Below are 72,089 nucleotides of genomic sequence, written 5' to 3'. Positions count from 1 at the left end.
ACAAGCTTCAATGATGGAAGCTATGGCTGTCTCTTCATGAAACCTTGATGTTCGTGTCAAAGAATAGCTGAGAACTAAGTGAGAAGCAAGCTCTCATGCCTCGTGTAGATGCCAAGAAAATCTTGCAAAGGAGTTGCTTTGATACCAGTTGAAAGGGATGTAGGAGACGCGGGAGAGAAGAGCACACACAATGTAGGTGCTGTCAACAATGTTATGACAACCTTATTGCACTTTCTCATATATATATGAATAAAGAATATGGGCGGTCACTGTACACGGGCAGGCCCAAGGGCCTTTTACCCCAACACCATAATTGCTCCCTACTCCATGGGAAGCACCACTCTCTAAAACACCCCGAACAAGGTCCAATGATACAATTGATCCAAAATGACTTTAAATCACCAGCTTTGAAGAGCCAAATGCTTCCATTGGTCCATAAGGAGATGATCCAAAGTTGCTCCTATATTCAAAAGAGTTAGCATCTCCCCGTACCGTGTCTAGTATGGATTCAGTAGAGAAGAGATTAGATATGCAAAGACATCCATCACAAACAATTGGGCATTGGGGAAGTCATCATCAATATTTCTCATATTGTCTAGTATGGATTCAGTAGAGAAGAGATTAGATCCACAAAGACATCCATCACAAACAATTGGGCATTGGGGAAGTCATCATCAGTACTCCCTAGATCTTCTCAAAAATCCAGTTGAGAAATTCCACAACCATATGTTGGACTTTAGGCCAATGCACTACTCAAAATTTGAACTCTTGCATCAACAAATTTGAGAGGGTGAGTAGGAGTGAGAGTGAGAAGAGCACAAGTAGAAGCAAGAGAAATGGCTATAGAGATTTAAACTCAAGAGAGCAAGACTAGTATGTGGAAACTCCAATAGTCACAATGTGTGACTTGTCTTTCCTTTGTTATTTTATCATAGTAATGAATACAAAATAAGGATGATAGTGATGGGTGAGGTAAATATAGGCAGCTAGGACAAGTGACCTTTAACCTCCAACAACCTCCCACACTTAAAGGAAAATGTGTTGAGAGTGAGGAGAGAAGTACAATATGTACATATATGAGTAGAACTAGATGAGGAAGGACTTCATCTCATCCTGCACCCATAATCTTTCTAAGGAAGTGGGATTCTCATTTGTAGAGATCTTGACAAGCTCTATATGTTGTCATCAATTACCTCTTTGATGAATAAGTTATAATGCACCTCAATGTGCTTGGTCTTTGTATATGAAAGATTGCATTATGTGTCAAGTAGATAGCGCTTATAAAATGTGAATGTAGGATAGGAGTAATGGAGATGATATCAAGGTCTACAACCAAATGACCTAACCATAGGGCCTCCATGCAAGCCTCACTAGCTACAATGGACTCGACCTCACTAGTAGACAAGGCAGTGCATTTTTGCACCCTAGACATCTAAGAAAAAGAACCTCTAGCAAAGATGAAGACATAGCCACATATGGACTTCCTACTATTTGCATGTCCTCCATAGTTTAAGTCAGTGTAACCCATAACTCTAATGTCCTAACTACCATTGCAAAGGCACAATTTTGTAGTGTCCTTAAGGCATCTCATGATATCATTTACGACATCTCAACTTCAATGATGAGGTGTCGCCAATTAATGAGCCACAACTCCCATTGCAAATGCTATATCAAGTCTACTAGCTAGCATGGCATACATCAAGCAATCCACTATGGATACATATGGTGTTGGAAGAGAGAGATAGAGAGAAGGATTGGAGCAATAGTAAAGAGCCATCTCACTGTTTTCTTCATATTCCATAATCCATATAACTAAGGTGAATACAACACTCTAAGGTCTAAGGTTTGTAAGACCATTCACACCAAGTACAAACTGACTTATTTAATGTTCGCATGTGGTACAACTGGACAAGCTAAGTGTTGGGTACACATAACCTAAAGATAGTAGAACAGAGCTTGAAGTCTTAACACTCCCCCTCAAGCTCAAGACAGCATCTATACACCAAGCAACTATCTAAAAACATTGAACTTATCTTTACCCAAAGACTTGGTAAAGATATGTGCAACTTGCGCATCCATCTTCACATGCATAAGGTTGACTTTCCTTACAAGAACCATCTCTCTGATAAAATGGTAGTGTATCTCAATGTGTTTATTCCTAGCATGATACACTGGATTTGTTGCCAGGAGTACACTACTGAGATTGTCGCATAACAAAGTCACTAGAGCATCCACCTTGTTAACCCTTATACGAACAAGGTGGAAAATCCAAAAAATCTAAAGTAAAATACAAGGCCAAGGTAAAAGTGAAACGGAAGACAAAGGCGCGCCAAGAAAAATATGGAAACACAAGAAGTGCAAAAAAGTCCTAGATCAAGGAAAAAGGCGCACAAGAAAAAGCGCAAGGCAATACTTTCATAAAAGAGCACAAGGTGCATCATGATTTATTTTAAGAGCATCAAGCTCTCACCCGTGCAATTTGTAAAGGTAGATGGGCGGTAGGAAGGAAGCTAGGAAGATAGGAGGACAATGGAAAAAAGGGCCGGCCATGTAAAAAAGAGGATAAGGGGATGACCTCCCAAAAGGGATTTAGGGTTTTATATATATAATTGAAAAGTGAATGAGAATCTCATTCTTGTGTGTGGCCAAAAGTAGCTCTCATCATCATCTTCTTCTTCTTCTTGCTTGCTTGAGCTTGTGCTAGAGAGAGGGAGTGTGAGAGTGTGAGGGAGTGAGTGTGTGAGGGTGAGGGACAGTGGTGGAGAAGCTCTTCATATTCTCCTCTCTTCTTCTTCTCTTCTCTTCTCTTGCTTGCGGCAATGGAGCTTGGAGTGTGGAGCTTGAGGATGGAGCTTGCTTGAAGTTTGCACTTGGATCATGGAGCTATTGGAGTGCTCGGGAGAGGAGGCAACTCGATCAGGCATGGAGGTAAGCTCACTACACTCGTAGAGATGGATAGTGCATCGGCTATGTGAGAGGTAGCCATTAATGCTCGGCTTGGAATGCTTGAACAATAAGCAGTCCTTGGGTCTTGGTGGTTCGCCTCTACACACCTATATGTCCAAATCGACCATAAGCTTGACCAGTCATGCAATCTCACATGCTGCCAATGCAACACCCCTGTACTCTGCCTCAGTGCTAGACAATGCAACAATTGGTTGCTTCTTGCTGCTCTAGTTGATCATTCCATTTCCAAATCCAAAGGCATAAACACTTGTAGATCTACATCATATGAGCATCCTTCCCAATCCGCATATGTGTAACCAATGAGTTTTATGACCTTATTATTCTCGTAGAACAGCCCATGCTCTACAGTGAACTTTACACACCGCATAATTCATCTAACAGCATCCAAGTGTGGCTTCTTGGGCTTCTGCATGAACTGACTTATGAGCCCAACATCATAACTCAAATCAGGCCTGGTGATGGTTAAGTAGATCAAGCTTCCAACCATCTGCCTGTACATAGCCACATCATCAATTTCAGCTCTAGTGCTAATGTCCAACTTGACATTCTGATCAATAGGTGTATCTAGCGGTTTACATTCAACCATGCCATATTTCTTTAGCATTTCCATGGCATAGTATTTTTGCATCAGCCATAAACCATTTTCAGCCTTGATCATCTCAATACCCAAGAAATACTTCAATTCACCTAAGTCTTTCATATTAAATTCAAATTTCAGCATCTGCATACTATGTTATATCTCAAAGTCATCATCACTTGTGATTATCAAATCATCAACATAGATAACCAGCACTATCTTTTTTGTAAATAGACTATGATTAGCCATGCCAACAGTAAATCCCAAACTCTACAAGTAACTATTGATCCTTGCATGCCAGGCTCTCGGAGCCTACTTCAACCCATACAATGCTTTTTTCAGTTTGCATACATAATGCTGAAAATCAGGGTGTATATACCCTTCAGGCTGATCCATATAAACATCCTCTACTAAATCACCGTTGAGTAATGCATTCTTAACATCCATCTGCTGCAATTTCCAGCCTTTAGCAGTAGCCAATGCCATCATTGTTCATATGGTTTCCATCTTGGCAATAGGGCTAAATGTTTCCATAGTCTAACCCATATTGCTGGGCATATCCCTTTGCGACTAGCCTGGATTTGTACCTCTCTACACTGCCATCCGACTTGTATTTAATCTTATAGACCCATTTTCAACCAATGGTCTTCTTTCCTTCTGGCGGTGGCACAAGCTCCCAATTACTATTTTTAGCCAAAGCATCTATCTCCTCATCCATAGCTGTGCACCAATTTTGATCCATCAGCAAATGTAGCAGGCTCTTTAATCTCTGTCACCTTTGTCGCAAAATGCTTTGCAAAAAAACCACTGTAAGGTTAGCCTATCCACAGGGTACCTAACTCTCCAGGCGTATACACAATCGGAATACCAAGTTCACTATCTAGACTATCAGCTGAGTCATAACCTGAGGTCACCGTGCTAGGTGTCATCATACCAAATGAATCCTCGAGGACTTTTTCTTTCCCTTTGTTGTCCATCACATCATATCTCCCCCTCACTGACATACTAGTGTTAGTGGACAGTGAGTCAAAGCTCCGCAATCTCCCTGTCCATGGAGATACTGTCATACCACTCGAGCCTATCAATGCAATACTCTGCTGAGAATCAACTATAGATACATGTGTAGAAGGCATATCTGATGGCACTGCAGCCGATGATGCATACCAAGAGGCCATCTCATCAAAGATGACATCTCTGCTCACTAATGTATCTCGAGTAGAGGGACCATAGCATTTGTATGCCTTCTTCTCCTGCAAATATCCAATAAAGACACACTTATGTGCTTTCGGATCTAGATTTTTCCTTTTCTCATCAGGTATGTGCACATAAGCAAGACAACCAAATACTTTCATGTGACTGACATCAAGCTTGTAGCCATACAGTTTCTCAAATGGTGTCATCTCATGAATATTTATAGTGGGAGTCCTATTCAATATATACATGGCTATCATAACAACCTCAGCCTAATAATAGAATGGCATACTCTTCTCATTCATCATTGCCAAGTAGCTTCCATCAATACCATGTTCCTTCGTTCAACTACCCCATTCTGCTGTGGAGTGTAGCTACATGTAAGCTACCTACGTATGCCATTTTCAGTCAAAAAACTATCAAACTCATTTGATACATACTCCCCGCCGCTGTCAGATCTCAAGAAAGAGATGTAACAATCAAATTTCTTTTCAACCTGCTTTTTAAATTGCTGAAAAACTGCAAACACCTCATCCTTTGTTTTCAATATATAAACTCGGGTATAGCGATTGAAGTCATCAATGAATGTCACATAGTACCTTGAGCCTCCCATGGATGCATTATGGGCCAGCCCCCACACATGAGACTGAACTAACTGCAATGGTCACGTACTATTTCTTACATTCCTGACAAATGGCAACCTCGATTGTTTACCAGACCGGCAAGCATTGCAGACATGACCAATATCTATCTACTTAAACTTGGGTAAACTTGTCACAAGCTATTTCTTCTGCATCATTTGCAACCGCTGAAGATTAGCATGTCCCACTCTCTTATGCCATATTTCCAAGTCTCTAACTGTGCCAGAGCCATGGGCAAACATTGCTGATTTTAGCTGTGGCAAAGTGGCATCAAGAGTAAACATCATGCCATTCCTATGACCATGAGCAATCAATTTGCAGCCATTACCAAACTCCTCAATGAAGCATCCATGCTTGTTAAATCAGACCTGCAAATTCTGCTAAGTCATCTGACCCACAGACTAGATTTTTAGTAATTGATGGGACATGTAGTACATCATGTAAGTTCTTCTTCCTGCCATCATGGATTACCAAAGGTACTTTGCCTTTATGTTTTATACTATGCTGTGTGTCATCCCCTATGCATACATAGCCATTCTTCTCAAGCACAATATCTGTAAACCAGTCACCATGAGATGTCATATGATTCGATGCCCCCGAATCAATATACCAAACCGCATCCTCATGAGACTTCTCAGCAGCCCTGTCTTTCACATTTGTCATGGCAAACAATCTATCCCCAAATGCATCTTTTGCCTGACTGGACTATGCATAATGTCCATCAGATCAAAAAAATTGTCTGCCTCTTTGATTTTCCTAATTTTTCCAGCAGTCCTTGGCAATATGACCGTACTTTCCACAATAGTGACAATCCTTATCCTTATTAAGATTGTCAGATGGGCGCTATTGCTGCCAAGAGCCTTTGTCTTTGGGGCTAGATCTCCCCCTGCCTCTAAAATTTCCACCTCCTCATGCATTTGAACCTTCCTGGTTATTATGACCATAAGATACATTTTGCTGGCCTTCTCTGCCAGAATCATAACATCTACCACATCTACCATGACCGCGTTGATTTGAATAAAAGATAACATCATTGTTCTTGGAGCTGCTAGAACCTATAACCAAGCCAAGTTTAACCTCCTCATGAATGAGCAATGCAACTAGCTCATTGAAATCTGGCATTTCAGCCTGCACAGAGATGAAAGTATCAAATGACTTATATTCAGATCCCAAACCATTTAATGTCACTGCAACCATGTCTTCATCTGCAACTTGTGTGCCAATGGATGCTAGCTGATCTGTAATGGTCTTAATCTCTGTGACATAATCATGTATAGATCTGCCTTTTCTATTTTCTGTCCATGTTGTTGAATTTCTGCTTTAACTGTATCTTCCTAGCACTTGTAGTTGTGCCATAATATCTTATCAAAATGTTCCATATATCTTTTGGTGACATGCAGTTCATGATCTGCATCACCATAGCATCTGAGATACATAGAGACAACCAATGTAAAACCCTACAAGCTCTTTCTATCCAAGCTTGGTGTGCTCGTCTTTGATCAGATGTAGGCCTCTCTGAGAGCTCGAGTTCAGCTTCTGCTCCAGTCACCAACTCCCAATATCCTTCATCTATCAAGAAGTTCTCCATGCGAAACTTCCATATGGCATAATTGTTACTATCAAGCTTTTCCCCCACTATCTGGGTTATATTGCTGGTCCTATCTACATTAGCCATATTATACCAGACAATATCTAGTCACTGCCTGACTTCCTACAAGCCAACAAATCTAACTAACTAACTGTAGTCTTTGACTATTTATGATAGTTTTTTGCAACAAATTCACTGTTAAAACCAGAGTATTTTAGCCCATCAACATCTCAAAACCATCGACAAACATGTGGCGTAACCCATAGGTACATCAGTCAATACATAGACCATGTAGTTGCTTCAACTCTATGTCTCATGCAACCTTACTGTCAGAGTACGTACATGCAGTCTGAAATCTGTAAACTGTCAGTGAGACCAACAGCTGATTCATAGCTAAAATTGAGATATATACATGTCATACATGCTCCATAACTTCATAGACATCTGATAGTACATGTAGCAGTCCAAATATGATCGTACAGGCACAAATCAATGCATAATCAGCAAGTACAAGTGTCAAAACTCCTGTTCACAGATTGCAGTCAACAAATATTTAGCAAAGCAAGGTTTATCTAGCTCCAAAATGTCTTCAATTTTGTTTATAAATTTGCTTTAGTGTGTGGGGTCAATACTTGACCATTCATACAACCATAAACACTCTGTCTTCAAGAAGCAATGTCATGGATTGCATTCCCTACTTGTAACTAACCAAGACACTTTAAATGCATTTTTTTTCCAAAATTCAGTTTTCAATAGCATTCAATTCTTGCCCTAATGATCCAAACATTCCCAAACATATTCCAAGCCATACATTTGATAGGGATCAATCAATGTAATGTAGTGCTTCAGGCAAAGACCATGCTTGTTGTCCACAGTTTTATGATAGTTTTTAGCCTATAATTTTTAGATATGTAAATGCATTCCAAAACTAAAATTTTAATCCTTTTAATCATGCACGTGTACTCGGGTATTTCCCAGACATTCACCCAACATTCTAGATAGTCATATCCATCATTCCAAGGCATGTATGGATCAAATGGTGCCCTGTTTCGTGCTGGAAATTCCAGGATAGATTTTAGCCTATCAAATACTTCTAGATTTGAGTATTTTCTTCAAAAAATTGCACTCAAATGCATAAGCCACAATACATATGTCTTACAGGATGTATCTATACTTCATTGGAGCCAAGAATGCATGTCAGATAGCTTCAATGCTTCCACCAATATCCAATTTATGCTATATATTCATTGTTTACAGCAGTTCATTTTCTATTTCAGATCTATGTACATGTGCATAACCTTCAAACTGAGCTTCCATCAATGCATTGCCATGTTAGGACCTTCAAGTACCTTCCAAAGTGTGTATGCAAGTTGTAGATCACTTGATTAGTGATTATTTTACTGATTAGCAGCCATGGGGAATAGTTTGGACAGCAGGCACAATCACGTGATGTAGCCTAGGGGTGTATTTAGCAAGTCTTCAGCACACTACTGATTAGTGCTCTCTTTAATGTAGTCATTGTAGCCTCCAAATGCTTCAGACAAGTCACAAACAACCCTCTTAAGCAATGGCAAACCAAATGATGCAATGCATACCTTCAACAGGAACAATGGCAATCAGCCCCTCTTGTCAAGAACCTTGAATCTTCAAGTTCCAAGTCTACTTCACAAATGATATCCACCACAAAGCCCATTCATGGCTTTGATACCATGTTAGGAGAGAGAGAGACAAAGAGAAGGATTAGAGCAATAGTAGAGAGCCGTATGGAGGCCGTATGCTCATCTCATTGTTTTCTTCATATTCCATAATCCATATAACTAAGGTGAATACAACGCTCTAAGATCTAAGGTTTGTAAGACCATTCACACCAAGTACAGACCGACTTATTTAATGTACACATGTGGTACAACTGGACAAGTTAAATGTCGAGTACACACAACCTAAAGATAGTAGAGCTGAGCTTGAAGTCTTAACATATGGAATATTGGCCATTGCATGTAAAGCCTCCCTCATGCGCATTAGTGCTTATGGCAGTACGAAATGTGTCCCATGACTCAGGGGGAGTAACAAGTAAGAAGATAGACTTAATATTGTCACCAAAGACCATGTTCTATGATGTAAGATGGTTCCAAATAGAATGACACTCATTCAAATGAGTGACGTAGGAGTTCCTTACTTCATATGAAGGTTTGTAAGCTTCTTGAGCCAATACAATTGCAAAGGCAGACTCTACTTATCATAAAGATCACATATATTTTCCCACAAGTGCCATGCACTACTAGTAGTCTCAATGAGATTAAAACAGACTTATTTAGACAAAGACAAAATAATCATGGACTTACATGGCTCATCAAGGTCCTCCCAAGTATTAGTATCAATGTCTTTTGCCTTTATTACTTCGCATTTCAATAACTTAACCTACTTCTTTTGGACCAAGACATGCCAAATCTCAATCTTCTAATAATTAAAGTTATTGACATCCAACTTATCAATGTTAAAGATGGCACTATCCCCAAAAGCACCTACCATTGCCATTGTAAAATAAGAGAGAATGGGCTATTGTAATTTCAGTAAAATAGCCCCAAAGTTGAGTCAGAAGTGTATACAACAGGAGGAGTATAAATCAATATACTGCTATCCAGAAAGTAAAAGCAATAGAGTACCTAAAACAAATATCTACTCTCGATAAAATAGCTCAAAGCTAAATTACAACAATGTTGTCCATAAAACTACAATTATTAATATGTCAACTATAGGAAAACTTCCAAGATAAATGCTCCCACTATGAGGGAAGTCCAAGATACATCGCATGGCCTACTACTGCATCCAGAATATTATCTAGATATAAGGCATGGAAAAACTATCTAGAATAGTCACCTCATTCAGTTTTTGATAATCAACGCAAATCTGGAGTTTCTTATTTTTCTCAAGAAAAATACCAATTGGAGAAATCCATTCTACTTTTCTTAAGAGCAATGAACTCAACTTGGAGCAATCTATCCAATTCCTCATTTACCAATTTGGCCATATGAGGAGTCATCATATATCTTTGTATTTGCACAAGTATTTTGTCTAGCATCAAGAGGATGTGGTGCTGCGTTAAAACCCAAGATCAAGGCCCTTCATATCCAAGTAATCCCATGCAAAGACACTTTTAAATTCTAATGACAAGGTGATGAGTTGCTTGTGAAACATTAGATCAAAATGAGCTTTAATCTTCACTAGTTTTGTTTAATTCGACCCCAAATATATTGTGGACAAGTCATCCTTGGTTAGCCTACTGACTTCTTAAAGTTGAGCCTCAAACTCTTGCTCTTGCCTCAACACTTCAACAATATCAGAAGCCGCTCGGGCTACAACCTGTGCCTTCTCTTCTCCTAGAATTGAATCTCTAGGAGCTAAATTTTCCTAGATCAAAACATCTTTAAATTTGGCTTTATTTTTTCCAAATTGATTGCTAAATTTTAATTTTCTTCATCATTATTCAACCCTTCCACCATGTTGATAGTTTTTGCTACCACTTATTGAAATGCAGTCAATAATGGAGGGAACTTATTTAGGGAGAATCAATCTTCATTATGCCCTTAGTGCAATGTTAGCTCATCCTGATCCCAATTGTGGTTAACCTGAGCTTGCCAAAGCCATGACCTTCCTAGCAATTGATAATCCTCCCTCTGCTTGCTCCATATTGAGAACTACTAATGACACCAAAAAGGGGATACATGCCACTTTGATTAACACTAACTCGAGAATTCCAAGTGGGTGAACATGTTGTGCTAATTAGCCATTGGACAAGGAATGACACTAATTCCCAATCCATTAGTTTGAACTCCTTACATGTAACCATTGTAGTGATGTTGGCCTCCAATCCATTGTCAAGTGGGACATCATCGACTACTTGGCCTTGGCATAAGATCAAGACGATTGGAATAGTAAGATTTGACAAAGATCATAATGTTATTGGCTCACATTGCACCTTTTTCCCTTCCTCTAACAGGACTATTGTAGTCATGGCCACCATTTTAGGTATCGATTGAGTAATTTGGAGTAGATGAACTTTGAATACAAGGACTAGGTTTAAAAGATGACCCAAGGGGATAGAAATTGAGAATGACAAACAAGTAGATTCCATTGTCTGATGCTCTAGATCCAATCTACCAATTGGGACCATTTCATGTCCTTGCATGGGCACACTCCCCATGCCAAGAATGGTTATGGATCTCCTATTTTTGTGAGTTTCCCACAAACTATCTCACAACTTGATGGTGTACTTCCTTCTACTTCATTTGCCCAAAATGCCCCTATAGATCTATTCAATGTTGGTTTATCTCACTTCCTTGAGTGAGTCACCCAATTCACAGTAGGTTCCAAGAGCTTTGCTATTTTCATCATACTAATTGAAGGCATTGACACCCTATTCATCTCTTTTTTGAGCATCATAGGCATGGGTATCTAGGCATTCTGGCTGCCAACACCATTTCTGCATACAAAAGAAACATTGCTTCCTTGAGAGTTGAAAGGCACCACCCTACCTTCTTGTCCACATCCATGTCCTTCTTGCTCCATGTTGAGAGAGAGATAATCCTGTTGAATATAAGAGACTATTGGCGTGACCGTAGCATATGGTCTCGAAGCACCCTAGTTGGTAGACAAACTCATCCCCCTACTTGCCATCCCCAGCCATCAATTTGTGCACATTTATAATGGCAAATCTTTGTAGTATAAGTTCTTTTTTTACAAATACCACACCACCATTGGTTGAGACCACAATTTGCAACTACATGCCTTGGATTATTACATTAGGTATAAAGAGGGTTTTAGTTGTGGCCTTCCAAGTGTCCTCTCAGAATTTGTGGCCCTTGTCCCTCTTCTTCAACTTTGCAGGCTTCTTCCCATCCTCCTCCTCAGAGTCCTCTTCATTGCTACTGCTTTCTTCCTCTAGGTCCAAATCTATATTCGAGGCACTATCTTTAGAATTGTGGCACTTCTCAATTGATTTGACAAACTTCTTTCATTTCCCTTTCTTACCTTGCAAACAAGGCTTGTTTATTGAAATGCAAATGATCATGTGTAGTAATATACTCCATAGCCAAAGCTTGGTGGAGCTCATGATTCAACCCCTTGACATAGATGCAATGCAACGTTTCACTCTTAGGCTTATTGTCATCATCTAGTCTACCATAGAAGCACCCAAAATCAACTAGTATAAGTATTGGCATCATAATCATGTTATTTGAAGTTCCAAAGGCACTTCACTTTCTCAAAACCCATACAATCCTATTGAAATCACTTTGAGAAAGCTGCCTTTGCATCATCAAAATTAGCCCACCCTTGCCCCTTTGCCAACCACATGGTGGCCCTCTTCCACATTATAGACTCAAACATCAAAGCCTTATGCGTTGGATTTGTTTTCATAAAACATTGATGTCATAGGCCACTTCAAATTGCCAAAGAAAAGTATTAGGTTCTTGGGAGAAAGATTGTGTGAATTTAGGAAAGGCAACTCGATCTGTAGCTACCATAGTGTTACTCAAAGGTAGGATAGAGGGAATCACCACTAGGATTGGTGAGGAAAAGAATTGGTCTGCAAGCATTAGTGGTGATGTGGAAGCAATTGGTGGAGACGGAGGTGCACCACAAAGTAGGGGTAATGACTATAACCATGGCAATTGAGAGTGTTCTGGAGTGCCATTCTCATCCAAGTCATCAGATCATAGAGGGAAGTGAATAACCTCAGAATGTCCGGAGTTGTAGCCTACCTCAGCTCATGCCAAAAACACTATTCACACACAATAGTAATTGGAGGTATCAATGGACCTTGAGAATATGGTGTGCTTGCAAATTCATGATTGAGGAAAAGGTCATCGTGGCTGTCAAGTGTAATCAACTACATCTATATCCATTTATAGAGCATATCACATATCTAGACCCTACCACATACCAAACTCGACACCGAATACATGCATTCATGATGAACTATATAGCGTAATAAAGTACACATAAGTATTAAGATCCAAATATGAAAATAAGATAGAATAGGAATTGACATCTTTGTTAAGACTCAAAATACATTGCTTAGTACTACATACATGTTGCATGACAATGTGAATAAATATAAGTACATCAGCAATTACAACAATACTTCCCAACCAACAAATCCCAAAAGGTACATTCTTTGATACATGACTATTGCAAATACATCATGAACCTTTGACCCTTTGGTCTATCCATTTTGTTGGTGTACTGTCCACCACCCAATGTGCATAAGTAGAGTTTTTGCATTAGCCACCACATTTCTATAATGGTGCATGAGTATTCTATGGTGTTGGAAATGTATTCTCGGGTTTTATAATCCCTAGTATGATACACATGCACATCCTTAAATACTATTATTGAGTTTTTATTTTAAAAATGAAGCCAACAAACTTTTTTCAATGCCAACCTTCTAGCTCTTTGAGCTTGGGCTTGCAACACAAATTGGCCTTGTTGCACACATTGGTATGCATCTACTTATTTTCCTCTATCTAAGGCTATATAAGTTCATGAAATAAGAAAAGCTTGAACTTCACATATTTTGAGGTGAGAAAAAGCTTGCTAGCATTGACCTATACTCTTTGGTATGGATCTCACTATTCTCCTCAATATATGGTCCTCACGTCTTCATTGTCCCTTAGGGTATGTATTGATGCATGTTGATTATGCACAACTTAACTCAAGCATTATATTTGGCAAAGAGTCAAGCATGAGGTGACATTGTGTTTCTTGTAGGACTAGTGGATTGTTGTGGAGCTCTCTCGTTCACAAGAAACGTGTAGGTATACATGATTCTTCGTTAGTTATTTTAAATGTTGATTTTTCAAATGTGATTCCATAAAGTTGGGAAGCCATGTAGAGACACAATAAATGTAAAAGGAGCAACACCAACTTGCAAAGAATGTTGTTTACTTCAATAGCTTGTGTGCACTTAACCTCTCCTACTCACACAATAGCCTTGGCTATGCTTCACCCTATGATGCACAAAGACCATAGTGAGTAAGTAAAGTGGGAGCCAGAATCACAAAATGTTGTTAGAAAATGATGAGGCCAAGCATAGCCAAAGCTCACCTCTCAAGGAGCTCATAGAAGTAAGCACATACTAAGATAATTGTTGGTGAAACAGATGAGTGCTAAAAGGTGGCATGGACTATCATTAGCCAAGGGCTATCATGTTCATTCTTCACTCACTCCCTTGCGTGCACACACATAGTTTACAGTGTGAGTAATGTAGCATTTGTCAAAATGATATAATATTGGGATATATCGTACATGAGGGCTATATAAATTGGCCTTGGGGTTGAAATCTAGCTTGCCTAGAAGAAATGCCATGAAAAAAACTTCCTTCACTCTTTCCCTTCCCTCTTCACGATGTAAGAGAAATGCATCTATGGCTCCATCACCCATACTACAACCATTTATTGCATGTCCATGAGGTGTATGCACAGCATCCTCACCTTTTGTAGTCATGGTTGCTCATTCTCATCATTATCGATGACAAAAATCTTTCTTTTTATTGTTTTCCTATCATATAATATGGATGCTTTTAAGCTTTGGTTTGCAAGCATGCCATCACAACAACTTTGAACCTAATAGAAATGGTATTGATATTGATTTTGGCATAAAATTTTTAACGTGTCATGCTACTAGACTTAACGACTGCACCTCATGCAATAGATGAATGTTGGAATCGTGTCTCATCCCTAGTGCTGGCTAACTAACCTACCAAGGAATATTGGTTATTACCTTTGTGGAAAATCTTGTTATCATGCCACAAGGATCGATGCATGTGCTTGTTACAACATATGCCTTTGATAATGCAGTTGTAACCAATACATTATCATGCATCTAGTTTTACTAATACATATTAATCAATGGATTGTTATGTAAAGCCCTAAATTGGCAACTTGATGAAACCAAATCAGTATATCATCATGCATCTACTTTTACTAGTATTTTTTAATCCATGGACTGTTATGTGAAGCCCTAAATTGGCAATTTGATGAAACCAAACACCTATTTATAGATGGTGTCTTCTACTTTCCCTTTTACCCTATTCTTCTTGACTTTTGCTACTCTTAAAATTTGCTATTTTGTGCACTACATCGAGGTTGTGCAAACATGTCTTCATTGATGACTTAGCATGTTAAAGTTTTAATTATGGCATGACATGGATGAACAACTAAGGTGCATCCCTAACACTTGTGACCTATTATCGTGTATTAACTATCAGTAATCTATGATTCTGGTTGGATTGTAGGTATTGGATACACCTTTGTATCATAAATTTACACTTTAATTTGCTTATCAACTATGGAATGTGATATCAAAAATAGTTTATTCCAGTTTGTTATGCCCAAATTTTAAATCTCCATTGCTCTTGTACTATGGGATTACTTATTGTTGAATCAATCTTTACAACCACCCACGAATCTTTGGTTTACACTTTTTTCAAGTAGATGTACTATTTATGTTCTAAATTGTTATGGTTTTTAAATTGATATAGGACATAGACACTTGCTCGCTCACTCTCTCGCTCGCTCACTCTCTCACTCGCTCACCCTTGTGTATGTGTGTGTGTGTGTGCGTGCGCGCGCGCGCGCGCGTGTGTGTGTGTGTCCCATCCAATTGTCAAAAAAATCATCTTTTTTGGTCAACATAGTAACCATCTTATCAACTTGGTAATTGGCTTTCACTTTCTCTCCCATTTGGCTATCCAATAAATGCAGCTATTTTCAATAAACTAGTTAGTTTGCCACCTCCACCCTCTTCCATATTTGGCAACAACAAAGTCATTGACTCTATTTTTGCACCAATGTATTTCAATTTCAATATATATGATCTTCAATATTCAAATGCATTTTTTTAGTGTTATTTTTTCATAGCATATTTTACTTTCCTTTATTAGTATGTGTATCAACTCTTATGTTTAAATTAAAATACATTTTGGGAGTTTTTTTATAATTTGATATCATATATGGGCTTGAAGGCCTAATTTTAAAGACAAATTTGTAATGTTGATTTTAAATATTTAAAGTGATAAAATTTATTGGCCCTATTTTTAGCAACATGTTTAGCTTTTGTTATAACACATTTTTCCTTAAAGTCATGGTTTTCTTTTAATTAGAGTCATTTTAAACTTTGGGGTTTTTAAAATTGCATGTCATTTTAAATATTTATTTAGCATTTCATAATCCTATTTTTTTCAAATAAGAGGTAAAATATATTAAAGGGAAAAGGTAGCACTTTCCTTATCCTTCTAGTAACTAAAACATGGCCCAAAGATGCTATATAAACATAGTTTGGGTGTATAACTCATATCAACGCATGTGAGATTCTACTTATTAGCGTCTTGTTGCTAGGCCTATTGAGTCTTAAAACGAGATCAACTAGGGTGGAATATCTAGGAGTAAGGGACCAATATTTAGTTCTTATTTCTTTTATCCTTTCCACTAGAGGCATGCTGTCGCTAAGGGCTTGTGGGGATAATTCCTCAAACCAAATTTCATTCTATATGGCTCGTCACCTTTCAAGTCTTATCTTGCACTCTTTGTGCATTACGAATTTCTCAATGAAATTGACTCCTCTTTATCATTAGAACAATTGGCTTTGTTTTTGCATTTTTCTCGTGATTTGATCCTGGCTCAAGTCGGTATGGAGTGCATAGATCACTTATGTTGTACATTATTGATGAGAGTATGGTGTTGACCTGTTCCTCCTTTATGAACTTGCAAAATTTATCTAGATTGCTTGCATGGTTGCTTCTTGAGTTTTTGCAAAGTCAATCTCGTTTCCTCCTTAGCAAATGTTTTCACATTTTAAGTTACTTGCCACATATTTGCATTTTACTTTGGAGAGAATCAATTGTCCTATTAATAAACCCTTTTTTTGCAAGGGGTTTTGTTTCATTGAAGGTATAGTTTTTCCCCCCCTTTTTCTAAGTTGGCATCACTCTTACCCTTAGCACACGAGCCTCTTCAGTTGATCATTTATGGCAGAGATGGAGGGACCTACGCAATGCACCCTTGACTTGGAGAAAGATACCAAGCTTGAGCGTGAAGGGTTTTCTAAATGGTAATAGACAAATTTAGGATTTGCAAGAATACCTCTTTACAGGAACATTGGTGGTGCCTAAACATTAGTAAAGCATTTGCAAGAATAGCTCTTGTGTTGTTGATCGGGAGAACCAAGGGGTGAGCTTCACCGAGCGACATGGAACTTGTGCGATAGAATCTTCTTAAGACATGCTGACGTACAACCCTGCTCTTACTGCCATTGAGCTCTCGCCAACCTTCATGTGCTCAAGGTCTTTATGATTGCCAATGTAGGCTTGTAAGCCTTTAGGATATAGAAGCCGATAGATTGTCAATAAAGACATAGCCTTGTTGAAACAACTTAAGTCAATCCATCTTTGAATTTTGTGATCCAATGAGCTTCATAAATGCATGATGAAGCTAGGAAATTTCTCTCATCTCAATTGATGGCTTCTTGATGGGAAACCCTTCACAAAAAAATTAGTTGTCTCGATAGTCAAGGGTGAGAAAAAGGGCAAATTGCTTCAGGTTATCAAACTGATCATCTCATATATTCATTTTCAAATTCCATCAGTCAACTTTCAAAAATCACGATAGAAAATGTCACATTTATTGGGGAGGGACATGTCAAGTTACAAGGGGCATCAATCTATCATGCCCTGACCCTGTGTAACGCTTGGTTTGACATGTGGAGAGGCTGGATAGATTGATGCCCCCTAAAAGCAAAATGCACCCCATCCCAATCAAGTGACAATTTCATTTAAAAAATGCAGTTTTTTTAGCCACCTAACATTATGATACATCAATTTTCATGTTATATATAAGCTTGAAACGAGTCACACAATTAAGCCATATAAAATTTTGAATATTTTAGATATTGTAAAATCTTAAAACAATGCATCCTTGAGAGTCACTCTATTTAACTACTCATTGTCACTCTTCTATGAACATTTCATTTACAACTAAAGCTACTCGATAGAAATATAAAGATACCTCAATGTAATTTTTTTCTTGAGTTCCATGTGATATATATAGTTGAACTATGCAAAAACATTTATTGAACTCACTTGGGAAAAAACATTTTTTGCACTCCTGCTGGTTCCAGATGTGTTCCCATCTAGCCACACCTTTGGAGGTCAAAGCCTTCTTTGTTCTATCTATGATCCCCTGCGGGATTTTCTTGTTTTTGTAGGCATAAGGACAAGTCTAGATGGACTGCAACAATGTTGTGTCACCTTTCCTTGAGTCGCCTTCTTGCCAGTCCAGCAGTCTATAACATTCCGTTTTACTAAACACGTGAACGAGCTCAAATGGAAAAACGAATTGGATAAATGAAAATTTTTTTTCCCCTTATCCCTCCAGCCGACTGACGAGCTGGAGGGGAAGGGAAATAGAAGGAGCCATTAAGCTCCTTGGTGGAGCTCAGGATGAGCAGGGGGGACATGCGTGTTGACACGCAGGGGAGGGAAGATCCCCCTCCCCTCCACTATTTAATGAACCGCAAGCTGAAGACCAGGCCGCCAGGAGACGCCGTATGACTGCTGAGCTTGGAGAGGCTACGAAGGGGTCAGGCGAAAGAGGAGAATGCTGTTCGATTGCCGTCGAGAGGAGGAGATTCTGACGCTGCCGTCGAAGTGAATTGCCGTGCACTCCGCCCTGCCAACAATCAGTCGGCAAATTTGAGGGGAGGAGGTCGTTGCCATCTGCCACCACCAGGTCGCCGCCATCTTCAGTCGCGGCTCTCGTCGCCTGGCTAATTAGCCACCAAGCTCGGCCGACAGCTGAATCGTTGATTTCTTCCCCCCCCCCCCCCCCCCCCCCCCCCCCTTCCCGGGTTTAATCCCCCTAAGCCCCCCGGGTTTAATCCCCCTAAGCCCCCTTGTTCCCCCCCCCTCCCGGGTTTAATCCCTCTAAAGCCTTCCCTCCCCCCCCCCCCCTCGGTTTTAAACCCCCCCTAGGATTTTTAAATTCCCTTTTCCCCTTAAGGCCCTCCCTTGATGATGGGAACCTAAACCCCGTGTTTTATTCCCCTAAGCCCTTTTTCACCCCCTTATAACCCTTTTAACCCTTTTTCAACCCCCCTCATGACTCTTATTTTCCCACAACTCCCTAAGCTTTCTTCTTAACCCCCCCGTATCTCCATTATTATTTTTCCCCCCGAACCTAAAAAATCCAAATCATCATCATGGCCTCGGATGGTATCCCGTAAGGGAGAAATAGCCGTGAGATAAAAGATAGGGAGGGAAAGTAGAGGGAGTGAAAAGAAGGAGTGAAGGAGGAAGAGTGGGAAAAAGATAAAAGAAGGGGAAGGAAGGAGAATAAGTGCTTTCTACCCCAAGTCAAAATCCTACAAGGGTTCCGTGGTTGCAAAACCACACTCCCCCATAAAACTTTTTTGGATCCAAAGAGACGGTGGAATTCCAGAAGAAGGAGAAAAAGGCTATCTCACATTCGAACTACGATGCCGCCGAAGAAAGTCCAAGGTGTAGCTGCGGGAGGGTCATCTCCCGGTATCCATGTGGATATCTCACCCAAAACCAGGTTTTTCTTCTTGGCTTTAATTCGGTTTTAAGTCGATCATGCAAAGAAAAATTGTTAAGGATAGGATATATTTGTTCGAGTTATTTGTAACGAAGGAGTTTAGCTTATGAATGACAATGTATAGAACTTAGTTTTCTTCAAATTGCATCAAGCATTATAAATTACGAGCAAGATTATCCATTTACTATAGTAGTATATTTTAGTTAAATCCTAAGGTGTAGAAATTATATCTTGCACCATTAGTCTTATTCCTTTCGCAACGAATCATTGTAAATGGTTAAATTCATGAAAGGTTTCTTTCGATGCTCAAATTACTAGGAAGTTATCTTGAATATTTGCATATCTTAGCAAGGCAAGTGTTGTTATTTTGCATGAGTTCATCTTTAAGGAAAACGGAAGTTAAATTAAACTGTATTGACTGGGAAGTAAATTGTCACAAGGATAGCAAAACCATGGCAAGACGATTAATATTACCTTCCAAAAGATAACTGAACCAATCTAAACATAGAAACATTCATACCCTAAACAGTTGACTACTTTCCTTACTGTAGGGACAATAAATTCTTAAAGATAAGAAACTAGGGTTTGTCCCTAAGGTTCTTAAAAGAAGAAAACCCTAGGCCTGACATACGTCAGCTTAAAGGATCTAAACAGATTATTCCATCGCAGGACTTGTGCAACAAGTACGAAATCATTTAGTCTTGTGATTGATTCACAAGGGGAAAGGGTAAAAACCCTCATCAAGGATGGCAGATCCCTATGCAAGTTATCTTGCAAAAAGACGTATTTTTTGGATATCCTCCTAAATAAGGAAAGTTGTAAACCGGAAACTAGCATATCTAAGGCACTTTAGGGTTAACCAAGTTGGGTATGCCCTACACCAGAATGTAAAAGATCTTGCTAATTTACAAGACACCTTGGGAACGAGTGCTGATACACTCAAAAAGGAAAGAACACTTCCTTAGCAGTTTGCCAAACAACTCGGTTGATTAACGGAAATGTTTGTGCTTGCTAGAGATTTTAGGGCTCTGTTTGAATTATGAATTACAAATTAAATGAGTACCTATACTTCAGGTTAAAGGCTTGAAGGGAGAGGCAGCTTCAGTTACCCCCGACTACTTGCCTGACCCTAACCAAGGGGGTTGTTGACCGCGCCGGGAACGTGGACCGAACCCGCCGTGAGAGGTCTCTCCGTTGAGCTCTACTTGGAGTAGGAGGACGCTTGGGTGCCAAGGGGGGCTCTGGCCGTAAATCCCTCGCCTTCCGGGTCTTGCACAAGAGGCTAACGTGACTCGGGATTGGATCTCGAGGCCCGCATACTAGTTGACGGGCGGAAGCTTGGAATAGTGATCCCTGGAGATTACTAGATAGCCTTCGGGCAGATTATGGACAAGCCTACGGGCGGAACTCCTTGTATTTCAAAGATAAAATGATGAAATGTTAAAAGAACTTGCTTGATATTGTTTTTCTATGTCACGTGATAAGATTACGTGAAGGAACTAGTGCTTAACAGGGTTAATTAAAGAAGCTGATTGTTATATGTCAAATTAATGTGTTAGATAATTACGTAACTAAAACAAACCGAGGAAAGTGCGGAGGATGGGCCATGGGTCCGTCCTACGGTTGGGTGGTCCCGGTTAGCTGGGAACTTTTCTCAAAAATCTCGAAGAACAGTGGGATGATCATCATCATCAAAACGAATAACGAGAACGATGACCTAGAGTTACGTCTTAACCGATTTACGCTGTTTTAGGGGAACGGAATGGGACTAGGCCTTATGGCAGAGAGGTTGAGCCTTGCATCCCTCTCGTTTCCCATTCTCCTTGAACCAAGTGCAACGTGAATCCGCTTCGGACCTGACGTTTCTGCGTAAAGTAGTTCGCTCGGGTCTGACACTAGTTGCTGTTAGCTACTGAGCAAACAGGAAAACCCTAATTCCGGTCGATCCTAAGTGGGAAACGGCCAGGATACTTCCGCTACGTGGCAAACGCGGGAAGACCTAGATCGCAAAACCTGTAACATTCCTTGGGAGTGCCGGGCGGAGTTTTCTAGACATCCTTTCCGATGGACTGCTAAGATGTGTCTTGGATGATACTAGGGGACACGTTACACAGTCTAAGCTGCTTCCTTCACACCTCAAGTAATTTGTGGACAGTGGGGTAACCTTTGAACTTCATCTGATACTCAACTGCAAGGATCCTATCTTCCTGGCCAAGATTTAATCCCTTGTCACCGTCGATTCTTGCCATTATAATAGCACCTTTGATAATAATGGCCCAGGGCTCGTTAGATTCAAGTCGTAGAAGTAGTTTAAAGAGCATCCTTTCAGCCTTGTCCTTTATGGGTTCAAAAGCAAGGCCCCCATCAGTAATTTCAGTGGTGATCCACTCCTAAGAGATACTATGCATTCTCTCTTTCCCCCCGTATTTCCATAGAAGTTCCCTCAGCATCCTGTCCACCTTTTCCCACTGAGATTTTGCAAATGGGGTAATAGAAGCAACGAACATCACCGCTACCTTTTCCCACTGAGATTTTGCAAATGGGGTAATAGAAGCAACGGACATGACTGCTGGTGAAAGTATTCCGTCAAGCACCATAAGCTTGGTACCAAAACTTAAAGGCAGGTTGGAATACTTGGATATCTTGCTTTCAACTTTAGATACCAGCCATCTAAAACAAGGAGGATTGTTAGATGACACTATATTGGTGGGCTATGGGTCTTTGAGTCGGAGCAAGGCGGACAGGGTGGAGCAGGCGAGTTTGCGAGACCTCGACAAAACGAACCAAGTTCATCGAAGAATTTGTAGGCGATCTCCCAGAACGTTTAAAACTCTGGTTCCTCAGCACCTTCCTTTCCGGCGGCCATGGCGGAGGAGGTCCCATCTGCAGCGCCGTCGTCACCATTTGCCGCTCAGCCACCGAGAACCACCATCCCACCGTCACCACCACCAGCATCATCAGAGACATTCCACAGTTTACCCCTTTCACCTCCCCTCCCTCTCCCCTCCACCTCCGCCTCCACCTCCACCTCCCCCTCTTCCTCCTCCTCCCTCAGCCATGGCCGACCGCACCTCCAAACCCTGCACCACCGCCCCCCTGCTGCAGCCTTCTCCCGCCAGTCATCCTTCGGCTTCACGCCCCCGGCCGCATCATTGTCGTCCCCTTCCTTCCCATCCCTCCCCTGCATCTCATCCTTCCAGTCGCAGGATCCCAAGTCCCGGCGTGCTCTCACCCGCATAGTCTCCATGGACCGCCCCCGAACCCTTGGGGCCTTCCAAACGAATGAAGACGTCTGGAAGGGCCAGTTTGTGGCCGCCAAGGGCTCGGATTACCAGGAGGATGTTGCAGCGCAGAAGCTCAGGCAACAGCCGAATGACTTTTTTAGCCAGGCGTGGAATGCATTGAAATCAGGCAACCGCGGAGGTGCACGCAGGCTCATGATGCTCATCGTTCTCAATGTTGCTTACTCCTCGGCCGAGCTCATCATAGGCTTGTTCTCAGGACGAGTAGGTAAGGGCCAAGTGCTTTTTTACAATCAGTAGTAGATAAGGAGTTAGATCCACTGCCCACACAAAAGAGCGTTTTAGTGTATTTGCACTGGCTGGAATTCTGGATTACCATTTGGAATATTGTCATGGCCTTAAAATGCCGGCTGGAATTCAATAATAGTTAAGGAGATGGATGGTCACTGCTTTCAAAGCAGCATTTTAGTGTCTTTGCACCGGCTGGAAGTCTAAACCTTGCATTAACTCAATGATGGTTGAGGCATTAGATTCCTTCCAAGAACGGACAACCTCACATGGAACAAGGTGAGGGCATGGTTGGGATTTTAACCTCTTTACAATGTCCCACAAGTTGTGTGAGTCTAAGACATGCCTCATCAAATTTGATCATTAGAATTGTTGAAATGAGTTTTGTAAGTGAATGCATGTTTGATTGATGAGGATGAAGAACTATGAGGCCTTAGGAAATAGGGGTAAGGAGAATAAAAGGGTGTATGAGATGGATAGGCAAAATTGGGATGAGGGTTTTCATAAGGTGCCGATGGAGGAGGTGTTGGAACTAGATAACTTCAACCAATTGTTGGTTGGGATACTAGAACCTAACTAGAAGGGCCTCTAGGTATGGCCATGTGGCCAAACTATTGTACCAAACTAAACCATACTTGGGATTTCTTGGGAGGATATTTTGTGCGAGAAAAAACCCGAAAGTGTGTGACATGGAGATCGAGTCTCCCCCATAGGTGCATTTGCACCACTCGGATGTGGGAAGATAAAGAGGTCCTAGAGGTTATACCTATGTTTAAAGAACCCCCCAATGTGATGTGAGATGTCACATTGGTGTGTGAAGGAAAAGTGAATTGTGTGAATGGTGATACAATAGAAAAAATGGGTGTGCTAATGTGACTCGCATATGTGAGGTGTAAGTCAGGCATAACTTATTACAATTGTTGCCTTTGGCACCAACTAATATCTTGGGGTCCTGGGTCCCACACTGTGAAATAATTGACTTGCACCTCACATGTGCAAGTCACATTAGCACATTTGATTAACTTTTAATCAAATGCGAAGCAAAGCACTAAAATCTCATGTCCTTGTGACAACTGTGCTTGCTTCATCTTGGAGTCGCCTAGCCTACTGGTCATTGGGGCAACTTGTTGCCATCATCAAATCAAGTTGCATTTAGAGTTCTAGCCATTCTTCAGCTTCGCTTGGCTATTGGTCTGTTTTTGGTGATTACTAATCAAGTTGCCCTAACTGCTATGCCATCATTGCAGCTGCCATTTGCTGCATTTTCAAATTTTGATCACTTTTTGACATCAACTTGATTTGCACTTTCATCTACATCTGATCATTTTTGTGTTTTCAATACTTTTGTTCATCAGTCTTTGCTTCAATTGGTGGTTATTGCATTCAGGATTCATCTCCTTAGTCATTTTCCTACATTTTGTGTTTTCTCAAAGCAAAACCTAGCATACTGCACTTGTATTTCTCATCCCTACTTTTTCTTCTAGTAAGTGTTTCACACCATCCTATGCAGGAGTGGGGTAGAGTCAGTAGACCCATTGAGCATGGAACATTATGCTCCCATGAGCTTCTAGTAGTTTTGTGCATGTTGTCATGTCTCATGATAGAGAGTAAGTTGCTTTTGATACCAATGTAATTCCCCTTAGATCTTCAACCTGCATGCATGGCACAATACAAGTTGTATAAGCATTAAGTGAAACATAGAGAATGGACATCAAGTTCACCTCATTGCCATAGAGCTGAAACGGGCTTGTTTAGAGGTTGGGTCCAACAACATGTTGGGCCAAGCTCCATCACAAGAATTGATGTCCCATACCATCAGCCCATAACATTGTCCTATGTGGGTGAGTTGCCTAGGGACTTGAGTCCAAGTGTAATCTTATGAGAGATGTTGCGATGAGTGTCAAGTCTTATTTATAGAATTTATTTATTTGAATCTTAAAGCACCATGAGTGTGTTTGCATTATGAGGATCTTTAATTGTCCTAACTTGGAGGACATAGTCACACCTAGTGACCAAAGGACTGGTGGTCAATGGCTAATGTTGCAAGTATCAATTTGTGATGTCCAATTGTGTAACAACTAGTTCACACTTCCACTCTCAATGGAATAGGAGCATGTGATTAATGATACAGTTCATGCTTCTACCAAGCATATGCCATTTTTGAGAGTCTACGGGTGCCAACCTCCTATAGAGCCTTTGAATCTTCTACAAAACACTATTTTGTGGATTAACTAAATGTGGATATCGGTTAGTAGTTGGGTTAGTTTTGGAATGTCTACCACACAATGTGTAATTGCACCAATTGGATGGGTCGGATTGGTTGGCAGCTCACTACCATGTGCATACATTGATTGCATAAATTGGATAGGTTGGCTAGTTAGTGAAACTGGTTAGTCCAAGCAAGTGTTCGTACTTATTAGTACCAAACTATGATGAAATTGTGGGTTGTAACGAACCGTCTTGAGGATTGGACAACTGGTGTACTCCTTGACTTGGAGCTGGAGAGCGTGCAGGGTTGCATAGGGTTTAAAGCTTGAAGTGTAGCATACTGCTGGTAGCCTTGTCCCCCTTATATACCTCATAATTACTACTGCTATATATGAATAAGAGGATGATTCTCCCTTTGTGTGAAGATATGCTAGGGTTTGTACTAAGAAAATATAGAATGTAGGAACACAACTAAAACATAGTAACTCAAATAGTAATGTAATATATGCAAATCCTAAATACAAAATGCAAACTCAAAACTCAAAATGCAAAAAACACAAACACAGATAAAGAGAGAAGAGAATTTTGACGCGAATGAATCGATGTAGTTTTGACATGGAAGCTATCATCTACAGCTTATGACCACTAGAAAGACTGCTGCTCCCTCTTGTATGTTGTCACTCGCATTAGAAGGACCTTGGATTGTTGTCACCTGCTCTTGGAGGGCTCCAAATTGCTCACTTGTAGAATTGGTCCATGGTGGTTGCGAATCACATCAGCACAATTTCCTTGCTCTCTAACGGCCTCCCTCCTCTTTCACAATGGTTGGAATAGACTTCCACTAGCCCCTAAAAACGTTTTTTCCACTTGCATGGGCAAGTTTTGCTAAGTGATAGCCTTCTAATCCCATTTTCTAGCATTATCCAACTTATTAAATGGATTTTTAGAATATTAATTTGATAATTATTCTAGTGCTTAGAAAATCCATCTCAAAGGTCTCCATCTCAAAAGTCACCAAGAGCTCCTAAATGTACCTTTGTTGAGAGATGAAAATCCCCCTTTGAGAGTGATAAATCTTGTGACCCAAGAAGAAGTGAAGAAGCTCCAAATCTGTCATCTCAAAAGTCTGATGTAAAGTTGTCTTGGTCTCTTGGACCTTCTGTGCATGATTCCTTGTCAAAATCAAATTATCAACATATAACACAAACAACACACGACCAACTGCGAAAGTGTGCACATAAAGCTGCGGATTGGCCTTGGAGCGCAGATATCCCAACTTCGACTGAAGAAACAAGTCAATCTTCTCGTTCCATGCACGCGGAGCCTGCTTGAGGGCATACAAGGCCTTCTTCAACTTGTGAACTTTCCCGTCCGAGAATCCAAAGCTAAGAGGCTGCTCTACATAGATCTCCTCCTACAAGTCACCATTCAGAAAGGCCGACTTCTTGTCCAACTGATAAACATGCCATCTCCTATGGCCAGCCAAGGCAAGAACAGCTCGAATAGTCGCCATACGAGCAGTGGGGGCAAAAATATCATGGAAATCAATGCCTGGGCGCTGAGCAAAACCTTTAGCAACTAGGCGAGCCTTGTGCTTGTCCAAAGAACCATGGCTAAGGTACTTGGTCTTGAAGATCCACTTGACACCAATCACCTTCTTGTGAGAGGGATGAGGCACAAGAGACCAAGTGCCATTCCTCTCAATAGCCTCCAACTTGGCTTCCATGGCCTTCCGCCAATGATCAGATTGCAAAGCCTCCTTCACTGAAGTGGACTCTCGATCCTGCATAACACGGGTCAGTAAACAATAGTTAGAGCAAACAAGCTCCGAAAAATGTGTCTGGTTCCTTTGTGACCTCCGCGGTCCATCTTGCAGTTCCCACTCCTCAAGGATCCTCTCAATCCTTGAATCTTGGAGGGTGCCACAGGCCCAACAAGGAGTACGAACCTCTCCCCATCGCTCTCCATCTGCTGAAGACTCAGGAACATCCACCGGCGGAAGCTTCTCGGGGGTTACTAGTGGAAGAGAAGACTCTCAATCGGAAGAAGAATCTCCATCAAGAGGCTTTGGCTCCAAAGGAATTGTCTCGGGAGCCCTACTCTCCCCTAGATCTCCAAGGACGGGGTGCTCCTTACCCCCCTCTGTGGCCGGAATTTCCACGAACCGCACATCTCGGCTCGTGTAGACATTTCATGTGACAGGATCAAACAAACGATAACCTTGGGACTGGGAGCTATAGCTAACAAAAACCTGTCGTCAGGAAGCCGCCTCGAACTTATCACGCTGCGTCTTCGGAATGTGCACATAAGCGTCACACCCAAAGATCCTGAAATAAGGGACATCAGACTTAGTCTCGAAGTAAGCCTTAAAAGGTGTCATCCTGTCAACGGCCGAAGTGGGAGATCGATTAAGGATGTGAATTGCGGTAGCCACTGTCTCAGCCCAGAGAAACTAAGGTGTCTGTCAGTGCTTCATCATGGTGGGCGCCATCTCGATCACACTTCGGTTCTTCTGCTCCAAAATGCCATTCTCTTGGGGAGTGTTGGTGTTAGCAAACTCCTGGTGAATGCCCCTATCTGCACAAAAACGAGCAAACTCATAAATTCACCCCCCTTGTCTGAACGCAAGGTCTTCAGTCGTCAGCCAGAACGGTTCTCCTCAAAGAGAAGCCAATCCTTGAAATGAGAGAAAGCCTCTGACTTCAAAGTGGTCCAAGTCATCTTGCTGTAGTCATCTACGATCAACATGAAGTACAAGCTCCCCTTTAGGGAGTCAGTCCTCATCGCCACAAAGATCCATAGATACAAGCTCCATGGGTGAAGTAGACTGCCTAGAAGCTTTGTTGGGAATCGCATCCTGATGCAGTTTTCCACAAATGCAGGAGACACACGGCTGATGGCTCACCACTATGTTCGGCAAGCCTTGGACAAATGACCCTCGCGACGCCTTCCGAAGGTACTCGTAGTTCAGGTGGCCAAATCGAGCATGCCATAGCTCGGAATATGTCTGAGAAGTAAGAAAAAGAGAAGTAAGAGCTGAAGAAGACTTCAATTTGTAGACTCCATTCTCCTCATATCCTGCAGAGAGAACCTTCCTCGATCCACGATCAAGGACCCGAATAGTATCACTGTTAAACTCCACCAAGAGGCCAAGAGCACAAATCTTATGAACCGAAAGTAAATGATACTCCAATCCTGGCACATGCAACACCTCAGAGGTGTGGGTACCACCACTTCCATCTGGAATAAGCTGCATCTCACCCCATGCAGCAATAGACACAGAAGAGTTGTCTCCAATGTGAATCTGCCTACGTGAAGGTCGCACATGGGCAACACCAATGGAAGGAGTCATGTGCCGTGAGGCACTACTGTCCACAATCCACTCTCGAGCCTGGGGAGTTGTCATCGCAATATCAGAAGTTGTCGGTGTAGAGTCCTCAATGACTGCTAAGTGTGGAAAAGTAGCTGATGAGGGTGCAATCACCGCTCCAGAGTCCTTCGTGTCCTTCTTCTTGGTATCCTTCTTGTCTTTGTCGGGGCAATTCTTCTTTCAGTGACCAGTCTTTCCACAAATATGGCAAGTCAATTCCTTCTCCTCGTCCTTCTTGGATTTGTTGTCCTCCTTCTTCTCTTTTGGTCCTTTCCCTTCTTTTGAGAGGCTTGACCAACCAATGCCTCCGATTTGGAAACATTCTGTCCCTTCAATTGTTCCTCCTGGTCCAAGACCATAGGAACCAACTCTTCCCACTGAAGAGTCGACTCCCGCCCTGATGCAATAAGAGCGGAATAAAAAGTACCGAATCGTGGCGGCAACTGGGATAGTAAAGTGATCGCCATGTCTTTGGAGGAAATAGGCTTCCCCGCATTTTGAAACTGCATTTGAAGCTGCCGAAGCTTGTTGATGTATTCTCGAAGCGAAGAAGACTTATTCACGGACAAGGTCCGCATCTGCACCTCCAAAGAAACCCTCTTCATCAGGGTCATCCGGTTGTACATCTGGTTGAGCTCCAGCCATATCTCACGAGCCAATGTCAAGTGCTTGAAGAGAGTTTGGACTCTTCCATCACTGAGGGTCTGCTAATCTCCTCCATCACCAGTTGTGCCAAATCATAAGACTCTAGAATGGCCAACGTCATTACCCGCTAGATGCGGTAATTGTCACCATCAAGCTTTTGATCCGTTGGAAGAGCCGGTAGGACAGGCACCTTCCTGTCCATGATCAACTGGAACTCCAAATCAGTCTCTGTAGACATGTTAACCTACAATACCTGCACAAACGCTCAAACAGCCCCCTCTGATTGTGAAAATGCAGCCTTCTAGGACTGATTCCTCCACTGCCCAAACATTCTTCACCCGTCGGAGGCGATGAAAAGGTAAAATCTGCAATGGAAGGCCTCAAACGCAGCCTTCCTTCCCTTCGAACAGCAATAACCTGCAGCAAATTCACCGATTAGACTCCTTTCCTGCACGCCCACGCTCGCTTCAGCCTTGATCTGATGCGTAGCCCTCCCACACGCCCTCGAATCCTGAAAACGCAGCCTTGTGTCGTGCTGAAATCTCCTCTTCAGATAGGTTCAGGCCTCAGTCAGTCCATCTTCACCGCTCTGATACCATGTCAGAGTGCAGCGATGCGGAAGCGTAGGACAAAGACAGAGAGAGAGTGAACATAGAGAGAAGAGAGAGACAGAGAGAGAGAAAAGGAGACAGTGTAAATGCAGAAAATCTGCGGTGTAGTATGCTGTATAAGAGTGCAGAAATACACAAGGGGATAGAGGAAATATCTGCATATGTCTCTGACTTGATGACCTTGATCTCCGTCAGCCCCGAGCATAGTCTGTCTTAGCTAATAGATCTCAAGATCAGAATCTGAAATCATTGAATAATGTGGCAACAATGTGCTGGAGGACTGCTATATAAAGGAGAAAATAAAAGGCATAAAATGAACAGGTGGGCTGCATTAAATGCAGCTGATTGCAATAAAATAATGCCAAAAAAACTGTCTGACTGCATTGCAGGCTGCCACGTGGCACTTGCGCAATCTGCTGACGTGGCTGGCTGCTGATGTGGCACTGTACTCTTTCTGCTGCTGACGTGGCTTTGTAATCTGTTTGCTATACCAAACCCTAATTGTGTAGAAACCCTAACACAGCCTGTCCAAGGGATGACTCAAATGCTAATAAGAGTTGGGCTCTCGAGACAGTTCCTTTGGAGCCAGAGCCTCTTGGTGGAGGTTCTTCTTATGATTTAGAGTCTTCCTTTACACTAGTCCCCTCAGTGGAGCTTCCGTCGGTGGATGTATCCAAGTCTTTAGCAAATGGAGAGTGACTGCGGGGAGAGGTCCGGCCTCCTCCTCGTTGGGCCGGTGACACAATCCGAGGTTCAGGGATTGAGGGGGTCCCTGAGCAGTGGGAACCGCTGGATGGACCGTGGAGGTCACGAAGGAATTGAACACATTCTATGGAGCTTGTTTGCTCTAACTATTGTTTGATGATCCATGTTATGTAGGATTAAGAGCTCACTTCTGTGAAGGAGGCTTTGCAATCTGACTATTGGCAGAAGGCTATGGAAGCCGAGTTGGAGGCTATTGAGAGGAATGGCACTTGGTCCCTTGTGCCTCGTCCCTCTCACAACAAGGTGATTGGTGTCAAGTGGGTCTTCAAGCCCATGTACCTTAGCGACTGTTCTTTGGACAAGCACAAGACTTGCCTTGTTGCTAAAGGTTTTGATTAGTGCCTAGGCATTGACTTCCATGATACTTTTGCCCCCACTGCTCGTATGGCGACTATTCGAGCTGTTCTTGCCTTGGCTGGCCATAGGAGATGGCCTGTCTATCAGTTGGATGTGAAGTCAGCCTTTCTCAATGATGACTTGCAGGAGGAGATCTATGTAGAGCAACCTCTTGGCTTTGGATCCTCGGATGGGAAAGTTTATAGGTTGAAGAAGGCCTTGTATGGCCTCAAGCATGCTCTGCGTGCATGGAATGAGAAGATTAACTCGTTTCTTCAATCAAAGTTGGGATATCGGTGCTCCAAGGCTGATCCGCAGCTTTATGTACACACTTCCGAGGCTGGTCGTGGTTGTTTGTGTTGTATGTTGATGATTTGATTCTTACAGGTGACCATGCACAGAAGGTCCAAGAGACCAAGACAACTTTACATTAGACTTTCGAGATGACGGATTTGGGGCTTCTTCATTTTTTCTTGGGTCACGAGATTTATCAGTCTCAAAGGGGGATTTTCATCTCTCAGTAGAGATACATTCAGGAGCTCTTGGTCACTTTTGAGATGGAGACTTGTTGGACCATTTCTACTCCTATGTATCCGCACTGGAAGGCCACTTCACACTCAGATTCTCCCGTGACGGATGCTTCCCGCTACCCTCAGTTGAGTGGATCCTTGATTTGGCTACTCAACACTTCTGTTGATCTTTGTTTTGTTGTGGGTCTTTTGGCACGGTTCATGAGTGAACCCCAGCAGGTGCATTGGCAGGCTGCCTTGAGGGCTCTTCGGTATTTGAGGGGGACCTCTGACTTAGGGATTTCTTATCTAACAGGTACAGATACTTCCGATCTTGTTCTTGCAAGCTGGAGCAACTTGGATTGGGCTGGCGATGTGGACCACCGGCGGTCTGCTACAGGCTATTGTTTTACCTTGGGTACAGGTGTTATCTGTGGAATAGCAAAAAGCAGCCCACGGTAGCCCTTTCTTCTACTGAGGTGGAGTATCGGGTTGCGTTTTCCACCACATGTGAGGTTGTGTGGCTTCAGAGATTGTTGGAGGAGCTTGGCTGCCCCCAGACTCGTCCTACTCTTCTGTAGTGCGACAATGAGAGTTGCATTGCCTTAGTACGGAATCTTGTATTCCATGCCCAGACGAAGCACATTGAGATCCAGTATCACTTCATTCGTGAGAAGCTTCTGAATGGGACCATTGATGTGGAGTACTGCAAGACGGAGGATAATCTTGCAGATTTGTTCATGAAGGCGCTTCCCTAGGCTCTTCCTCGGAGACATGCCAGATCCCTCAGTCTTTGCCTTGTCGAGGATCTGAGAGGGAGTGTTAGAGAGTCATTCCTTGGACAGCAGTGTGTAGAGTAGTACGGCCAGAGTGCCATGTCAGCAGTTGCAGGAGCCACGTTAGCAGGTGCAGTACAGCTAGATCAATTGGATAGTTGCCTCGTCAGCATAGTTGGTTAGGTACAGTAGGAGTCGGACATTTTCAGGGAGTCGACCTGATTCTGGTCATTTTTTTGGTATTTTTCCTCTACTATTTATAGCAATCTGGTCCAGCACTTGGACACATTTGACATTTGATAGAGACAGCCTGCTGGTGACTGATAGCATTCGGGCTGATGGAGATCGAGGTCCTCAAGGCGGAGACATACGCAGATATTCTCTCTGCACCCGTGTATATTTTTGCATTCTTATACATCATTCTACACTGTAGATTTTGTGCGTTTTACTGTCTTCTCTCTCTCTCTCTCTCTTCCCTCTGTGTTCACTCTCTCTCAATCTTGGTGCCACACTTCCACATCGCTGCACTTTGACATAAACGCCACTTCTCTAGTGTCACCAACTAACACTTATGGCCAAATGGATGACCTAGGCCAATAACTGACACTAGATACCACCAAGTACATGTGCGGCATAGCTTATAGCAACTTTTGCCTTTGACATTCTGTGATTTCTTCGGGTCTCGGGCTGGTAAATTTACTTTAATCTCAGTTGCACCTCACATGTGTAACATTTACCTAATCATGTGATTAAAAATTAATCCACATGTTAAGTGAGGTTTCAAAAATACATGTCCTTATGTCATTGCCACTAGGAGGATGTGATGCATTTGTCTATTTGGACAAGAAAAAGAGAAAGATGAAGCTTGACTCGAAGTCCAGGAGGCTCATCTTTGTGGGCTACATCACTACCACTTCATGGCTATTGACTCTTTCCTTCCTTCCAGGTTGCCTCTTAGCACCCCTTCTTTGTCTTTGTCTTTGTCTTCTTCTTCTTCTTCTTCTTCTTCTTCTTCTTCTTCTTCTTCTTCTTCTTCTTCTTCTTCTTCTTCTTCTCCTCCTCCTCCTCCTCCTCCTCCTCCTCCTCCTCCTCCTCCTCCTCCTCCTCCTCCTCCTCCTCCTCCTCCTCCTCCTCCTCCTCCTCCTCCTCCTCCTCCTCCTCCTCCTCCTCCTCCTCCTCCTCCTCCTCTCTACTGTTGGGATGTAAAGGTCCTTTATTTACCTCCGTGTATTTTACACGTGTATTGTTATGTTGTACATGTGAATGCACCCTTACGGGCCCTAAGTATAAATACATTTTATTCTTTGTGTACCAACACATTGTTGGTACACCCAAATCAGCTCGTACTCTCTCGGTCTCTCACTCTCACTCACCTGCTCACTTCTCTGCTGCAAATCTTCACGCTTCTGCTATTTGCGCACTCACAACTGGTATCAGAGCTTCGGTTAAGGTGCTCGCGCTCCTCGGAGTCCGTGCGAGATATCTTCAGTGTTCGCTCGCGCGAAATACAGAGGTCGTTTTTGACCTGGCAGGCTCACACAGGTCGTGTCTGACCAGCGACAGGCTCACACAGGTCGTGTCTGACCAGCGACAACTCACAGGAGTGTGGGCGACAGTTTCTCTGCAGGCGGCAGTTCACGAAAGTGAAGCGACAGCTGAGGCGACAGTTGGGACAGGTCGTTTTTCAGCAGGAGTGCAGGCGATGACCAGGCGACTACAGGCGACAACTCACGCAAGCAGGCGGCAGGTCAAAATCGTCAGGCGACAGCTCACGCAGACAAGCAGCAGTCAGATCTGACCTGAAAAACCAGGTCAGACAGTTTATTTGATCTTTTGTGTGATTTTTCACACTTACACAAGCCCCGGTTCATGTGCGCAGGCACAGTTTGCAGATTTGTGCAATTTTGAGCCTGGAAATTTGGGGCTTTTCCCAGATTTGATGTTGTTTATGCTTGACAGTGGCATCTGTGTCAAAAATTGCAGACATTGTGCGCATTGACCTCAATTAAATTCGGGATTTTGCCAAATTTGTTGGAATTTTGCTCATCCGAGTAAAATTTCTTGGCGTTGGACCAATAAAAATTGGGGCTTTTCATATATTGATGTAATTTTGCTCAGCTGAGTCAGTCTGGCTGACATTTGCGCACATTTGGACCTGGAAATTTGGGATTTTTTGCAGAATTTGATAAATTTCTGCATTATTTGCCTGTGCAGTGGCTGGTTTATGTAAAAACAGCAGAGGATTATTGCTGGTTATGCAAGAACAGCAGTGTATTTGCTGATTTAGCTTTGTGCTCTTGCAGTTCAGTGCATTTACACTTGTACTTGTGATAAAAATGGCTGCAACTTCTTCCAGCTCTGACATTAAGAGTTTGATGGAAATCAAACGGTTTGATGGTCAGGGTTTTGATCTTTGGAAAGATCGTATGCAGGGCATATTGTTCTTAAAGGATTGTGAGGATGCTTTGCAGAAGGATAAACCCTTACAAATGTCTGAGACAGATTGGGCCAAAGTCAATAAAAAGGCTGTGGCTTATATAAAGATGGGTGTCACTGATGACATTTTTACAGACATTAAGGGTTTAGACACTGGTCATGCAATATGGGAGAAGTTGAAAACTACCTATGAGATCACCACACCTGTTAATCAGGTGCATTTAATGCGCAAGTTGGTGAATATGCGGCTGGATGAGTCCAAGCCTGCAGCTGAGCACTTGAGTGCATTTACTGGTATTTTAAATCAGCTCAAGGATGCTAATTTGGATTTTGATGATAAGTTGAGGGCGATCTTTTTGATCATGACATTGCCTGACTCTTGGGAGACTTTGGTTGTTTCTCTCAGTAATAACCCCAATCTCACATATGATGGTGTGAGGGGTTCGATCTTGAATGAAGAAATTAGACGTAAGTCTAGTGGAGAAGGCAGCAACTCAGCTTATAATGTTAGAGGCAGGGTTGAAAAGAAAAATGCAAATGCTGGACAGAGAAGTAGGAGCAAGAGCAAAGGAAAAGCAAAGAGTGATGTTACATGCTATCAGTGTGGTTGGAAGGGCCACAAGAAGCTTGATTGCAGGTATTGCAAGAAGGAACAAGAGAGAAAGAAGAATGCAGGAGACAAAAAGAAGAAAGAGGAAAAGACAGATGCATCTGAGGCAGTCAAAGGCAAGGAAAAGGCCAATGTGGCCTCTAATGTTGTCATAGAGGAGCTCTCGGATGCAAAGGCTGATGTATTATGTGCAGTGGATTATGATGCCCTTGTATGTCACATGCAGGATATGCAGATCACCAAGGCTGATGTGATTGATGCACTTTTGTCAGTTGATGATGGTGTCACTCAGACTTGGATTGTAGACTCTGGTGCCTCTTTCCATGTGACTCCATGCTTGGAGTGCTTTGCTACTTTTGATGCAGGCTGTTATGGCAAGGCTTACCTTGGAAATAATCATGCTTGCAGCATTGAGGGGATTGGCACCATACACTTGTCTTTGGATAATAGGCAAGAACTTGTGTTGAAAGATGTCAGATATGTGCCTGGCATTAAGAAGAGTTTACTATCTGTTGGACAGCTTGACTTGCATGGTTACACCACACTGTTTGGTGGTGGTTTGTGGAAATTAAAAAGGGGTTCCATGCTGATTGCTAAAGGAACCAAGAAGGGCACTTTGTATTGTCTGCACTGTAAAGCCTTGAATGGCAAGTTTCTTGCAGTTGCTGAAATTGGCTGTCATTTGGAGTTATGGCATAAGAGATCAGGCCATATGAGCCAGAAAGGACTTGATGTCCTTACCTCTTTGAAGAGGGTTGATGGAAAAGGCTCTAAACTTGATTTTTGTAATGACTGTTAGTTTGGAAAGCAAATGAAAAATTCCTTTTACTTTGGTGTCTCCTGTAAGTCAAATGTCTTGGACTTAGTGCATTCTGATGTATGTAGCATGCCTGTGAAATCGTTGGGTGGTGCTGCATACTTTGCCTCTTTTATTGATGATTGTTCCAGGAAGATTTGGGTTTATTTGTTGAAAAAGAAAAGTGAAGTGTTTGCTGTTTTTAAAACTTTTCATGCATTCGTGACCACTTAGACTGGTAGAAAGTTGAAATGCTTGAGAACTGATAATGGGGGTGAATTCACATCTAATGAATTTAAGTCCTTTTGTGACTTGGATGGAATCAAGAGGGAGCTTACAGCCCCTTACAGCCCTTCTTCAAATGGTGTGGCTGAAAGATACAATAGGACCCTATGTGAGAGAGTGCGGTGCATGCTGTCCACTGCTAATCTCCCTCATGAATTTTGGGGAGAGGCACTTAAAACCGCGGTTCACATTTGCAACCGTTCTCCAAACAGGTCCTTAAATAATGGCATCCCTGAGGAGGTTTGGTCTGGCAAACCGGCCTCATATGACCATTTATGAATATTTGGCTGTGATGCTTTTGTGCATGTTAGAAATGAGGTGAGGAATAAACTTGACCTGAAATCCACCAAAGGCATTTTCATGGGCTATGGTGATGAGGGTGAATTTGGCTATAGAGTGTGGCTACCTCAGTCTAAGAAAATTGTTCGCAGCCGTAATGTTGTGTTTAATGAGGCAAAGTTGCTGAAAAGTACTTTAGCCTCTGATGAAGACATGAAAAAGGTCAAATTTCAGAATTTGCAGCCATCTATTACCTCAAATGATGAGCCTCATGGTGCTGTACCACAGGCTGAAACTGATGATCAGCCGGTTATCTTTGAGCCAGATGATGATGGACAGCAAATAGAAGCACAAGGAGGTCATGGACAACAAGATAGACTTGCTGATTGTGAAAATGCAGGTGCTGGAAATGAAAATGAAGGTGCTGTACAGCATGAATTGCATGCTGAAAATGGCTTACAGCAGCCAATAAATGCTGAAAATAACATGCCTCCAGATGTAGATCCGATTCCTGAGAATGTAGATCATTGGGTACGCAGGTCTACACGCCTAAGAAGGCAGCCACATAGGTATGACCCCTCTTTGCATTATGTGATGCTTACTGATGAGGGTGAGCCTCTGACATATAAAGAGGCCAAGTCATGCAAATTCAGCAATAAGTGGGAGCTAGCTATGCAGGAAGAGATTAAATCTCTGTATGCTAATGATACTTGGGATCTTGTGTCGTTGCCCAAAGGAAGAAAGCCTCTTCCAAACAAATGGGTTTACAAAGTAAAGAAAGTTGATGGGAAACCCAAGTACAAGGTAAGATTGGTTGCCAAAGGGTATGCACAGAAGGAAGGAATTGACTTCCAGGAGGTCTTCTCACCTGTCGTGAAGATGACCGCACTACGTGTGCTTTTTGCTCTCACTGCTGTATTGGATTTAGAGGTGTACCAAATGGATGTGAAAACAACTTTTCTGCATGGTGACATTGATGAGGAGATCTACATGAAACAGCCCGAGGGTTTTGTAGTTCCTGGAAAAGAGCAGTTGGTGTGTAAACTAAAACGCAGCTTATATGGGCTGAAACAAGCACCACGGCAGTGGTACAAAAAGTTTGACACTTTTATGCTCTCTCATGGGTTTACACGCAGCCATGCAGATCATTGTTTGTATATGAAAAAGGATACAGATGGCAGCCCTATCATACTTGTTTTGTATGTGGATGATATGTTGCTAGCTAGGAAGAGAAAGACTAGCTTGGATGCTCTCAAAGATCAGTTGAAATCAGCTTTTTCCATGAAAGATTTGGGGAATGCAGAGCATATATTGGGCATGAGGATTCGTAGGGATAGAACACAGAAATTGCTGTTCTTATCTCAAAAAAAGTACATTGAAAAGGTACTGGACAGATTTAACATGGCTGAAGCTAAGCCTCTCGGAGTACCCTTACCTCCATACCTTAAGCTTAGTAAAGCCAATAGCCCAAAAGATGACATGGAAGCCAATGCTATGAAGGGAGTCCCTTATGCATCAGCTTGTGGCTCTCTTATGTATGCTATGGTGGCTACTCGTCCAGACATTGCTCATGCAGTGGGAGTTGTCAGCATGTTTATGTCAAATCTTGGCAAACCACATTGGGAGGCTGTCAAGTGTATTCTTAGATATCTAAAGGGTACACAAAGAAAATGTATTTGCTATGGGTAGGGTGCACTTAATCTGCAGGGTTATTGTGATGCAGACAAGGCAGGTGACTTAGACACTCGCAGGTCCACTAGCGGGTATGTCTTTACAGTTGCTGGAGGGGCCGTCTCTTGGTGCTCCAGGTTGCAGAACATCGTAGCACTGAGTACTACTGAAGCTGAATACATATCAGCTACTGAAGCTTCTAAGGAAGCTATATGGTTGAGCAAACTTGCGGAGGATCTCGGCATGTCTATAAGTACTCCAGTGTTGGGATGTGATAGCCAGAGTGCTGTGTATCTGGCTAAAAATGCCATGTATCATTCACGCACAAAGCATATTGATGTGCGATATCACTTTATCAGACAGATTCTGGAGGATGGTCTCATAACATTGACCAAGATCAAAACACAGGACAACCCTGCAGATGTTCTCACTAAAAGTCTAGGCAAGGCTCAGCATGAGCATTGCATACGACTAGTGGGAGTTGGTTAAAGGTTCACTCCGGACCTTTAAGTGGAAGGTTGTTGGGATGTAAAGGTCCTTTATTTACCTCCGTGTATTTTACATATGTATTGTTATGTTGTACATGTGAATGCACCCTTACGGGCCCTAAGTATAAATACATTTTATTCTTTGTGTACCAATACATTGTTGGTACACCCAAATCAGCTCGTACTCTCTCAGTCTCTCAGTCTCATTCACCTGCTCACTTCTCTGTTGCAAATCTTCACGCTTCTACTTCGTCGCATACTTCCACCCCTTGAGCCTCCCCTTTGGAGTCTTCTAGGGATGCTCAGTCACATCAGAGGGGGAGCCTTCTTGATATAAGAATTTACATTTCCTTGGTGAGGTGGAGTCCCTTTCACAAATAGGTGCATTGTAGATATTGGAGGCTACTTAGCCTCCCTTGTAGCAAGATGAGTCAATTCGGATTCCTCAATGGTATCGACAGCTCATGTAGGATTCTGGTGTTTCTCACTTTCCTACGTCTCCTATAGGTCCACATAGATAAACTCGCTTACAAGTCTAGTGACTCGCTTACAAGTCTAGTGGAATAGTTCACTCTGTGTGAACTATGCTCTTATGTTACAGATTCTTCGTGATAGTGAGCTTACTACAGTTGAGGAGGCTCTTGCACAGGATATTTGGCGTCAAGCCATGTAGGAGAAGCTTGATTCTATCGAGCGTTACTGGACTTGGGAGTTGGTTCTGCATCCCTTGAAGCAGAAGGTGGTAGGTGTGAAGTGGGTCTATAAGACCAAGTACTTGTAGATGGTTCCTTGGACAAGCACAAAGCAAGGCTTGTTGCCAAGGGTTTGCTCAAAGGGTAGGTTTGGACTATTTTGAGACTTTTGCACCTAGTGCTCGGATATCTATGATTTGGGCTATCTTGGCTCTTGCAGCCCACCACCGTTGGTTTGTTTATTAGATGGATATAAAGTTTTCCTTTTTGAATGGTATCCTTGAGAAGGAGATTTATGTTTCACAACCTCGAGGTTTTCTTATGCAAGGGACGGAGGACCATGTCTACAGATTGTAGAAGGCCCTCTATGGCTTGAAGCAAGCTCCTCATGATTGGTACTAGAGGACTGATCGTAATTTTCTACAGAGTGGCTCCATTGATCGGTTAATAACCCCAACCTATACTTCAACCTTAAGGGTAACAAGTGTGTATTGCTCATCTTGTATGTGGATGATCTTATCATTATTGGGAGCTATACTCACGAGGTTGATCATACTCCGGAGATTTTGTGACAGAAGTTTGACATGATGAGCCTTGGGATCCTCCACTTTTTCCTTGAATTGGAGATCTATCAGCTAGCATAGGGTATTTTTATTTTGCAACACAAGTACATTTTTGAGCTTCTCTTGGAGTTTGGTATGGCCAATTGTCGGCCTATTTCTTGCCCCATGGATTTAGAGTCCAAGCTTTTGGCAATTGGAGCTCCCCATACAAATTGCCACCTATTATAGGTGTCTTATTGGCTCCCTCATCTGGCTTATTTACACGGCCAAATATTTCTTTTGTTGTGGCATTGTCGTCTTCTTTCATGAAGACCCACACTTAGGAGCATTAGAGAGCGGCTTTGCGCATGTTTCGTTATTTACAAGGGACTCGATCATATGGAATTATGTATGGAAAGGGGTTACTCTCTGTGGTTGGAGTGATTTTGACTAGGCAAGTGATGTGGATTCACAACGGTCTACTATGGGTTATGCCTTCTTCCTTGGATCAAGAGTTATCTCGTGGAGCAACAAGAAGGAGCCTATTCTACAGAGGCAGAGCATCGTGCATTATGGTCTACAGCTACGGTGGCGGTTTGTCTTTGTTGCATGTTGGCCGAGATTGGCTTTCCTTAGCCTGGACCTATGGAGCTGCGTGTGGACAACTAGAGTACTCTAGCTCTAGCAAAGAACCTTGTGTTTCATGCTTGCACGAAGCACATTGAGGTTCAATATCATTATGTTCGAGAGCATATTGTGGATTTCGAGTTAGCGGTGGCCTATTGTCCCACAGAGGGCATCACAACAAATCTCTTCATGAAGCCTTTGCCCAAGGCTTCTATGCTTCATCTCAAGAGGTTGTTGGGTCTTCAGATACTTCCAAGATGTGAGAGGCGGTGTAAGCTTGTCTATGTTAGTTATGTCAGTTTGTCTTTTCCTGGTTGTGAACACTTGTCAAAGTTTGACGGAGACATAGGAGCTTTGGTAGTTTAGGTGCATTTTCTTTATTTGTCGGCTTAGCAAGTTTTTGCTTTCCTTAGTTTGTCTACACATGTTGGATATTGTCATTGTCATCTAGGATTTTTCTAGGCTCTCCCCCAATTTGGGCAAATTTTCTCTTCAGTGACCAGCATTTATTGCCACTACAAGAAGAGGTTGGCCAATTTTTTGGTGTTTAGGCTATTTATAGCCACACCCCCCACTTGGCAGAGACATAGACTCTTCAGTTTTCAGTCTTCAGTCTTTTGTTTGTAGGTGCATATTTCGATACTCTAACTCTCCATGGTTGGTGCTGCCATTGTTATCAACTTTTTTTGGTGCCCTCATTGATACTTTGGGTTGTGTGTAGGGATTCAACATTGTTCTTTAGTAAGTGCAGTATTTTTCCTTCATCTTCTACTTCCTCTTTCTGTGTGTGTGTGTGTGTGTGTGTGCTTCTTTGTGTGTTAGTGTTTCTCTTCCATTGCGCACTCACATATTCTTTATGCTAATTGTTGATGATTTTAGCAGGATGATATGGGCATATTTCTTGGAGCTAAAGTGAGAAGCTTTCTCACACTTTAAGGGCTGGCTGATTTTTGAGGAGAACAAGTTTGGTAGGAAACTTAAGACCTTTTGTTCCAACAAGAAAGGGGAGTTTGTCTCCCACAAGCTAGCATGGTTTTGTGCAGATCGTGGTATACACCAAGAGTTTACCAATGCAAACACAGCTTAGAAGAATGGTATATTGGAGTGGAAGAACTGTAATGTGATCGAGATGGTGGGACTATGATGGAGGATCCACAGACACCTCAGTGTCTATGGGCCGAAGTAGTGGCCACCACTGTCCACATCGTTAATGGATCCTGCACATCAACCGTGGTTGGTATGACACCTTTTGAGGCTTATTTTGGTCAAAAAATGGATGTTTCTTATTTTAGGGCATTTGGGTGTGATCCTTATATTCACATCCCAAAGAAAAAGTGGAATAAGTTTGAGCCGGCTTCCAAAAGAGAGGATTTCGTGGATTATAGCTCTTAGTCAAGGATATAAGCTTTATGATCTCGTTTCACGGGAGGTATACATGAATTGCAATTTTTGGTTCGTGGGGTTTTCAGCTCTGCAAAGAGGGGTGTTGAGCATCTTGTCCTTGGAGATCCAGGTGATAGTTGGGCACTTGCTCCAGTGGCTTTGGAGCCTCTCCCAATTGGCCTGTTGAGGCTCCACCCTCAGTGGAGGAAGAGATTGCTTTACCACCGGATTCACTCTTTTCGCCGACATCAGTGGACATTTTAGAGACTTTGGTAGAGGTAGGGCGGGAGGGGAGTATGGACCTCCTCCTTGAGGAGTGGCAGCCACAAGATGGCTCGCGGCGCTCTCGGAGGAACCATGCACACTCCACCAAGCTTGTTTGTATTAACTATTGTTTGATGTCTTGTGCCATGGAGGATAGAGAGCTCACCTCCGTGAAGGAGGCTTTACGGTCATACATTAGGCTATGGAGCAGGAGTTGGATGCGATTGAGCGGAATGGCACTTTGGATATTGTGCCACAGTCCGCTCCTAGAAAGGTGATAGGAGTCAAATGGATCTTAAAGACCAAGTAAAATAGTGATGGCACTCTTGATAAGCACAAGGCACGGCTCGTTGCAAAGGGCTTCGCACAATGGCTAGGGGTGGACTTCCATGATACCTTTGCATCTATAACTCGTATGGTTGCTGTTAGGGTCGTTCTTGCCTTAGCTAGCGATAGGAGATGGCTGGTTTTTCAGCTTGATGTGAAGTTTACTTTTCGTGATGGAGATTTGAAGGATGAGATCTATTTTGAGTGGCCTCTTGGCTTTTTTCTCATGTAATGGCAAGGTATATAGATTGAAGGCGGCCCTTTATGGCTTCAAATAGGCTCCATATCCTTAGAATGAGAAGATTGATTCGTTCCTCCAAGGGAATTTAGGGTATTGCCATTCTTCCGACCCCCAATTGTATGTCCACACCTCTATTGGAGGGCATGTGTTGTTCGTGCTTTATGTGGATGATCTCATCTTGGCAAGTGGCATGCCGAGAAGGTCAAGCAGACAAAGGTGGCGCTTCATGATATGTTTGAGATGGGCCTTCTCCATCTCTTTCTAGGTCGTGAGACTTGGCAGATTCCGAGGAGGATTTTTCTCTCCTGATAGTCGTATATAAAGGAGCTTTTGACTACGTTTGAGGTCGAGAGGTGTACGGCTATTTCTACTCCTATGGATCCGAATTGGAAGGCTTTGGTCCGTGCAGATTCACCAACGGTAGATACTACCCACTACAAGCAATTGATTGGGTTGTTGATATGGCTTCTTAATACTTGGATTGATTTGTGTTTTCCTATAGGTTTGCTTGTAGGGCTCATGAGTGAACACAAGCTGGTTCATGGGATGATTGCCATGAGGATTTTGCGGTTTGTGAGGGGGACCTGCAACCTAGGTATTTATTATCCAATAGGTTTAGGAGATTTAGCCTTGCTTCTATAGGGCTGGAAAGATTCTTATTGGGCTGGAGATATTGACCATAGGAGGTCAACAACAAGATATTGCTTCAGTCTGGGTGCAGTTGCTATCTCTTGGAGTAGCAAGTAGCAACCCATTGTTGCCCTGTTATCTATAGAGGTGAAGTACCGAGTTGCATCTTCTGCCACATGCGAGACAATGTGGCCTCGGTGATTGTTAGAACTTGGTTGTCCTTGGACAAGTCCTACTACATTGCATTGCAACAATGAGAGTTGCATTGCTTTGGCACGAAATCCTATTTTCCATGCTAGCTTGAAGCACATTGAGATACAATACCATTTCATTGGGGAGAAGGTCTTGGATGAGACCATTCATGTGGTTTACTGCAAAACGAAGGACAACTTGGCAGATTTGTTTACGAAGGCTCTTCCTCAGACTGTGCTTCAACAACACTCTAGATCCTTGAGCTTTATGCCCCATCCAATAGGGGGTGTTAAAAATTTGTTCATCTCTTGGGTAGGCATTGTCAAGCTATTGTTGTATAGTTAGTTTTCTTGGTCACAATTACACCTTTCTTTTTATCAAGTTGGACAAATCTACGTAGTCTATAGGTGTTTTTCAAGTTTACTGGGCAGTTGAGTAGGCATAGGATGTTGCACAAGGTGCCTTGTGGCAGCTGTTGTGTTGTGCAACTTTTATCATTATTTTATTCAGCGGTGGCAGTTTTGGTGTAGTCGGCAAGTTTAAAACTGGCGGGCGTGATTATTATATTATATTTCTTGGGCTTATTTATAGGCTGCCTATTATTTGGCACTTCACTTGTCTTTTTCAGGTGGAGAGAGATCGGCTAGAGGAGATACTTCGACAGCCCATTTGTACATGTGCCTTCTTCATTTCAGCATTCATTTACTGCAGATTTTTGTGTTCCACTGTCTCTTTTCTCTTTCCCTCTTCTTTCTTGTTCATTGTCTTTTAGTCTTGTCCATATGCTTTTGCATTCACTACACTTTGACGGGTCCAAGGGCAACAATTGGAATCAAGGTGCCAAGTACTAGAGAGGGTCATGCTGCAGTTGGCAAGGGCTGGACAGTAGATGATAGGTGGCTGATGGCTGAAATTTGCATGGTGGGGTGAGAAACTTGCACACAAGGATGGGGCTGAATGGTGGGCAGCTAGTCTATTTATAGATGCGGAAGGATCCTCTCAAATCAGGGTTTTGCATGTGGGATATAGAAACTCTCTAGACTGCTTCCCAATGCTTCCCATTTAATGACACTTTTGGTAATTTTCATGTTTTGAGGTTGTTTTAAAAAGCTAATCAGTATATGTGATGAATTTTTAGCTCAAGATCCCCTCCCAGGCCCAAAATTGGAACCAGAAAGAGACTGGAAGAAAAGCTCAAGTCCATTTTCACCCCAAGGTGTCCCATCCCAAAGTAGCCAGGGTATCAAACAAAGGGTGTACATCAGTTGCCTACTGGCCTTCTAATACTACACAGGCAATGGTTATCCTAACAAGGGAATCCAAGTGATCACCCTAGAAAGGCCAAGACACTATTGGACAAAGAATGCTTGTCAGCTGCCCAAGGTCCTAACAGGATTTGCAAAGGCAAATGGATCCACATTGAACTATTTTTTTTTCCCTTGGGTTTTGTTTGGGAGAATAGATATGGTTTGTGGCCTTTCAAGTAACTATGCCTTGTAGGGATAAGAAAAAGAGATGGCTAGATTGAACACATCTCAAAATAAACAAGCTATCTCGACCACTCATTGGCATTGATGACTAGGGAAAGGGTGAGGAAGTAGTAATGTGGTGAAGAAGGATAGTGGTATGGTTATAAAGAATTGTTGATGGAGACAGCTCAGGATTTGCCTAGGTCTGCTCTGCACAATGAGATGTCTAGAGTAGTGTGTTATATGATGAGAATACCCATGCAACAAGTGCAGCTTGGATAGTGTCTCTCGTAGGGAAATTTTTTACTTGCCCAAGCGCCCTTGTACAAGGATAATGATCATGTAATGCAATAGGAAGGTACATTAAGGACAACAGGCTGATGTCGAAGGCAAGTGCCGAATATATATATATATATATATTTCCAAATAAAGTATGGCTAATTATATTACTTCAGAAAAAATTGAATACAACGAAGTGCTCATGCTCAACAGATTAGCTAGAGCTGATGCAGAGCCACAAATATATCAAGTATACAAGCCTCTCAAGGCGGTCTGGGGGAGATGGAGGCAAGAAGCCATGGAGGGGGGGTGAATCGCCATCTAGGGTTGCCTACTTGCATTATGAAGAACAGGTCCTCGTCGCCCCAGGTGCTTAAGAAGTGAAAACGAAGCTCCTGACGAGCTCGAGACTTGCCATGCACCTGGTCCCATCGGCCATAGAGGGAGTGGACGATGGAAGCCCAGAGCTCAGCCAAAGTCGCCTGTATTGAAAGACTCTCCCTGCCAAAAATCTCCTGACAGGGTGCCTTCTAGATGTGCCATCGAGTAAGACTCCCTACGATCTCCCATACCTCAAAGCGGTCTGCTGTGGGCTCCAGTACCTAGTGGTTGGGTAAAGCTTCTGGGTAAAGCTTTTAGGCCGACCATTGCGCAAGACCTAGCCTCAATGATGAAGATCGTGTCTTGCATCTCAGCCTCATACAAAAGGTGACGGCCCTGGCTGATTGCCTGCTAGCAGAAAGCTCCCCATGAGATACATCCAAGGCTGGGTGCCAAATGGCGGAAAATGTGGCATGCTCCTCTCCACGCAAGCTATGCTACCTCACATGACCAAAGGCAGTGCTTTGGAGTTTCCAAAAGTTGTTACGGGCAGCGTTTACACCCTCCATCCTGCTGCATCTGGGCTAGCCAACTCCCCACCACCAGTCCTCCATGTGCCAAAAGCCATAGGAAATATGATATCCTCCTCAACCTCCAATTGTCCCATAGGTGGTACCAGAAAGTCCGACGGAAGGCATTCGTGATGCTGTGCTCTGCCCAATATTTACTACGCGAAGGCGCCCAGTCCATGTCCTCCTGCATCAGTATATGTCTACCAATCCTGGCTTTGTACTCCAAGATCCTTAGTGGCTTCTTGGCAATCATAGTGGCCGGCCATAGCCACTCTCCAGGGTCCCACTCTAGCTCATCAAGTGGCCCGCTCTCCCATATCTAGAGGGCACCACTCCCGAAACTCCTTCTAGAACACATAAGGGTCCAGACGCCAGGTCTTTCCCTTGAAGACCAACTGCATGAATCCTCCTCCAAAGAAAGACAATGATCTTTTTATCCTACTCCCCTTTGTCAAGGACCGAACGCCTCCCCTCTTGCATGGTGAAGAAAATCTCGTAGGGGGTGCCACCCACTCGGCCTGTCACCTGTAGGGGGATACGTGCCGGTGAAAATCTAGGGGCCCATACCTCGCTAGGCTCTATTGGCTCTTGGATTGGGGGGTCAAGCCACTCGAGGTATCACTGCGTCAATCTTCCTCCTCCTCAGCTCCGCTCCTCTTGGACAACCTGACGCCTCTTGCAGCACCTCTTGGTCCACCATCTTGTACACCTCCCGCCATGTCCTGATAGTGCGAGCGAGGCTGGCCTCCCAGCCAGCCCATTGGATGTGGGGGTGCTTGCCAATCTATATCCCATCCCTATCTCTGACTTGGGGGCTCCAGACCACTTGTTGGCATGCTGGGGGCCTCTAAATTAGGGCCTTACAAAGGCCTTGCCACGCATAAAGTACTCTGCAGAGGAAGGAGGATTTGGGGGGCGTGATCTGGGCCGTAGTGAAGATCCATCTCAAGGATGGCCTCTAATCACCACCAAGCCTCGATCTGCACTCCTAGAGACCCTCTTGTAGTAGGACCTTCCAGGTCTGCTCTCCTGGCGTGAGCCCGCGGACTATTGGCTTGCCCAAAAGGGGCAGGCTTTGGAACTCCGGGTCTATGATCCCAAGCCCTTCCTCAGACCGATGTCGGATGATGGTTGCCCACGCCACCTTGGCTTGAGAATCCTTGGAACCGTTTGAACCGGCCTAGTGAAAATTCCGCACTAGGCGGCGAAGCTGAGCTACACAAGACGAGGAAAAACACCAACATGAGGCAATGTACCATGCCGTTGCTAGGAGGACTTGGTTGACCACCAGGGCTTGGCTTACTAAGGAAAGACAGGCAGTACTCTAGTAGGTCAGCTTTCACCTGATAGAGTTGAGTACGGGAAGAAATTGCTGGGCAGGAGTGATGTCAAGTTCCACCTGAAACCCTAGGTATCGGACGATCTGCCCTCTGTACACCCATCTGAATCCCAAGTGGACTCCTCACTCCGTACTAGAGTCCGGGTCCATAAGAAAACCAACCGACTGCCACCAGTTGATTTTCGCTCCCGCTGTAGTGCAAAACACCTCCAGAGCTAGCCTCACTCTCTCCAGCATCAGCTCATCGTCCTCTATATATAGTGCGGTATCATTTGCATACTTTGAATCTAACAGCTCCATCTCCTCCCTCATTGGAAGTCGAAGGCCACGTAGCCCGCTCACATGTGATCAGAGGAAGTAGGACATTGCCTCTGCAAAGAGTACGAACAAATACGGGGCTAGAGGACAGCCCTACCAGACCAATCTCTCCTGTCAAAACTTCTCCCCCTTCTTGCCACCTATGAGAACCTTGTTGGTAGCCGATTTGTAGAGTGCAGAGACCCCGCGGATCCATGCTTGGGGGAAGCCCAACCTCACCATGGTGCTCTCTAAGAAGTCCCAGTCAACCGTGTCGTAGGCTTTCTCAAAGTCCAGGAGAAGTACAACCAATCCTTGACCACTGTGCTGGGCCCACTCAATCGCCTCAAAGAAGGTGAAGACATCGTCTAGGATACTCCTCTCCCGGACAAAACCTGTCTATGTGTCATGAATGATATTTGGAAGCGTGGGGCGGAGTCGCCTATCGATCATCTTGGCCAGTGCCTTATAGGTCAGTAACAACAGGGTGATCGGTCTCCACTGGGATAGCTCCAACCGGTCTCCCCCTTTGGGAAGGAGACTGATGAGACAAGCCGATAGACTCCTTGGCTTTCATCTTGAGCTGAAAATCTCTTGAAAGACCAGCAGTAGGGGGTCTTTCACCACCTCTTGGTAGGTAGCGAAGAAGGCCTTAGAAAGACCGTCCTCTCTCGGGCATTTTTACCCGTCCTGTGTATGGAAAGCCTCCTCTAATTCCTTCTCTGTGAAGGGGAGGGAGTGTCCCATCTCACGAGGGACAAGATGTGGTTTCAAACCTGCTGTCTACAGCATTGTCCTCTGGCTGAGATTGCCTCCTACTGGAGAAGGTGTCTGTAGTAGTCAGTGGCAATCTCCATCACCTCATCTGGGCTAGAGCGAATCCTCTCATACTGATGTTGGGAATAAAGGCCCTCCTGCCTTTTAACGTGCTCAGATGTGAGCACATCCTTAGTACTTTTACTTTCACATATATATCTATCTAAAAAACCTAAAGTGGTGGGACTCGACATCACTCTAGCCCAACAGTTTCTTCTTGTCCTTGATTCCATTCGGAGGAAGCTGGCTTACGGGAGCACGCCTCGTCTCTCACTAGCCGGCCGAGCCTTGATGGTTAACCAGATTCTCCTAGCGACGGCTTGGTACATCGCCTCGTGTTGGTGCTTCACCTCGTCCTGCGTAGTGCAGCTTTGCCGCCTAGTGCGGAATCTCCTTTGGTCAGGATCAGATGGCTCCAGGGATTCTAGGGCCAAGATGGCGTGGGTAACCATCATACTGCATCGGTCCTTGATTCCATTCGAAGGAAGCTGACTTACGGGAGCACGGCTCGCCTCTCACTAGCCGGCCGAGCCCTGATGGTTAACCAGATTCTCCTAGCGATGGCTTGGTACATCGCCTCGTGTTGGTGCTTCACCTCGTCTTGCGTAGTGCAGCTTTGCCGCCTAGTGCGGAACTTCCTTTGGTCAGGATCAGATGGCTCCAGGGATTCTAGGGCCAAGATGGCGTGGGCGACCATCATACTGCATCGGTTAGAGAGAGGAATTGGGATCATAGACCCGGAGTAACAGAGTATGGACCTTTTGGGCAAGCTAGTTGTCCGCGATCTCACACGAGGGAGGCAAACCCGGAAGGTCTTATTGCAGGAGGGTCTTTAGGAGTGTAGACCAAGGCTTGGTGGTGAGTGGAGGCCATCCCTAAGATAGGTATTCACGTCAGCCCTGATCACACCCCCCCCCCCCCCCCCCCTCCTCCCCCCCCAGATTACCTTTCCTACACAGCCTGCTCCATGTGTAGCAAGGCCTTCGCAAGGCCCTAATCCAGAGCCCCCTAGGCTGCCATGGGAAGATAGACCGTCAGCCAATGATTTGGAACCTCCAGGTCAGAGATCGGGAAGGGGCACATCCAGTGGGCTAGTTGGGAGGCTGGCCCGGCTTGTACCATCAGGACATGGCAGAAGGTGTACAAGATGGCGGACGAGAAGGTGATGCAGCGAGTTTTAGGCTTCCAAAGAGGAGTGGAGTTGAGAAGGGAGATAGACGCAGCAATACCTCAGGAGTGGCTTGTTCCCCTGATACTAGAGGGGCGATGCAACGAGTTTCAGGCTGCCAAAGAGGGGTGGAGTTGAGAAGAGAGATAGACGCAGCAATTCCTCAGGAGTGGCTTGTTCCCCTGATACAAGAGCCGATAGAACCCGGGGAGATATGAGTGGCTAGGTTTTCACCAGCAGGCATCTCCCTATAGGTGGTAGGTATAGAGTGGGCGGCGCTCCACTTGGGACCTTCATCGTACAGGAGGGGGGCGTTTGGCTCTTGACAGAGGGTAGCAGGATGAGGGGATAGCTGTCCTTTCATGGAGGAGGATCCGTGTGATTGGCCTTCAGGGAAAGACATGGCGGCTGGACCCTTTTGTCTTCTAGGAGGAGCTCAGGGAGTGGCGCCTCTGGATCTGGGAGGGCAGGCCACTTGATGAGCTGGAGTGGGATCTGAGAGAGTGGCTATGGCTGGCCACTACGGTTGCCAAGAAGCCACTGAGGTTCTTGGAGTACACTGCCAAGATTGACAGACATGTACTGATGCAGGAGGATATGGATTAGGCGTCGTCACTTAGCATGCACTAGGTGAAGCACAGCATTACAGAGCCTTTCTGATAGACCTTCTGGCGTTGCCTATGAGATAGCTGGAGGCCGAGAAGGGTATCATATTTCTTATGGTTGGTGGCACATGGAGGCTTGGCGGTGGGAAGTTGACTGGCCTAGATGCAAAAGGGAGGTTGTAAGCATTGCACTCACCAGCCTCTGGAAACCTTGAAGCACTGCCTTTGATCATGTGAGGAGGTGTAGTTCGTATGGAGAGGAGCATGCTGCATCTTTCGCCGTATAGCACCCACCCTTGGATGTATCTCATGGGGGGTCTTCTGCTTGCAGGTAGTAAGCCAAGGCCATCACCTTCTGTATGAGGCCAGAATACAAGACATGATATTCATTATCGAGGCAGGGTCGTGCGCAAATATCAGTTTGGAGGCTCTACCCATCTGCCAAGTATTGGAGCCCACAACAGACCATGGTCTCTGAGGTATGGGAGATCATAGGGAGTCTTACTGGATGGCATATGTGGAAGGCACGGTATCAGGAGCCTTTCGGCGGAGAGAGACTTTCAGCACAGGTGACCTTAGCAGAGCTATGGATCTCCATCATCCACGACTGATGGGATCAAGTGGTGCAGGGCGAGTCCAGGGGTCGTCAGGAGCTCTGTTGTCATTTCATGTGCACTTGGGGCGGCCAGGACCTGTTTTTTGTGATGCACACTGGCAGTCTGAGTTGGCGATACACCCCCCCTCCATGACTTCTTGCCCCCATCCCCCCCCTGACCGCCTTAAGAGACTTGTAAACATGATGTATTTGTGACTTTGCATCAGCTTTAGCTAAACTGTTAAGCGTGAGCACTCTATTGCAATCAGTTTTTTTTGGTAATATAATCGGTCACATTTTACTTGCCAAAAAAGAAAAGTCATGCTCATGCAATGGTGCCACTTGGATAGTGCCCTCGCAGGGAAATTATTCACTTACCCAAGTGCCCTTTTACAATCATATCATCCTGACAATGCGGAAGAAGTTACAAGTGTCCATAATACAATACAAAAGAATAAATGAATGAATGTCGAAAAACTGTAAGCAGCATTACTGTCACTATCAAGAGTAGAAGCCACCCCCTCTCAAACTGGAAGGGAAAGCAAGAGAGAAGCATCCTCTTCCCGTCAAGCTAAAGAAGTAGGGGAGGGTATACCCAAACCGATCTTGGGTAACAGATACTGAAGAACCGGTCGGTTGACGGCTTTGGTCAAAATAATTGCAAAATTGTTGGATGTAGTCACAAACTCTAGGCAGATAGTGTCTACTCAACGTGCTCTTTGGAAAAATGGAAGTGGACTCCCACATGTTGCGTCTGTGGTGTAATGATCAGATTGCTCGTCGCAAGGGCAATGGCACTTTGGTTGTCGCAGTAGACAACGGTGGGAGAGTCGCATGGGAAATGAAGTGCTGCCAATAAACTCCTCAGGTAGATGGCCTCGGTGGTGCCATCGAAGAGAGCCTGGTACTCATTCTCGGCCGTGGAAGCCACCATCGTCTTGTGCTTATGGCTTGACTAAGAAATGAGAGCCATGCCCAATGTAAAGAGGTAGCCGCCATGAGAACACCGAGTGTTGAGACTCCTATCCAATCGGAATCAGTGTACCCCTGCAAACATAAACCAGAACCATAGGTCAGGCCATAAGAATAAGTACAGCATAAATAACGCAACACACAAAGACATGCAAACCAATGGGACATCCTAGGTGCTTTAAAATACTGATTGAGTATGCTGATTGAGTAAGCTAAATTTGGCCTAGTGTGAATTAACCAAAGAAGTTTTCTTACAACAGAGGGATAGGTATGTGCATTGAAGGGCTGTCCTAGGGTATCCTTCGACAAGTGGACAATAGGATCAAGAGGTGTGGCCATTGGTCTTGTTTGATCCGAAGTGTGCTATTCCACTAGCTAAAGTGCGTACTTCTGCTATGACACAAAAATGCATCCCCCAGAATGAACTACCTCCATTCCCAAAAAACAAGACAAGAAACCAAGGTCTGTCATCTCAAAAGTAGCACTAAGCTTTGCCTTGATGTCTGCTATGGCAACAGGATGTGAGCGTGTGATGAGTAAGTTGTCAACATATAGCAGGATATAGCTGACCCCCTCTGCAGTAGATCGAACATATAAGTTCGGGTCATAAGGGGTAGAATGGTATTCATGAGTCCGTAAGAACTCATCCATCCTATGGAACCAAGATCGCAGTGCTTACTTCAACCCATAAAGGCCCTCAACTAGTTGATGGTGGGATAACTCATAAAGAGAGTCATAATCAATATGTCCTAAGCGAAAGTGCCAAAGACACTCATTATTCGTAGGCTCCCAAGATGTGGTTAATGCCTGGAAGCTATGGAACACGAAGCCCTCGGTTGTGAGCTCGATCAAAAAGTGAGTCATGTGGTAAAGGCCATTAGGTTGTGCCTCATCACGAGCAATCACTAAACCAGTCTGAGAGTCAAGGATCTTGAATGTGGTCGCTGTAAAGAAAACTGCTCGCCCCAATTGGCAAAACTACTGAATAGATAACAAGTTCACCCCAAGCTAGGGGACATGGTATACTTTGTCCAACAAAGCCAAATCCGGACCCTTGTTAGTGGCAAAACTGACGCTACCTTGAGCTTGAATCTTGACCAAGGAGTTGTTTCCTATGCAGACCTGCTCAGTTGCAGGGGCTCGGATACGGAAAATATTCTCTATAGGAGTCATATGATGTGTAGCTCCACTATCCACAATCCAAACAAGAGTTTAAGTGCTCGGCTGTGATGAGTGGGCCTCTACGGTAACTTCGTCAGGAGGTAACTCACAAATGTGGACGAGACTCGCATTTGTTGTCTCTATGGAGACGATGTGAGCCTCTGCAGACGAGTCAGACAAGTCTCTATAGGAGTCATATGATGTGTAGCTCCACTATCCACAATCCAAACAAGAGTTGAAGTGCTCGGCTGTGATGAGTGGGCCTCTACGGTAACTTCGTCAGGAGGTAACTCACAAATGTGGACGAGACTCGCATTTGTTGTCTCTATGGAGATGATATGGGCCTCTGCAGACAAGTCAGACAAGTCCTCTAGAGTTGAGAACGTTGTCGACTGAGATAGCTGAGTGGTGGCAGCATGAGTCTGACCTTTAAATTGCCCCTAACCATCACCCTGCCTCCCTAGTTGGGGGTTTCCCAACTGAGGGGCAGGGGTCTGAGATTTAGATTTGGGTGTTGTGCCTCTGGCCTTTGAGCGACACTCATCGTCGAATGACCAGCCTTTTGATAATGTTGACAATACCTATTCTTTTTAGGTATATTCTGCCACCCTTGTTTGAGTTGTGACTGGGAGTTTCCTTGTGATTCCTCAGATTGATTTTGGTTTTGATTTTGAGTGGAGGTTTGATTTTGTTTGCCCTTCCCTTGTTGCCCCTTCTAAGAATGAGCAACAAGAGCCCCCTCTGAGGAAGAATTCATATGAAATTGATCGAACAACCGTGCGTAACGCAACAACTGACACTCAAATTCATAGAAAGTAGGTATGGTAGGCTTTGAAACTATACCTTCCATAAAATTGAAGTATTTCTTAGGGAGTTTGTTTAGAAACAATGTGACTTGATTGTCCAAGGACTTAGGAGTCCCTATAGTAGAGAATTTGGCAAGAAGTCACCGATACTCAGTTAACTTGAATTTTAAGTCATCCCGATCAATGATTTTAAAGAGTTGGAGCTCATGGTCAACATTTATATGACGGGTCCTATCCTGAGTTGCATAGCGGCCAGTCAAGTTTGCCCAAAGTAGCAAATGGCGGCCTTATTCTCTTGGTTTTGTATGTAGATGACATGTTGATTGTAGGCATGGGTGTTCATGCCTTGGACTTCTTAAAGAAAAGCTTACACAGTAGCTTTGATATGAAGGACCGTGGTGAGGCCAATCATATTCTTGGCATGTGTATACTCAAGGACAGCCAAAGGGTCTTCTCTATGGGTCACAACAGGAGTATGTTACTAAGGTTTTGCAGTGTTTCAATATGGAGACGGAAAAGTCATTGATGTATCATTACCTCCATATGTGAAAGTGCAAATGATAGCCCTACATCTGATGATGGAAAGGCTGAGATGGCCAAGATTCCTTATGCTTTAGCCATGGATAGCTTGATGTATGCTATGGTTGCTACACATCCTGACATTAGATTCGCGGTGGGAGCGGTTAGCAGGTACATGGCATATCTTGGCAAAAATCATTGGGAAGCAGTGAAGGGTATCATGAAATACCTGAAGGACACAAAGGATTTGTATATCTACTTTGGGAGGTAGAAGTCATCTGTTATTGGCTTCATGGATGCAGACTATGTTGATCATCTTGACCGTAGGAAGCCTACTTTAGGATATGTGTTCACATTCAGAGGGGGAGTAGTCTCTTGGATATCGAGGTTGCAAAAGTGTGTTGCATTGTCTACTATAGAGGCAGAGTATATGGCTACCACTGAGGCATGCAAGGAGGCTTGATGGCTTTCATGTTTGGCGAAAGAGCTTGGCATTACAAAGGTTCTTATCCTCCACCGTGACAGTCAGAGTGCTATCATGCTAGCACGGAATCCTGTCTTTCATGCAAAGACAAAGCACATATTGGCGAAGTATCATTTTATTAGGGATGTACTTGACAGCAAGAGCATTGAGCTAGTCAAGGTACAGACAAATGATAACCCTGCAGACCTTCTCACAAAGGGTCTTCTAGTAGAGTGGTTGGTTCATTGCCTCCAAATTATGGGGGTTGGATAGTATATGTATATTTCAGCTTTGTTCATACATAGACTTAGGTGATTCTTTCCTCTATCTTCAGGTGCATTGCCTTTAGGTGGGAGGTTGTTGGGATTAAAGGCTCATTGTGCCTTTTATGGTGTTTGGGTGTGTACGCACCCTTACACTTGTACTTGATATATATTATCAAAAACCTAAAGTGGTACACTTTGTTATTGTACCCACACATTGAGTGTCGTGCTCTCACTCTCTACTCTGAACACTCACCCCCTCTTTCACTGTGTATATTCAACTGTACTCTGTCTCGATCCTCCTTCACACTTGTCTTCAAAAAATACAAAGAGAGGAGAACTTTGAAGTGAATGAATCAATGCAGTAAATGAATGTGAGAGACTAGAGTGTAGAGAATGCTCAAGGTTAGAGCACTGAATGATGTTAGAGGGTGATGTCCATCAGAGACGGATGTCAAGTGCTGTAACCACCAGTTCGAGCTGAAAGTATGTTGAATAATGAAGGGCAGCAGGCTGGTCACCAAAACATAGTAGTCTAGAGGCTGAAATTTGGTAAATGGATCGGAAGCTAAAAACTGTGGGCAAGAGCTGTAAACAGCAAGGTGGCAGTTGGAGCAGCTGGAGGAGCAGTGTACTAATGAAGGCGGCCTGCTGGACAACAAAACACAGCTGTGGTAGGTGTCGGAGAGGAGTTACAACTAGTTGATCAGCAGCAAGAGGTGTAAATGCAAGTTGGGAAGGTGCTAGCGAGAGGAAACCAGCTGGCAATGGCAACAGGACTGCAAAAACAGCTGAGGGGAAGGTCTAGGCAGCAAGGTGACAACTAGAATCAAGGCTCCAAAGTGTTGGAGAGGGTCGTGCTGCTGTTTGCAAGGGCTGGACAGCAAATGGTAGGTGGCTGGTGGCTGAAATCTGCATGGTGGGGTGAGAAACCTGCACACAAGGATGGGGCTGAACGGTGAGCAGCCTGTCTATTTATAGATGCAGAAAGATCCTCCCAAATTAGGGTTTTGCATGTGGGACGTAGAAACTCTCTAGAACGGCTTCCTGTTTAATGACACTTTTGGTAATTTACATGTTTTGGAGCTGTTTTAAAGAGCTAATTGGTATGTAATGAACTTTTAGCTCAACACTTTGGACTCCCTTTCTCGTGCTTGACTTGAAGATCATCAAGGAAGGTAAAGGAATGTGCCATGGGTTGGATGCAAAGCCAATCACTCAAACAGAAAAGCTCACATGTTTGAAAAAGGGATCCTATTGTGCAAGAACGCAAAATAATATTCTTCTGGCTGAAGCATGCACAGGCTTATCTTCTAGGCCCACAGTGCCATCAGCTTGCAACATGACAAGAGGCTTCCAATCTAAATTCACAAAGTAACAAAATTATGAAAATGAAATTCTACAATTATTTCAGCTTAGAATGCTAATATTTTAGTCTTAACACTATCTTTTGCTGTACTATAATCTTGGTCTTGTCTTTGCAGGTCTGGTCTCAGATGCATTCCATTTGACATTTGGCTGTGGGCTACTGTCTTTTTCACTGATAGCAATGCTTTACACAAAGAAAATGCACAATGAAACCTATACTTACGGGTGAGTTAAAGACCAATCTCTTATTTGCAGCTTGGATTTCATGTTTGCAGTATGAAGTTTGATAAGGTAAGAGGGACTGAATGCACTCATGTTTACTGTCTGGATGTATAGATGGTGGAGTATATGAAAGAGACTTTTGAAAGCTGGTATCGCATCTTTTAGGGCACTTACCCAGAATAGCATGCATAAATGGGGCACACCTTTAGGATATATGTCAGGCTCTTTCATTTTCCCTCACAAGGATACTGCCTTGTTCAATAAATTTTTCTAAACTTTTCAGAATTTCCTTCTTTCCTGAGAATAGTTCTAACATATTATCACAAAGGCATGCTCTATACCTTATTATTATGTCAAATTCGATGTGAGAGTTTCTGCTTGAATCGACAATCCACATGCAGTATCTGAGTTGACTCAACACATTGTGCTGTTTGCACTTGCTGAACTCAGGAAACATGGTTAAATTGTCCTCTACCAGCACCATTTTGTGGGAGTGTTATCGAACTATTTATGCAGACTGAAATGGTTTGCTGCTATGATGGAATCCTTTCGACATGGAACTTTGTGACTACTAGGATGCAAACCTTTATAGACAGCTTTGTGATCAAGAACTTGGCACATGAAATCATTATTGAACCATCGGTGTAAACCATTGGCTGCAGATGATGTGTTTCAGTCTGGTTCATATTGCATTGCTGCGTTGGGAATGGTATCACACTTAGGGTGGAGCTACTGGATGAGAGGACAGCAGTTACACATGAAGGGTTGGCTGGTCAAATAGCAATATTCAAGTGTGATATTTATCAACTCCATTAGTGGATGCTTGTAATGTAGAACACTGGACCTGTATCTGCTTGCATGCTTTGATATTTATCAGCCCCATGAGTGGATGCCTATAATGTAGAATACTGAACCTGTATCTGCTATGGCTTAGTAAAGATGCTAAACTTTGTGCAGATGTTGAATGCACCTGGATATGCTGATGTGCTATCTGTCATTATTCTACGAAGCATGCATCATCTGCTTTTATTACTTGACATTTGCATTGCAACTTGTCCTGTAACGTTCAAAAGGGTCTTGCTCCTGAACTTTGATTTGTAACTTATACTCAGGTATAATAGGTTGGAGGTACTCGCAGCTTTTACAAATGCTGTAAGTATTAGCCGATGCCTTTTGTTTATTGAACATGCATGCACATTTTACTTTTTCAGTGCTTGTTTGTTGATGCAAAAGTAACCTGGCTGTTTCTTTGAACTTGATAGCTACATCAGTATAACATATATTTTCCCCTCTGTTGTTGTATTGTGAATGTAGGCAGCTTTTTCTACTTTTTCTTTCGTTTTCTCTTGCAGTTGAGGCCCTACATGCCTTTGTCCAAGATGAGTCTGAACACAAGTAAGCATGATCATATTTCAATTCCTTTACAATGTAGCGATGGCTTTCAGTTTCATTTTTCAAATGATAGTAGCTTGCATTTTGTGCTTGTCCCTTTCATTTTTTGTGAATAGTGGTAGCTTGCAAATGGCAAGCCTTCATTTACTAAGTGCTGCCAACTTTGACTTGAGAAGTCTTAACCCCTTATAAAGGAAGACGATAGCACTTACATTCCTTTTTCATAATGGGGGAATTAAGATTCTAATAACACAATTACTGGCTTCATTGAATGTGTCATGCAAAATAATCTTTCAGATGATCATGTATGTACTACTTGATTGTATTTATATTTTAAACTGCTTGCATTCATTGAATGCTGCCATATGAAATAATTTTTTGGCTGATCTTGCAGGCATTATTTGATTGTATCAGCAGTGACAAACCTTTTTGTAAACCTTTTAGGAGTATGGTTTTTTCGAAGCTATGCGCGCATTCGAATATGTGAGTTTCTCTGGTAGAAATATTGTAATATTCATGACTCTGTTCTTTTAAATGCCCTTAGCAAGGGTAAAAGGAATTAAAGACAGCTGTTTTAACACTAACTTTCTCCAGTGAAACATTGCTATTAAATCTTGTCTAGTAACTAGTTAGTCTATTTGTATCTTGGAACATCTATAATTATTATAGAAATTCACATTCATATGCATGCACAATTGAGAATTGATCCTTGCTATCAGCTGAAGTGCTGATTGAAAAAATAAGTAATGCTTACTCAGATGATCTTGCGTAACAAAAAGTTTTTTGAATGTTTTTTCACAAAAAATTGGCATGGTTCTCTTTTGTTGAGCAATAAGATTAAAATATCTAAAGTAATCTTTTTTTTCCATCCATCAATGTCACGATACCCTTGTAGCTTGATTGCTTTGCGGAATAGACCTCTAACTTTGTATTTTACATGTATACTTAGCTGTTGCCAGTTCGTAGCCATTAGATGGAAAATGGACTTTGATTGTACTGTGATACTCCTCAACAAAATCTCTTTTAGGTCATTGTTGTGGACAAAATAATTAGTTGGTTTTTTCAACTACAATAAGCTATCTTTCCTCATAACTCTCCTACTTGAGATGCTCATCTTCTTCTACTTCTTCAGTTGAGAGAGAGAGAGTGTGTGTGTGTCATAATTTTGACCCATTCCATTGCCTTTGTAATCGTTGTCAGGCCTTGGGCAATCTTTTGTGGCACCCTCAGTTGACGGCCCTGATTCAGTGGGTTGGACCTTTTTTGTGACTCCAAAAAGATATGCACCACCTTGAGAGTCTTGTAGGACCATATTCAACTCTTTGTGGCATTTGTGGTCTGATGCTTCAATCTCTTTGGGGTGAGATGTTTTGGCTTGGAGCAGGAAGCTTGCTTTTGCTCTCCCTTATAAACCCACTTGGGCATGAGAGGGGGTTTTAAGCTACTCAAGTATAGCCCTCTACGAACTCGTTTTATTGGCTAAATTCCTTTCAACTGTTATATAGCCCCAAAACAGTTTCCAAGTTGAATTAGTTAAAACAGATTCTAACAGCTGGCTTAGAAAATTCCGTAAAAGAGAATTATGGGCAGTGCCAATTTCATCCCATTATCTTGTTCCTTCACCAGCTACCATCCATACCTTTCTTCATCACATCAATGATCACCCGCATCACCATTGGTTTGACACATCCTGCTGCCCTAGTGACTCTCTGTGTCCGCCCTCCTAATATCATCCTCCAGCTGGGGCAGTATAAATCTGCTGCTTGAAGGTCCTAGCCTTGCATTTGTCAGAGTGCTGTGATGTCAGAAGCGTATAACCAGGCTGAAAGAAAACAATGAACGCAGAGAGAAGAGAGAAAAAGAGAGATTGGAATGCTGAAGACTGCAGAAATCTGAATGCTGAATACAAAAGGCAGTATGTACAACAGGCTATAGGTGTATGACAGCCAGAAGAATTTCATTGTGTCCACTTTTTCATTCTTATTTGCATTTTCTGAGTTCATTTGTTTGTCATAATCATACACTTTGTTCTCCCTATACACACTAGTGTATCCTCACATATGCCATCCCACCTCTTGTCCTTGCCACATTGTTTTGGTGATCTCCCCCCCCCCCCCAAAAAAAAAAAAACACGTTTCTGTACATTCAAGGAGCCTTTTGGACACTATATGCAACTCTGATTGTGACAGTCCAATAGTGATTTGGATGGATAAGGCTAAACAGTTTCGTTACTCTATGTGACTATCACAAAAAGGACATCTCTCAAGAATTCAAAAATGGTATTAGGAGGCTGTCCAATCATCCTAGCCTCTAGGAAGTAGCCGCACTTCTTTTTAAGCTTTTCCAACTCTCCTCCTTTCTCACCGTAGTCATCAAGGAGCCATCTTGGCTGATCTCCCTATTGGAGCTTCCCTTTTTTTTTCATTTTGGGCAAGGGGATGGGGGTTGTCTTTCCCAAGGCTTAGGGGTTTTGTCTAAGTTTGTATTGGTGGCAGAAATGACTCGTGCTACAGTGGAAGGTAGACTCTAGAAAGCTATCCATTGCCTCTCTAGATGAGGCAATTGTGTAGGAGACAAGAGATAGCAAGTTGGCTATGGCCTCTTTACATGAGGCAATGGTGTAGGAGACTAGAATGCTCCAAGTGTCCCTTGTCTCTTAGGCACATGAAATGGATCCGATCAGAATTGCTACTTGGGTCTTACTTCAGAAAGTTGGAAATTGCATATGAGGTGACAAAGTAAATTTTGAATGGTAGTTGGTCTAATAGCTTGCAACATTGAGAAAGCTATAGCTCCTCTTTACTTAAAGCATGTTGATCTCTTGGGAGGAGCTAAGAATGATCTTGAGCCTTGCTATCCTTTACGTTCTGATTGCTACACTGCAATTTTTTCTCATAGTTAGTTCATATATGAATTGCAGTCATGTAAGTTTTGGAGAATATGCAGTTGTGTGTGGAATATCTTGCTTGTTACTTCACATGTTGTATGGTTTTTCTTTTGTTCTGTTCCATTTTCTCTCTCTCTTTCTCTTGTTTGGGTGTAATGGTATTTGAGAATGCACAGTTTATGCGTTTTTGGTTCACAGCTTATAGGAAGGCTGAAGACATGAATTATCATTCAATCTTCTTGCATGTGCTGGCAGATTCCATACGCAGGTAAAAGTTTTTACATTTTAACACATGTTAAATATGTTATGTAACATTAGAGTGGTTTAACTATAATAAAGAGTTCACAACAAAACATCCTATATTGTTGTAAGATCATGCGTGTGTTCAAGCAAAGCTGACTGAGAAAGATTTACATGATTGATATATTTGTGCCAATGAAGACACCCTTATGTAAAGGATCCAGATTTCAGCAATGTCTTTTAGATGACAGAAGGTCTTTTGACTACAGTCTGAAAGATTGATTGCTTCCAAATAGGGATCCACTATCTCTTATTTGTGTTGGTGAGTCAAGTTTTTTCCTATTCAAGGATATAAATTGAAGAGATTGACCTGGCATTTATTTTGGAAGCGAAAGTTGTATAAGCACTATACAATATGCCAAATCTCAGATACCCTTATGTCAATGCGGGGCAGCCAAATAAGCTGCTCTTCCACGTGGTAGAATTTTCCATAGGTCATGTTGTATTGGGGTTGCCCAAGGTTGGTGCTTCCTAAGTATCTTCAGTGGGATTTGACTGTTAGTTCCATGCACATAATGGGTATCAGATGCTGTTATGTGCATTTCTTGGCCTTTGATCGGTGCCACATTAATTGGGCAGTTTCATTTACAGTGGCTGACCTGATCCTCTTGGGTCTCAGTTCCACTATAGGCTATTTATATTGCACTCTGTTCCGCCTCTTGTACCATCATCATCACATCACCTGGCATTGGCACTCTTGGATAGGTCATGTTGTATTGGGGTTGCCCAAGGTTGGTGCTTCCTAAGTATCTTCAGTGGGATTTGACTGTTAGTTCCATGCACATAATGGGTATCAGATGCTGTTATGTGCATTTCTTGGCCTTTGATCGGTGCCACATTAATTGGGCAGTTTCATTTACAGTGGCTGACCTGATCCTCTTGGGTCTCAATTCCACTACAGGCTATTTATATTGCACTCTGTTCCGCCTCTTGTACCATCATCATCACATCACCTGGCATTGGCACTCTTGGAGAGGAGATTGGAGGTAGTGTGGCTGTTCATCAGAGTGCTGGTTACCCTGTTGGTATTATACTCATTCTTGTGCTTTCATCTATGGATTCCATTGCCTGTTCATGATGTGAGTTGATTGTTCTTTCGTTGCTTCCATTCTGCACTCTCACATGGTATAAGACACCTAGTTGTGCTAGACCCAGGTGCTTTTTTAAGCTGCATTTGGCTGATTGCAGTTGCTCCATTGCTGTATCTTCACTGGTAGAGAGCTGCTGTCATCATGTTTACTGATTGGAGTGGCTGCTGCGTGTATGTCCATGCTTTGGAACTGCTGACATAGTGTTTTCACCCTTCTGACCTCTACAGCTTGGTGGCCTGTTTGCAGCCTGGAAGCCTGTTGTGGTGGGCGTCAACAGGCTTATCCACCTGCCAAGCCTGCATTTATGCTGTCTGTGCTACCTCCTTGCTGCTTGGGCTGACAGCTTGGCTTTTTTGGCTGAGCTGTTCCTTATCTTCATTGCTTTTGTACTGCATGTGTGAAGATTACATGTTATGACAATGCAATCACTCTTTTATCTTCTTCGCATGATATCACCATGCCTGGCTTTTGCATGCCAGGCAGCAGCCATGTATGTCTACTTGTGTTTTTATTCAACCACCTGTGTGTGTGTGTGTGTGTGTGTGTGTGTGTGTGTGTGTGTGTGTGTGTGTGTGTGTGTGTGTGAGAGAGAGAGAGAGAGAGAGAGAGAGAGAGAGAGAGAGAGAGAGAGAGTTGTAATGTTTTTATTTGAATGCTGCAGTGCAGGATTAATTCTTGCATCATGGCTGCTTACTCTCGGGTACATTTAAGTGCCTTTATTGTAGGAATCAATTTTGTTACGATCCGGTTAAAGTGGTCCAAGCCAGTTATTTATTGTGTGTTTGGATTGTTGGAACAAGTCCTGTACTGCTTTTAATACTCTTCTAGGTGTGCAGGGTTAATAATGCAGAGACATTGTGCTTGGGATTGGTTGCAATTGCTGTCTTTTTGGTCGTGATGCCTCTTTTCAAAGCAACTGCTGGAGTTCTGTTGCAGATGTCCCCAGCAGGCATATCGGCATCAGTATTCCATAAATGCCTGAGACAGGTGAACTTCATGCTATTTTTCTTTATGATGTGTTCATTAATAATAGACGCATTTTAAAATGCTCGTGTGTAGGGCAGCCTGTTTGATTACCATTTACCCAAACACCTCATCCCTTGTTCAGGTATATGTTCTTTTGCATCCACTTGATGTGTGGTCCTTTTTTGTGCTTGATTTGGCATGCAAATGACAGTTGCATTCCTGTTGAGTGTTATGATTCTGGTGCTTCGCCTCTTGGAACACTAGTGCAAGTTGCTTTCGCAAAATTGTTCAGCTTGCTGCAATCTTGATTATAGAGAGGTAGGTCACAGTTTAAGTTTATGAGTGTAGAGTACACGTGAACTGTGTTTCAGTCATACAGCCACACCCATACAATGTGAGGCTTTACTGTTGCAATGCTGGTATTTAAAAGTAAAAAGCCATCTTCATATTAATATGCTTCTGGTTAGTTTGACCTTAAAACGCTAGGAAAAACCTATTCATGTGAGGGGCATTTCTGTGGCATCATACATGCTAGAAAATGTAGCAGTTTGCCCTCAGCTGCTAGGCATGAAGTTTGACCATCAAGATCATACAAAATTTGTTCTCTGGATTGTTTCTTTGGCTTGCTAGCATTTAGTGTTCACTTGTAAAATGACTGTCCTTTATGAAAATGAAGGTGTATTTATATGTTCAGGTTAGATCGATTGAGAACATTATTGAATGTGTGCAAGCTCGCTTTTGGGAAATGGTACCAGGATTCGTTGTTGGAACCATCCTCATACAAGTATGGATCAGCTTTTTGTTACATCTATGGTAGTAAGCAGGGACAACTTATTCATGCAACTCATGTTATGAATCGGTGGTGTAGGTGAAGCCAGGCACAGACGAACAGAAAGTGCTGAAACACATTCATAGCATCTACAATGACATTGGAGTGAAAGACCTTACGGTGGAAATTGACGTAAAACATTAATCTGGTGATGATGCCAGATGGGTATTACTTTCTTTCAGAGTCATTAAATCAAAGCTGTGAACAGAAGTGCCCAACATGCCCTCTGATGTTGAATGGTGATCGGCAGGGTTTGTAAACAAAAGCAAAAGCTACTAGAAGCTCTAACAGACATATATCTATGCTTTCCTGTAACTGAAGATGCTATCTGAACAAGTGTTTACATGTTAAGGTGAGCTCTGCAGGACACAACTGATCTATCTGATCACAAATATCACCCTTAAAGTCAAGAATCATGATTTACGTACAATATATACATTTTTCCACCTATGTTGCAAGATTTGCCATTTGGAATAAAGCAATTCAATAGAAAAAATTTCAATGCAGATTATTCATCTTGTTCTTTGTGAGGGACTAGCTCATACAACACGTCTGTACTTAAATTTGATGACTATATGTGGATTAAGCATGATTGTCCAATGTCTAAGATATTACTCGCTTTTCAAATAAACATCTTTCTAAATTGTTTTGGCATAGTTTGAATACCATCCCTATATTGGCATATGAACAGCTTTTTGGTTTGTATGCAACACCAGTTCAATAACACTTAACTAGTGAGCATACTTGAATTTGATAAGAATTTCACATATATTGCAAGTCCATTAGAGCTAAGTATACGCTAAGATGATACAAGCCTATGGAGTGTGCGTGCCCATCAAGAAATTTATTTAGTCGATGAATAATACAAGGGAAGTTGCTCTTTGTCTTCAAACTTTAGTATCTTTGTGATTTAGGGCTAGCTTTCCCTACATTTTGTGTGTGTAGGCCACTAGATTTGTCTAATGGTATCAATAGCCAAGATACAATGGGCAACATCCATTGGACAAACCATATCCAATGGCTTACATAAGAGTCAACTTAACAAGGGTCTATAATGAATAAAGTTCTTTTCTTTGAGCTATTAGGATCTTACTTGTTTAGGCCTTATCTTGGCCTTTCAAGAGACCATGACCTTGTGAGCTATGTTGGAACAACTTTTCGGGGGACCAATTAACCTTGCTCTCAAGGGAAGTGGAGATAGATAGGAGATTGTAGTGAAGGTTGATCACTTTGCTTGGAACTATTTACAAGAGCCTTGCGAAGGTGATCAATCTTAGACTAGTCCCATTGATGTCAAATGTTATCCACAACATCCAAAGATTAGTGAGACATGGTTGTCCATTAGCCCCCTTCTTTTTATTTGTAATAGAGGCCTTGAGTGCCTTCTTGGGAAATAGAAAGTATCAGAGGTATCATGCTATTGATCTTTGAGCTCAAGGAGTTGCTTGAGGTGGAGTTTGTTAATAACATTATAGGTCATCTTGACAAGGATGAGAGTAAACATGCATCTATGCGCATTTATCCCTTTTCGATCTTTTCAAGTGGACTCTAGATCCACCATATTCATGGTATTGCATATGGCAATCTCCAAGATAGTCTCCCTTGGTTGCATATCCAATGTCTTTATGAAAATGTCAGCTATCTAATCCTGTGTGTTGACATATACCAAGTCAATCTCTCCTTCAAGTACCTGCTAGCTTACTTCTACACATCTTTTTTGCCTCTCCATATACCCCCCATATTTGCTTCACATAGCACTAGCCTTTTCCTTCGTCATCAACATCTAGTAGTCATAAAGATAGCTTGCTTATTTTGTGAAAGCCTTTGGGTCTGGCTACTTGTCTCCCCTTTGTTACTTAATTGATCAGTCACCACTCCCTTTTTTGCAACACATGAAACACCTTGTCGTAAACTTTATTTGGTAAGGAGAAGATGGGTTTTGGAGGGGTTTCCTCTATACACATGAATATTTTAGTAGGAGATTGATTTGTATTTTAGGGGCTATGGCATGAGATTTAGAGGAAAAGACTATGCGGTCTCAAGGGATCCAAGGTTATAATCAAGGCCATGATAGTGCAAGTACCTCTTGATTGGCAAACAAATACTACAAACACTTCTCAATAATGAATAGTCTCCTCTCTAGAGGGGACATCTTTCTAATTGTCATTTTAACTAGTAGAGACAAGACATTCACATTTATGGTTGAGGAGGATGGTCATCGCTAGTAAGAGAACTTGGATCAAACAAAGCTTAGTATAATGCTCTAGTGGCATGTTGCTAGAAGTGGTATATTAACCCAAACCTAGTCACTTTCTTGTTGAATGGATAGCTATACTAGGCTAATTAAAGGAGACCTCTCAAAAAATTATAGTGAGATCCAAGAGAGTATTGTGGAGGGAGCCATTTTTCGATAGGCCATGCGGCATGGCCTTCTTTGGCTACATTATTAGGCTACGAAGGAGTATTCAAATGGACAAGATTAAAGCATAGCTAATAGCCAACTCCCATTGGTACATGCAAGGCAACTTAGACCATTTCCTACTAGATTTTAGAGTAATTCTACATACATGACATCTTAGACTTTCTTATTAGATTTTTGGAGTAGTTCTAAATGATAGCTTTAGGGCCTAGGAATGTCCCTTTTCCGATGGAAATTAGCTAATACGAGCTTAAGTAGTTGTCATTTGGCTTAAATATGGCAGGGATCTAATGGCATTGACAAGATGTTGTGTGTGTGTGTGTGTGTGTGTGTGTGTGTGTGTGGGGACCATCTTGGAGGTTAGGACGTATGGAGAGAGCCCTCATGATGATACTCCATAGCACAATAAAGACCACGGTCACAATTTCAAGGGATGTATCTTGGATCGCAAACAAAGGCCCAACGTGTGGCTATGAGGATATTTAGGTGAGGATTTCTTTCCTCATCATTGGATAACATTTGCCCATGATACCCACTCTAGATTACTTGCACTATAGACATTTAGGATATATCCTTAATTGAGACTCTTTTGAGGATTCGGATAGGCAAACTCTCCATAAGAGATGGGAGAGAATGCATGGCAGCTTTGAGACAATGAGGAGAAAGGCCTTCTTATGACCTTAGACTCGTGCCTTTTTTTGCATAGTGCCCCTTAGATGGTCTAGCATTATAGCCCACCAGACTTGTTATTCACACAACCAATGTATTTGTGGTTCACTTACTAGGTGCCCTTTATAAAGTTTATTCTATTTTGTATTTTACCTCTAAGGATTTTTGCCAATATGTTATTAATAGAATTCTCTTTTCTTGGAAAAAACCATTGCAAATCACTTGTTGAACCACAAGGGATTTAAATTCTAATCAAGAATGTATATCTAAAAATACAGCCATGTTATCTATCCTTCATGACAATATGGGATCGTTTGACTATCATGCGCCCCCAATGAATTTGACTTAACTGTTATATTTGGGATAATTTGTGAGTTAGAAATGGCATTGTATACAAGGTCAAACTATAAGTTCAATTGTATATCTAATAGGAATATAAACAAGTGGAAAAGCAAATGCACACTACCAAGATTTGTTAATAGGAAGCAAACGAAGAGATCCTTAAGAACTCAAACACCAAGTCTTAGAAAGATGAATGGATAAGTGAAATGCCTAAAGTACATGCATGGAAGGTGGTAATCGCCTTCCAACATAGTCACACTTTTTTTAAAAAAATTAAGGAATATTAATGCATATGAATAAATACAAAAAAATCCATTTTGTGGTAAAACTATTTAACTAGCAAAGTTTGTAAGACACCATGCATGCCTCTTAAGAGGCAAACAAAAGAGAACACTTAGACTACTCAGAATAAGTAGTACCATAAATCTACAAAAACAATGCAATCCTTGCTTGTTTCGAGTGTGAGCTAAGCAAAATTTCATATTTTCAAATCATTATTCATATAGCAAAACCCTTGGTAGCTTTAGTGAAACTCAAGTTTGTAAGGCTAAATCTATATAATAAATTAGAAACCACATCAAAATGTCTAGTGGGGCAAATGGAAAAGGTGGTAGTTAGCTATAAATGGTTGTGCCTTCTCTCTGGCTAGTAAAAGACCAAAATGGGAGACCATCTTGAAAACATATCATGCGTTGTGTCTCAAAACGCTTTGTGCCTTTACTAAAGTTCAAGTTTACAAGGCCAAACATGCATAACAGATGAGAAACAATGTCAAAATGTCTAGGACAAATTAAAAAGATGGTAGTTAGCTTTAAATTGTTGCACCTTTTCTTTGGCTAGTAAAATGCCAAAATAGGAAACATAATCTTGAAAACATATTTTGTAACAAGCCTAAAAACACATTAGGAGAAATTTGAATGTATTGACTCAAACCCAAACAAAACAATCACAAGGGCTTACATTTCACTTTGTTTGTAGTTTTTGGGTAAAGAAAACATACATGAAAGTTTAGATAGATATAAGGGTGGTTAATGGCATTGTTGTAAACATTATATAGATATTCTTGGCTTTTTATTGCTTATGTGCCGAATGTAAATTGATAATGTTGAATTCTTGCACTCTAGAAACTACTAATGTTTAACCGTAGAAGAGATGTATCTTTTAACAATATCAAGGGGCCTCTCTACCCATGCACCTCCTCATCTAGCTGACTAATCCAATTCACCTATCGTGACTAGTCTTGACCAGTTTTAGTATTTCCTTTTACCAATGTTCCAAAGAAACCCCCCCCCCCCCCCCCGCCCCCTCGAGGTTTTTACATAAAGGGAAAATTTTTGTTCGTGTACAAGAGTTTCTTTCTAATCTTCCTCATTAGCTATCCCCATGGTAGGAGGGTAGCGCCTAGGGGTGAGGATTAGATTCAACTCTTGCCCTAATAGTGAGATATACCGAAATTTTTTCTCCCTGGTTTTGGTAGCACTACCCAAGCACTCGAGATTTGAGCCTATGAGAGGAATACGCAAACAAAGGTGTTGCAAATTGGAAGCAAAGAATGTGGTTTTGAAGGACTCGCTTGCTAAAGTGCTTATGCACTTGGTGAAGCTAGAATGGCAATAGAGGTGGCTATAGCTAAGAAGAAGGCTGAAGCTAAAGTCAAGGAAGTGACAACCAAAGCACAAGAAGAAGTATAAAAGGAAATTGAAACAATGATAAAGTTTATACGATTATTATTGACTAAATTTAAAGTTATTATTCTTATGTTTTATGTGGATTTTTATTTTCAATAAATTTGTTAGATGGCCGGTTGCATGTGTGAACATGTAGCACTAGTCATATTGTGCAATAGACATTAGGAGGATTGGTGTGTTTTTTGTTGTTGGTGGACAAATATTTAGATTGAAGAATTTGAGAAAATTATGGAAATTGTGATTTTCCAAGGGAAGCATTGGATAGAGCATCAATAATTATTTTTGACATTTTTATAATGTGCTACTTGTGTGCTTGGAGCACGTGATATTTTTATTGCTACTTCTAAGGTTGGATATTATTAGTATTATTTAGTCCAGAGATATTGTATATAAATTTTAGATATCATTTAAATATAATGAAAAGAGGAGCCTTCACAAAAAGAGAATAAAGCATGGATACAATATTCTTTTTTGGGCGCAAGATTCATTAAAATCAATAAATACATGCCCTCCCAATGCATGGAGGGAGATTGCACCGAATTTGTGTCATGCTCTAGTTTTTACATTTCCTTCTATTTCTCTTGTGTGCAATTTCAATTTTGTGCAAGTGTTATCAGTTTGTAGTCTAGGGGTGAATTAATTAAGGCCCCCTCCCCCTCAACCCTAATCATTATATTTGTAACCAAAAGGGGGGCCGGGACTCCATCAACATAAGCCTACAAGGCTCAATTTAGACTATAAGGCTCGATATAGCCTTCTAAGGCTTCCATTTCTCCCCTACATTTTAAGCCTTAATCAATAGGACTTCTATTTTTCCTCTTGGTTGTACAATATATTTATCACAACATTTCTTTAGCATGACAACTGAAGGGCAGCTTCAAGCTCAACCCCCGAGACCTACGGACCGCTTATTGATCAAGCGTTTCAAGCCAAGCGGCCATGGCTACCTCTCACATAGCCGACACACCCTCCCTACCTATGGGGTGTAGTGAGCTTACCTTGATGCCCGATCGAGTACCCTCCTCTCCCGTGCATGCCGGTAGCTCCACGATCCTTGAGGCAAGCTCAAGCAACCTCAATCCCTCTCCAACAAGCTTCATCCTCCATAGCTGCACGAGATGAGAGAAGAAGATGAAGAGAGGAGATAGGGAGCTTCTTCTCCTCGATCCCTCACTCTCACACACTCCCTCTCTCAAGCACAAGCAAGAAGGCAAGAAGAAGAGAAGAAGAAGAAGAAGCTTTTTGCCACACACAAGAATGAGCTTCTCATTCACTTTTCAACTTTATATACAAAACCCTAAATCCCTTTTGGGTGGTCATCCCCTTATCCCCTTTTTTGCATGGCCTTATATACAAAACCATAAATCCTTTTTGGACAGTCATCCCCTTATCCCCTTTTTTACATGGCCGGTCATTGCCTAGGCCCTTTGTCCCATTGTTCTTCTATCTTCCTAGCTTCCTTCCTACCTCCCAACCACCTTTACAAATTGCATGGGTGAGAGCCTGTCACTCTTAAAATAAATCATGGTGCGCCTTGCACTTTTTTACAAAAGGATAGACTCACGCTTTTTCTCGTGCGCCTTTTTCCTTGATTTAGGACTTTTCTGCACTTCTTGTGTTTCTAGATTCTTCTTGGCGCGCCTTCGTCTTCTGTTTCACTTTTTCCTTGGCCTTGTCTTCTACTTTAGATTTTTTGGTTTTTCCACCTTGTTGTTTGAGGGTTAACATTACCCCCCTCCTAGACGAGTGCCACTCCCATGGCACTCACCGTCTTAGGTAGCAAGCGTTGGCATGCACCAAAGATGTGGGTGCAAGGGACTACTATGGCGGGCGTTGGAGAAGTTTTAGTGGTGGTGCGAATGAAGGTGGTTGGTGGCACTTTGTTGGTGTGCTTGGTTGGTGATAGGAGTGTTGAAGTTGGCGATAGGACTGGTTTTTGTTGGGAGTTGCATTCATGGGTTGGCATAGGTGTTGATGTTCGGGGGATTCTGGGGCGGGCGACGATTCGTTGGTGGGCTTGCAAGATGATAAAGGATAAGAATTCAAAGTGGAGTGCTGATGAAGAGCTTATGGTACTTCCGTTGGAGTCTCCTGCAATTGAAAAGCTTTATATGTGGTCTCTCCTTGGGGTTAGTGCTAGTCTTCTTATGGTGCACAAGATGTAGTTTGATTAGTTTGGGAGACAGGTCGAACTCTCAACAAGCTGTGAGTATTATCCTACACTTGAGGACCCAAACTGTGTATATATTGTGGTGGTGCAGATATTATGTGAGTACACATGTATACTTCGATATTACATAGTTAGGAGACTGCTGGACTAGTTCCTCGTAGCAATGGCTGGATGAAGCAAGGGTTCGATGGGATGGGAAACATTGTCGATGTTGAGGAGAAGTACACTTGAAGGCTTCTTGTGACATCATTTGTGATTTTGACAACACGATGTAGCATAATTGAGCTTACTGGTGCCTTAGCTTTGGTAGTTGGTG

At 42.7% G+C, this 72,089-nt stretch overlaps 1 protein-coding gene across 2 annotated transcripts; it reads left to right on the top strand.

The window, feature by feature from the left end:
- The first annotated feature begins 22,268 nt into the window (after positions 1 to 22,268).
- On the top strand, positions 22,269 to 65,010 carry LOC148015306 (Cation efflux family protein). Of its 2 annotated transcripts, XM_087665120.1 has the most exons (10): positions 22,270 to 23,082; positions 56,915 to 57,023; positions 58,133 to 58,172; positions 58,339 to 58,415; positions 58,807 to 58,895; positions 61,498 to 61,567; positions 63,352 to 63,390; positions 63,527 to 63,677; positions 64,351 to 64,440; positions 64,525 to 65,010. In XM_087665120.1, the coding sequence occupies exons 1-10, from the start codon at positions 22,437 to 22,439 to the stop codon at positions 64,627 to 64,629; spliced, it is 1,416 nt and encodes a 471-aa protein (XP_087521246.1). In that variant the 5' UTR covers positions 22,270 to 22,436; the 3' UTR covers positions 64,630 to 65,010. The 2 variants fall into 2 exon arrangements, with proteins under 2 accessions (XP_087521247.1, XP_087521246.1); XM_087665121.1 differs by lacking the exons at positions 58,133 to 58,172; positions 58,339 to 58,415 and having other exon boundaries at positions 22,269 to 23,082.
- Positions 65,011 to 72,089: the final 7,079 nt, after the last annotated feature.

Source organism: Lygodium microphyllum, chromosome 24, assembly GCF_053477565.2.
Source record: "Lygodium microphyllum isolate KBCC chromosome 24, Lygodium_microphyllum_v1.1.10, whole genome shotgun sequence".
NCBI classification, from domain to species: domain Eukaryota; kingdom Viridiplantae; phylum Streptophyta; class Polypodiopsida; order Schizaeales; family Lygodiaceae; genus Lygodium; species Lygodium microphyllum.
This window is presented reverse-complemented; position numbering and strand designations above follow the sequence as displayed.

Bases quoted from the DNA above. Each gene is read 5' to 3' on its own strand.
- LOC148015306 (XM_087665120.1), top strand. From the start codon at position 22,437: ATGGCGGAGGAGGTCCCATCTGCAGCGCCGTCGTCACCATTTGCCGCT. The intron at 23,083-56,914 runs GTAAGGGCCAAG...TTGTCTTTGCAG, and splicing joins CTTGTTCTCAGGACGAGTAG to GTCTGGTCTCAGATGCATTC. The intron at 58,416-58,806 runs GTAAGCATGATC...CTGATCTTGCAG, and splicing joins CAAGATGAGTCTGAACACAA to GCATTATTTGATTGTATCAG.